We start from the raw sequence: 72,089 nt of genomic DNA, 5'->3' as shown, positions 1-72,089 counted from the left end.
GTAATTTAATTAAAGTTGTGTGAAGATCTCTATTAGGTTTGTGAGTAGCATATCAAGCATACATTTGCATGTGTCTATTTTTGTCTGGGTTGAGGAAGGTGCAACCAAAAATTGTAACTCAAAGGGGGGGAGGGGCTCAGCTCAAAAAGTTTGAAAACTGCTGGTCTAAGGAAATATTTCAGTGGAATAATTCAGTCTTCTGTTCTCTACATTTTGAATATTCTTCCTGTTTTATTCTTTAGCCCCACATCTCATATGCAAATTCACTGCTACAAACTGCATTTATTATATAAGCTGCCAATTACCAACATAATGTTGTGTGAGGGCTTTAGCAGATGAAACAAATTCTCTCTGTGTAAACAAGATTAGGACAGTGCTTGTATGTAGTGGATTGGTGGACACATATTTCAGTTTGATTAGGAAGAGAATGTCTGGAGTGCCCTTTTAGTTCAACATTAATATTCAAAAGTTTTCAACTGGCATGTAGTCCTGAGGCCTGAAAATACTGTCAACTTCCAAGAGTTTCCATAAAATTGTATTGGTTTCAGCAACCTCTGATTAAAAGCGTCACGTCCCTGCTCTCTGTTTCTTTCCTCCTCATTGGGAATTACTAAAATAGTTAATCATTTTTTTTTTCATAATCAACTTTTGTAGCCCTATTTAATTCTTGCAGCGCCAAATCTGCTGGCTGTACTCATGTGAATAGTTCCATTGGTTTCATCTAGACCAGAGGTTCTCGAGCTGGGGAGCATGGAATGTATTCTGGGGTGTGTGAAAAGCTTTAGAAAAAAAATGTACTGCACACATTTTACCTACAGCAATGAACTAGCAAAGCTGATTCCTCCAGACAGATCAGGTCCTCGATGGTGCTATGCATTTTGATAGATTTCTGTTAAGCTTGCATAGCATTACACAAAGTTGTTGCCATCTGTACATTAATCCATTTGCTACAATGCAGTGTGCACATTTACCTGTAAGCATCAACCACAATTGAGTTTTACTTTTGCTCTTCTTAGAATGGATCATTGGCTCTGTTTGAATCAATGCCTTGCTGTTTTTAATATTTAATGAGAGCTGCATGTTGATTTCTTGTATTGGTATATGCACTCATATGGCAGGAGGGGCATATAACTATTATAGACATGAAGCGGGGGTGCAATCAAATAAGTTTGAGAACCGCTGATCTAGACAATTTGTCTGAGTAGAGAGCAGAGTCAGACCCTCAGTGACACCATTGCCACTTCCATGGCAGTTGAAGTGTCATAAATTATATCACGAAGAGCCGTCAGATCTGGTCTGCATGAAATGAGCCAGCTGATACCAGTGGATCTCCCAGTAACACCAAGGTAGCTTAGTAATAAGTAATGTTTGGACAGGAAACGATTAAACTATCTTTTGTAAGAGAATGAAGTTGGTCCGAGCTCTGTAGAAGCTTTCAGAACTGACTCTGGTGGTTCACTTGAGAATACTTCCATTACTTCTGGGGGAATTCTGCACCACTGCACATGTGCAGAATTTATATCCCCTGCAGATTTCTTTGCTTCCTTGCAGAAAAATGACACTTTGATGGGGAAGCAAAGGGAAGCCCCAAGAGCAGTCATGTGACCCTTCCCAACAGTATGTATCGGGGGACCAGGGCAGCTGGCAGAGAGGCAAATCACTTCAGGGGCAGGGATCCCTGTACAGGGAGATGATCCTCCATGCATCCGGACCCCCTCATATCCAGACCCTCCTGCCGAGTCTCATCCCCCACACTCAGAACCCCCTCGATAAGCCCCACTGCCCCTGCACCTGAGCCACCCAGATGAGCCACCCACACCCGGATCTCCACCCCACTGAGCCCAACTCCCCCTGCATCTGGACCCTCCACTGAGCCCCCAAACACCAAACCCCCCTGCTGAGCTCTATCCCTGCCACACCCAGACCCCCTCATTTAAACCCAACCACTTTCATTAGACCCCCCTGCAGAGTTCCATTACTGTTGCACCCAGAACCCCATAACAAGCCCCAGTGTGTCCAGCCCTCGCCACACCCGGATCCCCCACTGAGCTGCCCCCACCCAGATTGCCCCACACAGAACCCCCTCCACCCACACCTGGACCACTCCACACACTAAGCCCCTGCACACTTGGATCCTGCCTTACTGAACCTCCTTGCCCACATCTGGTGCACCTGGCACAGCGAGGCAGGGCACAGGGGTGTTTCTGGGGCAGGACCAGTCCTTGTACTGTCTCAGGGTTGTATGCGACCCGGGGAGAGGTGTCCCAGGGGTGGGGGAGGGAGCTGCACAGTGATCTCCCACATCTGGGCAGCCAGTGGCCTGTGCTCCCCACATTTATTTCACAAAATTTGCTGAATTTTTCAGAATTTTAAAATATTGGGTGCAGAGTTTTTAAATTTTTGGCACAGAATGCCCTCAGGCATATTCTACAGAGATTTTTCAAAGCCGGGGCAGATAGCACATAGTCAACAAGCATAAGGAACTGTAAAGTACTTTGTTAATTCTCATTAGCAACTTGCTACCTGGCTGCTAATTTAATGGTTTATAGACTTTGCGATAGTGCTTAACAAAATAATATCTGAGCACCTGATACATTAACAGATATAGTCTCAACTCCCCTCTGAGGTAGGCACTAGTACCTCCATTTTACAGACAGGGAAACTAAGTCACAGAGAAATTAACTGACTTGACTGAGGTCACGCAGGAAGTCTGGGAGAAAGCTGGCATGAGAACCCTAGTCTCCTGAGTCTATAGCCACTATCTTACCCACAAGCCCGTCCCTCCTCTCTCCTTTCCCATACTGAGAAGAGACAGCCTAGACCAGTGCAACCAGGAGGTTGTCTTCGCAACTGTCAGATTTGTTATCGCTGCAACCTCCTGTGCTGGAAATACTTGCTCTTAAGCATCCCACCTGCCATGAGAAATTCCCTTGAAATCAATAAGTAATGGGAGGTATATGCTAGGTGAAGCCGACAGCATGATCAAAATTTCATTTCTATTAAGAAAAAATAATAATGTTGCCAAGTGGGTCTGCTTGTTGTAATAAGCAGTACAGTTTGTAGTAAGTGTTGTAAGGCTCAGAACTCAAGGTCGGAACCAGCTCAACATGGTCTTGTAACCGCAATCTGTGCAATGGCCTATTGAATACGCCTACTGAAGTCAATAGAAACTCTTCCTTAATTTCAACAGGAGCAGAACAGGACATGTATTAGGTCATGTTAAAGAGAGATGTATCAATGTTCTGCTGTTTACTGATATCTGAGTGAATTTTTGCTGGCTGTTCTCCCCTATGATAACAGATTTCTCTCTTAATAGACAACAAAATGCTCACTGTGGCATGACCTTCACCAAACATAAGAACATAAGAACGGTGTACTGGGTCAGACCAATGGTCCATCTAGCCCAGTATCCTGTCTACTGACAGTGGCCAATGCCAGATGCCCCAGAGGGAGTGAACCTAACAGGTAATGACCAAGTGATCTCTCTTCTGCCATCCATCCCCACCCTCTGACAAACAGAGGCTAGGGACACCATTCCTCTCCATTCTGAGAATGTACCATTTATTCCTACCCTTTGTTCCATGTCTTTTAACCAGTTCTCAATCCATGAAAGGACCTTCCCTTTTGTCCCATGACAACTTAATTTATGTAAGAGCCTTTGGTGAGGGACCTTGTCAAAGGCTTTCTGGAAATCTAAGTACACTATGTCCACTGGATCCCCCTTGTCCACATGTTTGTTGACCCTTTCAAACTCTAATAGATTAGTAAGACACGATTTCCCTTTACAGAAACCATGTTGACTTTTGCCCAACAATTTATGCTCTTCTAGGTGTCTGACAATTTTATTCTTTACGATTGTTTCAACTAATTTGCCTAGTACTGATGTTAGACTTATCGGTCTGTAATTGCTGGGATCACCTCTAGAGCCCTTTTTAAATATTGGTGTTACATTAGCTATCTTCCAGTCATTGGTGACAGAAGCCAATTTAAAGGACAGGTTACGAACCCTAGTTAATAGTTCCGCAACTTCACATTTGAGTTCTTTCAGAACTCTTGGGTGAATGCCATCTGGTCCTGGTGACTTGTTAATGTTGAGTTTATCAATTAATTCCAAAACCTCCTCTAGTGACACTTCAATGTGTGACAGTTCCTCAGATTTATCACCTACAAGAGCCGTCTCAGGTTTGGGAATCTCCCTAACATCCTCAGCTGTGACGACTGAAGCAAAGAATTCGTTTAGTTTCTCCACAATGACTTTATCGTCTTTAAGCGCTCCTTTTGTATCTCGATCATCCAAGGACCCCACTGGTTGTTTATCAGCCTTCCTGCTTCTGATGTACTTAAAAAACATTTTGTTATTACCTTTGGAGTTTTTGTCTAGCCTTTCTTCAAGCTCCTCTTCGGCTTTACTTACTACATTTTTACACTTAATTTGGCAGCGTTTGTGCTCCTTTCTATTTACCTCACTGGGATTTGACTTCCACTTTTTAAAAGATGCTTTTTTATCTCTCATTGCTTCTTTTACGTGGTTGTTAAGCCACAGTGGCTCTTTTTTATTTCTTTTACTGTGTTTCTTAATTTGGGATATACATTGAAGTTGGGCCTCTATTATGGTGTATTTAAAAAGCACCCATGCAGCTTGCAGGGATTTCACTTTAGTCACTGTACCTTTTAATTTCTGTTTAACTAACCCTCTCACTTTTGCATAGTTCCCCTTTTTTAAATTAAATGACACAGTGTGGGGCTGTTGAGATGTTTTTCCCACCACAAGGATGTTAAATATTACTATATTATGGTCACTATTTCCAAGCGATCCTGTTATCGCTACCTCTTGGACCAGCTCCTGCGCTCCACTCAGGGCTAAATAGGAAGTTGCCTCTCCCATTGTGGGTTCCCGTACCAGCTGCTCCATGAAGCAGTCATTTAAAGTATCGAGAAATTTTGTCTCTGCATTTTATCCTGAGGTAACATGTTCCCAGTCAATAAGGGGATAATTGAAATCCCCCACTATTATTGAGTTCTTAATTTTGATAGCCTCTTTAATTTCCCTTAGCATTTCATCATCACTATTACTGTCCTGGTCAGGTGGTCGATAATAGATCCCTAATGTTAGATTCTTATTAGAGCATGAAATTACTATCCATAGAGATTCTATGGAACATGTGGATTCACTTAAGGTTTTTACTAAATTTGATTCTACATTTTCTTTCACATATAGTGCCACTCCTCCCCCTGCACGACTTGTTCTGTCCTTCCGATATATTTTGCATTTATATATATTTTGAATGATTGTGTCCCATTGATTGTCCTCAGTCCACCAGATTTCTGTGATGCCTATTATATCAATATCCTCCTTTATCACAAGGCACTCTAGTTCACCCATCTTATTATTTAGACTTCTAGCATTTGTGTACAAGCACTTTAAAAACTTGTCCCTGTTTATTTGTCTGCCCTTTTCTGATGTGCCAGATTCTTTATGTGACTGTTTATCATCTGTTCTGGCCCTTACATTATCCTCTTCCATCCTCTGCTCCTGACTGTAACTCAGAGCATCTCTATCAATAGACTCTCCTCTAAGAGAAGTCTCTGTCCGATCCACATGCTCCTCTGCAGCAGTCGGCTTTCCCCCATTTCCTAGTTTAAAAACTGCTCTGCAACCTTTTTAATGTTAAGTAGCAGCGGTCTGGTTCCACTTTGGTTGAGATGGAGCCCATCTCTCCTGTATAGGCTCCCCCTATCCCAAAAGTTTCCCCAATTCCTAATGAATCTAAACCCCTCTTCTTTACACCATCGTCTCATCCACTCATTGAGACTCTGAAGCTCTGCCTACCTAGCTGGCCCTGCGTGTGGAACTGGGAGCATTTCTAAGAATGCCACCATAGAGGTCCTGGATTTCAGTCTCTTCCATAGCAGCTTAAATTTGGCCTCCAGGACGTCTCTCCTACCCTTCCCTATGTCATTGGTACCTACATGTACCACGACCGCCAGCTCCTCCCCAGCACTACACATAAGTCTATCCCGATGCCTCGCAAGATCCGCAACCTTTGCACCAGGCAGGCAAGTCACCATATGGTTCTCCTGGTCAACACAAACCCAGCCATCAAATGTGTTTTTCTAATTCCACTGAAACAAGAGTAATAATAATCTCCGTTTATGGCTTGACTGTGGTCATTTTTATCATTGTTCCTGTGTGTGCTTCTCTTAATGATCAGCATGATGCATGATGGATAAATGATGCTTAATGATAGCATGATGGAAAAAATGTAGCCAGCAAAGCAGTGCCCTTTCCCATGAGTTTCAGTGGGAATTCTGCACACAGATGCTAAAGTGTCCCCCGTTGGAATAGAGACCTGGGTCATGCTAGATTATGTGCCTAGCTTACTACCACTCTGAGGAGACCAATCCCCAAATGGTACCCTCAAGGGGTGACCTCACAACCCTGGGTTTAGCAGGCCAATTCTCAAACCACCAACCTACCCCTGCCCCACCACTGTTCTCCTAGCCTGCAGTGTAAGGAGTTGCTTATAGGCTGGAATAGAATATTAGCATTACAGAAGTCTCTACGCATGTTAACTAGTAATCTTATTACATACTCAGTGACAAACAAAATCTCATCATAACTGTTTTGTCTCACTATGTGCATTCAAAGAACCAATGAGTGCATCCTCACCTATTCCCCTAGGAGAGCCCAGTGTCCCAGGAGACAGGCAAGGGAGAAGACCAGAATAAACACTGTTCCCATGTGTGCTTAGCAGTGGGCTCACTGATGTTGCAAGGTAGAAGGCATTCTGCTTAAGAAGTCAAAATGCCTGAGCAGAATGCCTCCCAGTGCTCCTACTGGAGCAGGGCAGATCTACATTGTTCCTTACTGTGTGTTCTGCCTAAGTGAACAGGTGAACACTCAGATACATGAGTTACCATGGCACAGAATTTGTGCCCGACTACCACAGTCACTGTAGCAAGCGGTATAAGTGCTAAGTACCAATGGCAGCAAAATCCAAGTTGTGCAGCATATCTGTGAATGCAAGCAATTTCAGCTCCCTGAAATGCTATTATATACCTGAGTGACTCTTTAAGAGCAACCGAAAGCTATGCCCTGACTTTACAGGTCTGGGTAATCACAAGAGAGGCAACGCAGATTTTCCAGATCCTTTGTGATTGAAAATTGAAAGGTAGCTTGTCACTTACTTGAAGCTGCAGCACCAGCAAAAACAGAGGCAGCAGAAGCATCATTCTGACCAGGTCAAAATTAGAACAAGCTTTCTTATCATCTGAGGGTTCGGTTACCATTGGATAGTCTCCTCTGGAGGATATTCATAGCACTTCTGATTTTTCAGCTCTAGCTGTAACAACTAGAGCTGGGCAAAGTTAACAAAATGTTGACCTTTCAATGAAAGTTTAAAATGTCAATATTTAAAAATCAGAAAAAATCACTAATTTAATGAATTTTTCATTTTTTAAAATTTAGTAAGAATATGAGACTTACAAGAATTTTATAATAAAACAGAATGATTTCCTAATACGTGTAGGACATTATTCTTAACATCCAGGTATGTGCCAGAATACAAGGATGTATCTGATTGTGTGAGAAATACCAGGAATATCAAATCTTGTCTTCTGATTTAGGTCTCTTGGAAGCCCCAGGAAGGAGCAGGGTTATTGTATCTTTTCATTAGAAGGTATTTCTCCCAAATTAGATGTTTGAGTTCAATAAGTGGTAATAAAACAAAAAACACAATTTTAAAAAGCCTGAATAAAAATAAGTTCCTCAGTCAGCTAATCTATTGTCTTTTCACTAGTATCTGTGATGTCATAATCGTACTCATCTTCCAGTGGCCCATAGATTCCTGGATCATCAATGTTTATTTTCAGTAAGTCTTGAAAATAAAGACTGGAAGAAAGCTAATGTTTTGCCAGTATTTAACAAAAGTACCTGGGATGACCTGGGTGATTATAGGCATGTCAGTCTGACATCAATCCTGGCAAGATAATGGAGCTGCTGATATGGGACTCAAGTAATAAAGAATTAAAAGAGGGTAACATATTTAATGACAGTTTACATGGGTTTATGGAAAACAGATCCTGCACTAACCTGATTTTTTTTTATTAGATTACAGGGTTGGTTGATAAAGGTAAGAGTGTTGATGTAATATAGTTAGACTTCTGTAAGGCATTTGACTCGGTACTGCATGACATTACAAAATTAGAATGATATCAAGTTAATATGGCACACATTAAATGGATTAAAAGCTGGGTAACTGTTAGGTATCAAAATTGTAATTGTAAATGGGGAATCACCATTGAATGGGTGTGTTTCTAGTGGGGCCCCACAAGGAGTGGTTCTTGGCGCTCTGTTTTAAATTTATAAATTTATTAATGACCTGGAAGAAATCCACTGATAAAGTTTGCAGAGGACAGAAAAATTGGGGGAGTGGTAAATAATGAAGATGATGGGTCACTGATACAGAATGATCTTGATCTCTTGCTCAGCTGCACACAAGTAAATATGAATTTTAATCAGTGTTCCCTCTAATTTTTCCCACCCATGTGCAGCATGAATTTTGTTATGTGCACCAATATGGAGGTGATGTGGGCTGGGGAAGAGATTTGGGGTGCGAGGGGGTGAGCTCCAGTTCGGGGTGTGGGCTCTAGGGTGGGGCAGGATGAGGGGCTCAGGGCTGAGGCAGGTGGTTGGCGTGTTGGGGGGATGAGGGCTCTGGCTGGGGGTACGGGTTCTGGGGTGGGGCTGGGGATGAGGGGTTGGTGATGCAGCTGCCCCAGGGCTGCGATGGGGAGAGAGAACTCCTTCCACAACTCTCTTTCCCCACAGCAGCATCTGGGCCGAGAGGGAGCGGTGCCTCTCCCCACTGTGCAGGTCCAGGCTGGGGCTGTGTTGGGGCCATGGTAGAGGTGCCTCTCGCATGGCTGCAGCAGGTCCAGGCTAGGGCTGGGTTGGGGACGGGGGAGGGGTGCATCTGCCCCGCTGCAGCAGGTCCGGGCCAGGCTGGGTTGGGGATGAGGGAGGGGAGTGTCTCCCCCAGCTGCGGCAGGTCTGGGCCAGGCTGGGTTTGGGCCAAGGGAGGGGCATGTCTCCCTTGACTACAGCAGGTCTGTGGATGGACCAGTTGGGTTTTGGGCTGGGAGAGAGGAATTTCTCCCCACTGCAACCCTGATCACCTGTGTGGTGCTTAATAGGCTGCTGCATGGCTGCGCAGCTGTGCAGCTTAGAGGGAACTTAGATTTTAATAGAGCTAAATGTCAATGTGTACATCTAGGAAAAAAGAATGTAGGCCATACTTACACAAAGAAGACTTTACCCTGTATGCTGCAGATTTGGTGGCTGTGGTGGATAATCAGCTCAACCTGAGTTCCCCAATGTGACTCTGTGGATAAGAGGACTATTGCAATCCTTGCATTCATAAAAATGGAATTCTTGAGTAGCAGCAGTGAGGTTAGTTTACCTCTGTATTTGTCACAGGTGTGAGCACTGCTGGAACATTGTGTCCAGTTCTGGTGCCCACAATTCAAGAGGGATGTTGATAAATTGGCAAGGGTTCAGAGAAGAGCCACAAGAATGATTAAAGGATTAGAAAACATGTCTTATAGTGATAGGCTCAAGGAGCTCAATATTTAGCTTAAAAGAGAAGGTTAGGGGATGACTTGATCACAATCTATAAATACCTTCCCGAGGAATAAATATTAAAGAATGGTCTCTTCAGCCTATCAAAGAAAGTTATAACACAATCTGTTGGCTGGATGTGAAAGCTAGATCAATTCAGACTGGAAATAAGATGTACATTTTTAACAGAGAGAGTAAATTAACGACTGGAACAATGTATCAAGGGTGGTGGTGGATTCTCCATCACTGGCAAATTTTAAATCAAGACTAGATATTTTTTTCAAAAGTTATTCTCTAGAAATTATTTTGGGGAATTTCTGCGGCCTGTGTTATACAGGAGGTCAGACTAGATGATCATAGTGGTCTTTACTGGCTTTGGAAACTATGAATCTATTAATTGTCTCGGAAAATAATTAGAGGTAGACAAGACTTAAATTTCTAATGTTAAAATAAAAAGCAGACACCCCCTCCAGCAACATTTCACCCACTTTTATACATCATTAAGAATATGGAAACAAGTACAATCTCTTCTCTTTTTGAAAGTCACCTTGAAAATAATTCTGATGGAATCAAACTATTCAGTATCATGGCCAAGACTAAGACTTTTCCCACTTCAAAGTTAAGACTGCATTGGCTTTTCTGGCCATCTTAATCTGTTGCTAGCAATAAACTGTTGTACTGCTAAACATAATACCACTCAGCATTGATTATGTGCTTTCAGTAAAAGCAACAAAGAATCCTGCGGCACCTTATAGATTAACAGATGTTTTGGAGCATGAGCTTTGGCGGGTGAATACCCACTTCGTCAGATGCATGTAGTGGAAATTTCCAGGGGCAGGTATATATATGCAGGCAAGCTAGAGATAATGAGGTTAGTTCAATCAGGGAGGATGAGGCCCTGTTCTAGCAGTTGAGGTGTGAAAACTGGTTCTGTAGTTGGCAAGCCATTCACAGTCTTTGCGGTTGTACCTCAGTGCTTGGCTGTAGACAATGGATCGTGTGATGTGCCCGGGATGGAAGCTGGAGGCATGAAGGTAGGCATAGCGGTCGGTAGGTTTTCAGTAGAGGGTGGTGGTAATGTGACCATCACTTATTTGCTGATGGTGTCAAATTTGCAGATGAGCTGAAGCTCAGCAGTTTCTCTTTGAAGTCTGGTCTTGAAGTTTTTTTTGCTGCAGGATGGCCACCTTAAGGTCTGCTATAGTGTGGCCAGGGAGGTTGAAGTGTTCTCCTACAGGTTTTTGTATATTGCCGTTCCTAATATCTGATTTGTGTCCATTTATCCTTTTCCGTAGCGACTGTCCAGTTTGGCCGATGTACATAGCAGAGGGGCATTGCTGGCATATGATGGCATATATTACATTGGTGGACATGCAGGTGAATGAACCGGTGATGATATGGCTGATCTGGTTAGGTCCTGTGATGGTGTCACTGGTGTAGATATGTGGGCAGAGTTGGCATCGAGGTTTGTTGCATGGATTGGTTCCTGAGCTAGAGTTACTATGGTGCGGTGTGCAGTTACTGGTGAGAATATGTTTCAGGTTGGCAGGTTGCCTGTGGGTGAGGACTGGCCTGCCACCCAAGGCCTGTGAAAGTGTGGGATCGTTGTCCAGGATGGGTTGTAGATCCCTGATGATGCGTTGGAGGGGTTTTAGCTGGGGACTGTAGGTGATGGTCAGTGGAGTTCTGTTGGTTTCTTTCTTGGGTTTGTCTTGCAGTAGGAGGCTTCTGGGTACATGTCTGGCTCTGTTGATCTGTTTCCTTATTTCCTCGTGTGGGTATTGCAGTTTTGAGAATGCTTGGTGGAGATTTTGTAGGTGTTGGTCTCTGTCTGAGGGGTTAGAGCAGATGCGGCTGTACCTCAGTGCTTGGCTGTAGACAATGGATCGTGTGATGTGCCCGGGATGGAAGCTGGAGGCATGAAGGTAGGCATAGCGGTTGGTAGGTTTTCGGTAGAGGGTGGTGGTAATGTGAACCTCCCGTGTAGATTGGTCCAGGCTGAGGTTGATGGTGGGGTGGAAGCTGTTGAAATCATGGTGGAATTTTTCCAGAGTCTCCTTTCCATGGGTCCAGATGACGAAGATGTCATCAATGCAGCGTAGGCAGAGAAGGGGTGTGAGTCGACGAGAGCTAAGGAAGCGTTGTTCCAGGTTGGCCATAAAAATATTGGCATATTGTGGGGCCATGCGGGTGCCCATAGCGGTGCCACTGATCTGGAGATATATATTGTCATTGAATTTGAAATAGTTGTGTGTGAGGATAAAGGCACAGAGCTCAGCAGCCAGTTATGCTGTGGCATCATCAGGGATACTGTTCCTGACAGCTTGTATTCCATCTGTGTATGGGATGTTCGTGTAGAGAGCCTCTACGTCCATGGTGGCTAGGATGGTGTGCTTTTAGTAATGTTTTGTTATATAAACTGAGAAAAATCAAATAGACTCCCTCATGTTTTGCTGCCCTGTATTTAATAACTCAGCTAACTTTAAAAAAAATATATGATCAGTGTTGTATTGCTCATTTAAACAGCTAGTGCTTTGGCAAGGGAATGTGGTAAATTAGCTTCTTTATGTTATTCAGTGGCAGATCCAGGATATGATTGACTGCTGGGGTTGATCCAAGCCAGCATATCCATGGAGTGAAAATCCTTATGAACCATGAAGATGGTTTTTTCTGGAACAGAAATCTTATTCCACAGCTAATGCTGAAGTAGTTCCCTATCTCTTCTTTAATGGTGAAGTCTGGTGCCATAGGAGAAAATGAGAGCAGCTCTGCTTCTTGAAACTTTCAGATTGTACAATTCTCTCTGGACCCCAGACTCATGTCAGTGAATTGTGACATTCCCAAGTGGGTCATTAGCATCAGGGATCAAAATCAAGACATTTGGATATCAAAGCAGGAACCTCTCTTGCCTAAGCTAAAAGAGCCATCTCTTAACTCAAAGCCAGTAGCAGATTCAAAGCTCTAGCTGGTGCAGGCAATAGAAGGAAACAGAGAGCCACACAGTATGTATGGGTTACACAAGCAATGGTTGGGAAGAGAGCCTGCAATATGCCCTTGATCCAGTGTGGAAGGTGGGCTTGCACTTTGCTCTGTTGTCCCCTGAGACCAGTTGTGCAGCTTCACTCTGAGATGCCTGCCAGCAGCTGTTCCCAAGTAAAATAATCCAGGATAAAATTCAGAAGTTCAAATAAAGGAGATTTTTACTGGCAAATTTACAGAAGTGGTGAGTAAACCATGAAATAAAACAATATGCTATAGACAAATGCTGTATAACATACCACTGTGTTAGAAATTAAGATACACAGGAGGATTTAGGAGATATCTGAAAAATCCCACATGGTGGGGTAAAATCTTTTTTCCAGCCTAAGGGATCTCTCTGTTTCCCTTGAGTATGGTTTCCTGTCCCATGTTGTAGATTGGCGAATTGTCAATAGAGCTCCATTTTCCTTATTTGCAAAGAGATTGTGAAGGTGCACCATACATGCAGAACTTTCTCTCCATTCCAAGCATGGAGCATTTACAGGGTCAGGTCTATCATTGGCAGATGAGAGAAAGGACTTGTTTGTAGGACTATAAATAGGATTCTTTATGTAGGCCTCACACAGACCCTATATTCCCTTCTGGCTACTTATATCTCCCAGACTAACTGTGCTGCCTGGTTTCAGGACTCAGGCTCTCCCTAAGTCTTTGCATGAACTAAGCTATCATGGAAGAAACTATTGACCATGATACAGGACTCATAGCAAACATCTTTTTCCCTCCCACCAGACCTCCTTCAGATCTAGCAAGACACACATAAAATCACCTTCCAAAACCCATCCTCATAAGTGTATGCTCTGCTCACAGAGGAAGGGTGACTTCCCTTACTCCTCATCTAGTTTAAAAGCTTTGTGTCTAACTTTCACAGGTGCTGAATACTTGCTACTCCAATGCAAATCAATGGGCACTGTGGATGCTCAGAAATTCTAGAAATAAGGCCCTTAAATGCCAAACAATACCTTTGAGACAGAACTTTTTTTGTCAGGCATCAGACAATTCCTCTGAGATCAGCCATGAAAAATTAACAGGGATTTCTCCCTCCATCTTCCAGTAGTAAAACAGCCTTTTAAATACAAACTACACAGGTAAGAGATCTCAGGAATATTGAGGCAGGATGGGCTGGTGTGAAGGGTGCTGGCTTAGGAGTTAAGGGATCTAGTTTCTATTCCCGGATCTGTCGTTAACCTGGTGTAGGTCCTTAGGAAAGTCAAGTCGCCTCTCTGTATCGTGTTTCCTTTCCAATGCATTGTTGGTCTTCTCTATGTAGACTGTGAGACAAGGACTATCTCTCAGTGTGCGCTTGTACAGTATCTAGCACAAACCTCAAGCTGCCACATAATACAAATAATAATATTTAAAGATCATATTGGCTCACAAGTTTGGTCCAACACCAGAACCGATCCAGTAAGAGTTATCTGTCACAGCCAGTGTTGACCTTCTGTCAGACTCCTGCTGTTTAAACTCAGCAGGTGACTATAGGTTTCTGATTTCTGCTAAAATAATATCTTCCATAAATGTGTGCGATGGATCAGTTCTAAAAGTTCTTACAGTAAGGAAAAGAAAAAGAAAAAGCCCAAACTTTTTTCTTTTTAAAGGAACACATTTTACGATTTCCAATACTGTATTTAATTGGAAAATGTAGTTTAGTAGGACAAGGGGAGTTGTTAACTTTCATTTCACTTTCAGCATGACACCCCAGCATAATTCCCATTGGATGATCTATTTGCATATTTGGAGGTGAATAGCCTCCTTTGGGTTAGATTATACTTGTTCAGTTCATTTCGGGGCATTTCCCTGATGCTGATCACCATAGTATCTGAGGCCCGTAAAGTTATGTCTATACTGCAAAGAAAATCCTATGGCGCCAAGTCTCAGAGCTTTCTAGGTCAATTTACTTGGTTTCGTGGGGCTCAGGCTGCAAGGATAAAAATAGCAGTGACAATGTTCGCCCCGGGGCCGGAGCCCAGGCTCTGAAACCCAGCAAGTGTGCAGTAGGAGATGAAATCCAGCTGGGGAGACATGCCCATAGAGAAGAATGCAAGCAGGAGGCAACCAACTAAACAATTCCCATGAGACACTGCAATAATATTTCAGACTCAAAATATTTCTGGTTCAGGGCATTCCATTTTTTGACAAAAATATCAAAAAACAGACACTTTTTATGGAAAATTCTGTTTAGTCAAATACCTAGTTTTCCAGTGAAAAACAGTTTTGACGGAATTTTTTTGACCAGACCTACTTTTAAAAGCCCATTTGGGGGAAAATGGGAAGTGGACCAAATTTGAAATTTTCCATATGTGAGCTGCCGTAAACCTTGGCACTACCATAGAAAACTAGTGGGTGTCAAAATGCTACCAAATCAGAATTCTTCCTTCAAACTGGTGACATTTATATCCACTCTGAACTCTCTCTGCACAGGTATAAGGGACTATGCAAGGTGCAAGACAATGTGGGATCAGAACCTGGGTTGTTGGAAAGATTTTGTGGGGATGCAAAAAGATGAGGAATCATATGGGAGAAACTGAGATGTAAGACTGCCACGGAGGGCTAGATTCTAATCTTCATCCGCAGGAATGGCACTGAAATCCAAGGCTTTACTTTGGATTTACAGCAGTGTAAACTAAATGAGAGTCTGGCTGTCCCCTCTTGATCATGGGCTTTTTACTCAAAATCACTTTGCTTTTTATTTTTTCATCTCAAATTCCATCTATTTTTCTGATTGCGCCAATCAGATTATGTCAAGTATCAGGGGGTAGCCATGTTAAACTGTATCCACAAAAACAACAAGGAGTCTGGTGGCACCTTAAAGACTAACAGATGTATTTGGGCATAAGCAGACTCATTGTTTTAATCAGATTATGGATATTGGAGCAGATTTCGTTAGGACAGGATTCATAGCTGTGTTATAAAAACATAGTTTACACTGGTTTCTGAGTACTCATTGGCATGTATGTAAAACCTGTGTTAGGTTTCCATTCCAGAAGAATACTGCTTTACTAGCACCCTTGCTAGGATATTTGGCTGATTTCCAAATACCTCTCTGCCTGTGATACATTCTTGCTAGATGCTGCCCTTCTGACACAAAGTGGATAATAAACTTTCAAACAAAAATGAGGATTTTGCTAGAATCCACATATTTACTGAGTCAACTGCCCTTTAATATCTCCCTCCTTTCTTTTAGCATTAAATATTGACACACAGGATCCTCCGGGTAATGAGAAGTAATGTAGTGTTGAATGACCCTTTACTCCTCAAGAATGGTGATGAGGCAGTTAGGCATCTTGAGTGCCTTCAATTCCTTTTTGTTTACTGAGGTGGGAAAAGGGTGTTATTTTTCTTAGCTGAAAGAAAACATCAGCAGGCATTAGCGCACTGAACAGCTGCTTCTGTTGAAACTGAACAATTCTTGCCTGCTAGAACACTTCAGTAGGCAATTCTGAGCATTCTCTTAGCCTCCTAAGGTTTTTAATAATTTACATACAAATTAAATGTATAGTCTTTGCTTGAAGTGGTACAATAAATGATGGCTGGAAGGGCGTATCCCCCATCCTAAAGTCACATTATTATTACTCTGATATTGCCTCAGGACCAGCTGAGGTCCCTATTGTGCTGAGCATTGTACAGATAGAGGGGGGAGAAAGTCTCTTCCCTAAAGATCTCACAATCTAAATAGGCCCAGAAGTCAGAGTGATGGCTGGCAAATGTAATTAGTACATATGGTGGAAAAACAGTAGTGCCTATGATGAAAATGTAGTGCCAAATGTCAGTAGTGCCTATGATAAAAAAAATGGGTGGGGGTTTGTTTAGAGGAAATTAGCTAGATGGAAAGACGAAGGGAAGGAAATGAGGAAAGGGGCAACAGCACAGGGGAGAGGAGAGGGAAAAGGAAGGGGGGAGCATGGCGGGGTGAGACTGAGGTGAAGAGAATGTGAGGAAGAGAGTGGGTGGGGCTTGAGACAAACAGCCAATTAGCACAAGAGAGAGAGAATGTACAGAGTCAAAACTACAAAACGTAGCCTGATGACATAAGTGAAAATGGTATCCCAGACATAAACATTGCTTAATATTTAGGCTGCCACTTGCTTTCATTGGGGAAAAGGTCCTATGACTAGGTCTGTTCTCAGAGATTAGGAATATAGAAACTGTCACACTGGATCAGACTAATGTTCCACCTAGTCCAGTCTCATGTCTACACAGCACACCTTGCAGAGCTGTGGTCGCTCTCTATCGCCGGGAGAGAACTCTCCCGGTGACAAAACCAAACCACCCCAAACCGGGGGTGGTAGTGTTATCGCTGGGAGCCGCAAGCGCTATCTATACTGGTGCTTTTCAGTGCTAAAACTTTTGTTGCTCACCAGTGTGTTTGTTACACCCCCAAGCAACAAAATTTTTAGCACGGAAAGCGCCAGTGTAGACAGAGCTTTCCAACACCAGATGCTTCAGAGGAAGCTCAAGATACTCCCCTCACTCCCCATAATGGACAGGTATGGACTAATCTGCACATAGGTGAAGTTTCTTCCTAGCCTCAGTTATTAATGTAGCTTTATGCCTTGAAGCTTGACAGTTTATATCTCTTAAAAATATTTTTTACATTGTTTAAATGTAATTCCATCAAAATACCAATACCTGGTTCTTTTTGTCACTGGGGGGCATGATGAAGAGTATAGCTTTCGATGTGTGAATATTTATGATCATAATGTAAACTCCTTTGATCCCCTCCTTGCCTCCTTAACCTCAAGCCCTGCAGAGAGGGTTAAGTTTCAAACCTGAAGTTACTATAATAAGTGAAAGAGAGCCACCCAAAACAGTCTCTCTATAATATATGAGCTGTAAAATGAGAAAGATGAGTGTAATGATGTATATAAACTTCAGTGTTACAAACTGAACTTCACAGAAAGTTAGGAAGGTTAAGAATCGGACCACTGTGATGCTAGAAACCCTTCTGTTTCACAATACCTCCAGGAACAGATTCAGAGACATTGAATATGGGCTGCCTGAAGCCACTGTCCAAAATTAAAGAGATGAAAGAACATTCTGAAGGTGACCAGAGGAATGCAAAGTTAATATAAGCAGAGAGAGCTAGAAATTGGTCCTGGAGTTCCCTCCACTGGTCTCTTTATAGTGCAGTAGTGTTTCTGCAGAGGCTCTCACCCCAAAAGAATCAGAAAACATTCTGGAGACAACTCCGTAACAAGTCAGTATCCTGGAAATATCAGAATGGAAAAGGGCCATAGATAAACCACTCTTCACGGTTTCACACTGGCGCATGAACAAAGTGAAACTGTCAACCGTATCACCACTTACAATATTCATAGCAACAGATTAGTTTACATCTGAATGAAAATGGGATCTCATCCTTCAAACCTTAATCAAAACTCCCACTAGTTTTTATCTGCTTCTGCAAGTGAATGTTGGGGAAATTCTACAAAACTGAGTTGCTATCAACTTCCTGTTTTAGCTTTTGCTGCAAATGTGTGGTCAGTTCTTCTGGCTGGAAATAAGTGATCTACTGTAGATAGAAATTAATCCAATCTGGCCTCAGCTCTTCCATATCGCACCTGTCCTGCCTACTATTATCCAGTACTGCATATCTGACTCTCTCTAGCAGGCTATCCTGGATAGCCTATTGCAGAGGTTTTCAGCCTGTGCTCTGTGGACTCGTGGCCTGCAGACTATGTCTAAGATTCCCAAAGGGGTCCGCACTTCCATTCAACATTTTTTAGGGGTCTGTCAATGAAATTTTTTTTGAAAATCACTGGTGCATTGCCAGCTCAAAATGAATATGGCTGACACCTGGCCTCTTATTTTCCCTCTCAAATCTTTGCCACCACTTTTCTCCACTTCACTTTTCACTGCTATTATCCTTCCTATTGTCAATGCTCATAACCTTGAGTCAGCTTGAACGCTTTCCTTCTCCTCTTCCCACATATCCTGGCAGTCACAAAATCTTACTGCTTCGTCCTCCAAAACACAGTGACAATCTCTTTGGGGTCCTGCTTGCCAACACACTTGCCCATACCCTAGTCATACCTGGTCAGTTGATGTAACCTCCTCTTCTTTAGCCTCTCTAATTCTCACATTCCTTCCTTACAGAATATTGTTACCAAAATAACCTTCCTTGGGAGACCACACCACTTGCCTGTTCAAACCCCACCACTAACTTCTCTTTGCCCTTAAGTTTCTTGTCCTCACTTCTATGGGCCTACTAATCTCCACCTTGGCCTAGATCTCCAAACTTGTTCTTGCTATATCCTAACTTCCCAACTTGTTTGTTTCTTTTCCCCACTTCAGTTGCCAAGATCTTTTCTGTAGCGCCCCTGGTCCCAATTCCTAATGGATCAGGCCAACATCCTCACCTCATTCAATAATAAAAGGAGGGAAGTAACTTGACATGAATTTGGGAAAACACTGCAAACAGGGTTCATAAACATAAACCATGAGCAAAAGACCCATCCCCAAGTAAGTTGAGCAGTGTCCTTTTCCCCTCAGGTTCTTAAGTCCAGCAACCCAAAAGTCCCTTTAGCATGCCCGTCCCTTCTCTGCACCCCACTGTTTCTGTCCTTGGTCAGTGCAGACCCAGAGATCAAAGGTACATCTGCAGAGTTCACCTCCCAGCCTGGGTGTAGGTAAGGAGGCACTTTATTCACTGCACCTCTCCACCAGCTGCCCTGCTAGTCGCTCGCTCTGCTCACCGCCTCACCAGCCACTCCTTTGTCAGCTGAGTGTCAATCACCTTCTGCTGCCACCTGCCTCTAGCTGCTGTGACCTCTGCATATCAGTCTCTTACTGATTTTTCAGCTCTTTATAGGCTGAGCAGAAACACAGTCCCATGTCAAGTGATTTCAACTCTCAGTGATTATTCAGCTCTGGGCAGAAACACAGTCTCACCACAACTGAATTTTAGCTCTGACTGACCATTTAAAATGACAACAAAGCTTCTAATGAAGCCTATTTAGCTCTATTCTTTGAACAGGGGGGAGGAACAGGTCAAACCAGCCTGGAGACTCCTAGGGAAAGGCCACATGCCTCCTGGCAGGGACATCTGTCCCCACCCACCTTACTTTCTCAGGGCTCTGGCATTTGAGACCCTGGCTTACCAAGGTCCTTTCAACTGAAGGTGACCCCCCTCACGTGGGATAATTTAAGTACAGTCCTGCTTCCCTGTATTCCTACAATAATTACAACATTTTGGTAACAGCATTTCACTACCTCTGCATTCAGTACTTAATTGATTTGTGCTCAACACCAGACAAAATTGATTACTTTGATACTGCTCTACGTGCTGAATATCTAAGCAGAGCAGAAGCAAACTGTATTTACATAAACACACACAAAGTCTCTCCCCACCCCAGCTAGCTGTCAGGGGAGCATTCATTCAGACCCTGCTTACACATATGTAGCCATTTGTTTCCAATATCCGTACTCGCTATCTCCAGGCTTCCATAATTACCTTACTCTTGCTTTCACTATAAATAGCTCAGTGCTGTGATATTAAACAAGATGCTGATCTTGAGCTGAATCATACAAGCTGGCGTGTGCTATTCCTTTGAAAACAGCAGACTTGGTGTGTAGCCAGTGACACGGGATGGATATCACAGAGAAATGCTTCAAAGGGATTCTGGAACTGGATGCAACTATTACCTTGCAAGGCAAAGTAAAGAATGGCATTGCCCAGAGGAGAGTGCTTGAGTGGCCAACATGCTGGTAAGGTGCTGACACCCAACCAAGCACAAGCAAGATTCTCTCCTGCTGGTGGCAGGGTGAATCACAGTGCTGGGTACCCTGCAAACAATTACAGCTGGGGACAACTGAAGAAAGGAGGTGTGCTTGGCGGAAGACTGGGCGAAAGATTGACCTTAGCAAGGAAGAAGCTGTGCTGCCCCAGCAAGAGACTGAGAGGAAAGAGACATTTTAAATTATTGTATGCTCATAAAGTAGCCCCCAAAAGGAGTGCTATTAAATAACTCAAGCATTGGTCATGTACTGCGGAGTCAGCAGAGAATGGAAACTGAGGACAGGTGCTGAAGAACTACCTGAGACCAGTAGGGCATGCTGCATATCCTCAGTTGGGTTAAACACTGAAGCTATATTTTATGTGCCTAATCATAACTTTAAATTGAAATTCAATGTCTTTCTAAAATACGCGATGAAGCTCAGTTAGTAGTCATGGGTTTGCTGTAGAAATCACTGAGTGAAATAATACAGTATACGTTATGCAGGAGGTCAGACTAGGTGATTCTAATAGCCCCTTCTGGCCTTAATCTGTGAACAATGGATGCTCTTCTTATCCATATAAACATCCAATATATCTTTTTCATGACCTCAATGATACCTTGTGGCAATGAGTTCCATAGATCGGTTATGCATGGTGGTGCAAACCCTGCCCCTTGATGGATTACTCACTATTTCTATACAACTGCTATGGAGAATACTTTCCTAATGCCACAGAAAAATACTTAAGTTGCTGTTGGATAACTGATCTATAGAAAAATTCACCAAATATGTATAGAATGAGTCATCTTGTGACTATTACAGAATATGCTATATCTCTTACTTTTCTTCGAATACAACACGCAGGATATCCATTATGCACTGATCTCCTTTTTTAACAGTATTCTTCATGTTCACTTACTGTCTCTCCTTTATCCTGAGCAGTGGTGGTAAGTTTTGCTAGGACATTAGTCAGATTTCAACCAGTCATTTAGGGGTAATTAGTCTGTGGATAATTTGAAGTCTGATTAATTTTTTTGTTACCCGTGATTACAAAGAGATACTCTTAAATATTACTTTAACTCCAGGCAGTTGTCTCTCGTCGAGAAAAATTTAGGTACATGTTCTTGTAATTGAATGTAACCATTAACTCATATAATCTGGTTGACAAATGTCCCTAATGCTCCGTCTCTTCATGGTAAATGGCACCAATGAACAATGGTGAAAGTGCCCACTGCACACTGTGACAGACCTTGCCAGTTCAATTAATTATGGTTTGTTGCCTAGCTGAGTCTGTGCAACCAGCACACAGTGCCCTTTGACCTGTTAAATGTGTAATAATGGGTCAATAAGATGCACTGGCTGCTTCAATCCTTTGGATCTTGACAGAAGACACAGTCGGGCTTCTGATTTGCTTGTGGTTCAATCTGAATGGTGACCGAGTGGAAGGCGTAAGTGTCAAAGAGAACCTGAGTAACTTCTTTCAGGATCTGGTGATTGTCCACTGTGTCTTCTGTAGAACAAAAATTATCACACTGCAGAAATGTAATACTTCCAAGAAACATGAGTGACTACTGAAACTATTGGCAAACATTTGGGGTGATTTACTTCTGTTTCCAAGTTACAGTTTAATAACTATATTGCAACTATCTGTTCAGTCTTGCTCAGCAAGCTTGTACCCTATGTTGTTGTAGCTGATGAAAAATTTTCAATTTTTTTAACAATAATGTTCTACAAAAATATTGAGGGAAGTTGTTGTTGCTTTTATTTGTTTTTTAACAAAAAATAAATTTGTTTTAATAAGCACCAGATACAGACAAGCAGTTGTATCCCAGTCAGGAGAAATTGACTTTACTAGGCTTCAGATGAATTATTATTTTTCTGTTTGCAGAAATTTACTGACCTGTGACAACATGAGCAGACAGAATAACTTGATTCATTGTTAGAGACCAGAGATGAAGGTTGTGGATAGACTCCACTTTGTTGACTGCTAGAATTCTCTCTCTCACTGCATCATAATTAAATCCTTTGGGTGTTCCTGTAGAGGAGGAAATATGCCTTTTGATTAAATAAGAACTATATTCAATTAAAGGACACATGGAGAGACCCCTGAATCTTTACTGAATTAGGCTTGGGTTTTCTTATAAAAAGATGTGCCATAGAGTACAGCAATATTTTTCTGTTTACTGTGAAGTTAAATTCTGTCCCCAGTTACACAGTAATTCACTAGGGTGTAACTCAATGGAGCAATTAAATGCAAATAGATTTTAGACTTATGAAAGTCTGCTTTTATTTATGGGAGTATGCTGTTTATTAATATTCCATTAATCTGCTTTGACATCTTCAGGGGTATTTATACCTAGTATCTGAGCACCTCACAAGCACTGATGGCTTTTTATCTTGAATAACCCTATGAGGTAGGGAAATATTATCTCCATTTTACAGATAGGAAGATGCAGAACAGATTAAGTGACATGCCCAAGGTCACATAGGAAATCTGAGATTAGACTTGAACCCAAATTTCCTAAATCCCACTCAAGTACCCTCTTCACTAGACCACTCTTCTTGTCTAATAGGAAGGTCAAAACTTGCCTTTGGGTCAGAGTGCAGGAGTGAGGACAATTCTATTGGAATTAGATATGGGTCTGAGCCTCCGAGTCCAAACCAGAATCCAAACTTCCCCAGAGCCAAGTCTTTGTGGTTCCAGTGCTCTGAATTAGGGTTTATATGATTCTCCGCTTGATGCTCTATCTCTGTTGTGTCTAACTGCTCTGTAAGTTGCAAAGAATTAATTTAGGTACTATGTCATAAGACTATGTCAGACCAATGGTTCATATAGCCCAGTATCCTGTTGCCTGACAGTGGCCAATGCCAGGTGCTTCAGAGGGAATGAACAGATCATCTCAACATTGAGTGATCCATCCCTTGTCCTCCAGTCCTTACTTCTGGCAGTCATAGGCTTAGGGACATCCAGAACATGGGGTTTGTCTCTGACTATCTTGGCTAATAGCCATTGATGGACTTTATCAAACTGAATTTACCTAATTGTTTTTGGAACCCAGTTATACTTTGGGCTTCATAACATCCTCCAGCAATGAGTTCCACAGGTTGATTGTATGTTGTATGAACAAATACTTCCTTATATTTGTTTTAAACCTGCTGTCTATTAATTTCATTGAGTGGTCCCTGGTTCTTATGTTATGTGAAGGGTAAATAACACTTTCTATTCACTTTCTCCACACCATTCATGATTTTATAGACCTCTATCATATTCCCCCTCCCCTTCGTTGCTTCTTTTATAAATGGAACAGTCACAATCTTTTAAATCTCTCTTCATATGGAAGCTGCTCCATCCCCCTAATAATTTTTGTTGCCCTTCTATTATCCTTTCCAATTCTAATTTATCTTTTTTGAGCTGGAGTGACCAGAACTACATGCAGTATTCAAGGTGTGGGTGTACCATGGATTTATAGAGTGGCATTATGATATTTTCAGTTTTATTATCTATCCCTTTACTAATGGTTCCTAATATTGCTAAAACTGTCTCTGCACATTGAACAGATGTTTTCAGAGAACTATCCATGATGACTCCAAGACCCTTTTTGAGTGGTAACAGCTAATTTAGAACTGTTGTATTAATTTAGATGGAATATATGAGCTCCAGGTGTTAGCATAAGGCAGTCACTGTCCAACATTAAACAGAGTTAAACAAAGTCTGGGGCTTGGTTTACTGAGACCTCTGCCTGCTTAGCACCATGGCAAACACACCATTAAAAATCCATTTTATTAAAAATACAGAAAAGAAGAAAAAAGAGTTAATATTTTACATTTCAGATGCTTTAAATAAGACTTTCGTTTTAAGAACTTCTCTTGTTCTCTTTCCCTTTAGCTGAAGAAAGTTTTCAAAAAGAAAAACTGCTGTTGTTTGACAGTCGCTTGGATGGTATCAAAGACAGTAATAACTGTCCTTTTTGGGAAAAGAGAAAAAGTTAGTTGAGATGGGCTGGAGATGTCACTGCTGCTGTTTCTTGTTAAAATCAAGTCCTAGAAGGAAAAGCCACCTTGTTTGACAGTCTTTTAGATCAGCGGTTCTCAAACTTTAGCAACCCGAGGACCTCATGCCCCCATCCCTTCACCCAAGGCCCCACCCCGAGCCCACCTCTTCCCACCCCTGCCCATCTTCTTCCCCACCTCCTTCCACCCCCTTCCCCAAGCATGCCCTGTCCCCACTCCTCCCCTTGTCTCCCAGCTCCTCCTGCATGCCGGGGAACAGCTATTCTGCAGTGTGCAAGAGGCACTGGGGGTGTGGGGGGGGGAGGAATTGATCAGTGGGGCCTGTGGATCTCTGAATACCCTCATGAACCCCCAGGGGTCTGCAGACCCCAGTTTGAGAAATGCTGTGTTAGGTGGTATCAAAGATGGTAAAAACTGTCATCTCAGGTGGTGTTTGGGATTCAGCTGGAGCCAGTAGGGGTAGCAATGTCATCTGTCTCCATTTCATTCTGGTCAGGACACCTCACTGGATGAAGGCCCAGTATCCCAGGAAACAGTGATGGTGGTAGCCATGATGGTGAAGCTCACTCCAGTAGTTATCTGTTCTTTCGAGTGTTTGATTTTTGATGTTGTTCTTTTCAATTTTCCACACAGAAATCCCTTTCTTATAAGGGCTCAAAAAGGGAGTGATAGGTGGACTAGCCCATTTGCTCATTATTTTGTCCACCAATTAGGCCTAAGATCTGATATACCAAATTTTGGCTTATTAACTTCCAGTTCCACCTCTCTTGTTTTTAACAAGCATAATTTCAACACAGTCCTTGAATCCTAACAACCTGGTCTTTCCCCCCATCAACATTTGTTATTATAGTTTATTTTAATACTTTGGAACATTTACATACTTTTTACAGTTGAGCTCACAATTCAGGCAAATTTGTAGACTCCATTATCAGAAAACAATCCATCATCTTGTATGTAAAGTTGAGATAATTTTTCCGATGTGCATTACTTTGCACTTAACACTGAATTTCATCTGTTATTTTATTGCCCAGTCACCCCGTGAGATCCTTTTGTAACTCTTCACTATTGGATTTGGACTTAACTCTCTTGAGTAATTTTTTTACTGCTTTCCATTGAGAAAACTGACAATTTATTCCTACTCCGTTTCCTATCTTTTGAACAGTTACTGGTCCATGACAGGACCTTCCCTCTTTCCCCAGGGCTGCCTGCTTTGCTTAAGAGCCTTTGGTGTCAAAGGCTTTCTGAAAGTCCAAGTACACTATATCAATTATACCACCCTTGTCCACATGCTTGTTGACACCCTCAAAGAATTCCCTTTATAAAAGCCATGTCATCATGTATAATAATGATATGGTCAATTCAACTCAGTTGTGCCTTTCTTACAATAGCTCTGATGCCAGTTATTTGTGCTTACACAAGGACCTCAGTGTCTTGTGTTTTGTTCTGTCAGTTTATCACAAGAATACTATGCTGTAGGGAGCACAGACTCAGCACAGTATGGTGCTGAGAGGAAGGGTCTTCATGAGAACTAATCACAAACTCTCTGAAGGAATTGTTTCCTGTGGGGAGAATGCAGGTTCATTGGAATAGTAACATTTCACAGAAACTGTTCAATTTCAATGAAGGTCCAGTGGAATGCAGGCAGTGATCTGATGAAACCCTATCTGCCAGATGGTCAACCCAGTTCCTCAGCAGCCTACCAGGCAGGCTGATGGGGAGCCAAGAACCCAGAAGCCCTGGGAACACCAGCTCAGGTGACAATCCTGGAGCTTCCAGGCTCCTGGCTCCCCTTCAGCCCACCAGGCTGAGCAGACCCAAAGGAACTATTATGCTCTGGGGTTCACCTAACAGAGTCAAAAAGTAACTCAGAACAGTATGCAGTATTGTCAGTCCAAATGGTCTGGGGAAAAAGCAGTCCATTGGCTGGCACATATGTATTGCATTGATCAGGATGTGAGTAAGAACAATGGGCCAAATTTATTCCCAATGGAACCCACTGACTTGAGTGGAATTAACCTCCAAAGGATTTAGCCCAAAGTTCTTAGCTGAAATACATGAGATGGAATGGGTTAAACAGAGGTTAAAACTTGCCTAATGTCACATTACTGAGAGCGCAGCAGATCCAGAAATTAAACCCAAAGTTCTAACTCCCAGGCCTTTGTGATAACCAACAGACCAGGCATCCTCCACTTTCATTACCTAATGTAAGAGAGATGACCTGCCAGGTACAGTATTCTGGCTAGACACATATGACACTTTAGGAACCTAAATCCCCAAATCTGGCCCCACTCAGTTGCTGCTGAACCCTATAGGCACCTAAACTCAGTTGGCACCTACGTTTTTGCAGTATCATTTCCTTAGGTGCCTATGTTTCTGCCTGTGTGCATGTGCACTGCAGCCTCACTCTAGGTGTTTAGACGTCTAAGCCTTAGAGTATTGCAGGAACCAGAGAAAGATAAATGTTGCTCTACCTAACTCACCTGTGGGGACCAATCTGGTATGTGTGTTCAGAGCTGGCCTGCCATATCATGCCTTTCTAAGTGAGCTCACACAAAATGGAGGAGGAGCTCCCCTTTCATAACATAACCTTTAGTACAGTGGTTGGGGTACTCACTCGGGATGTGGGAGACCCTTTGCCTGAGAGGGAGATGGAATTTGAACAGGGCTTTGCCATCTCTCAGGTGAGTGCACTAATTGCTAGGCTGTGGGATATTCTGGTGTGGGCCTCCCTCACCCACTCCTGTAGAAGCTGTTCCACTGTGGGTTGATAATTTTAAAAAGCCATTGGGACAGGGGGAACTGAATAATGGGTCTCCCATGCAGGGCTAGCTCCAGTGTTTTTGGTGCCCCAAGCAGTGGGGGAAAAAAAAAGCGATCGGCAGCACTTCAGTGGCAGTTCTACCACTGCCACTTCATTCTTCAGCGGCAGGTCCTTCCCTCTGAGAGGGACTGAGGGACCCACCGCTGAATTGCCGCCAAAGAGCTGGATGTGCTGCCCCTTTCCGTTGGCCACCCCAAGCACCTGCTTGCTGCACTGATGCCTGGAGCCGGCCCTGCTCCTGTGCAAATGTCCTAAGCACCAGGCTACAGAGTCAGTGTCTTGTACACTCTCTCTGTTGATTCTTTCATTATTTATTCACCTTAACCCCTGGGCTAACAGGTGTGAGGGAGGTCCTTTTCTTTCGCAAAAAATGGCATGGGTGCCTAACCCCAAGAGAAGGTTTGCAGCTAAGTATCCCAGAGGGAGGCACCTTCCTCCAGCCTGGATTTAGGCACCAAATTCACTGAGAGAGTGGGGATTAAGACATACCCTTGCTTTGGCATCTCCCATTGGCTAGTTTAGGCAGGGAGCTACCTAGCATGGTGGCTTCTGTGAATTCCATTCTTAGACACCTATCTCCTTCCATTCATTACATAGGGAACCTAGACACTGAACTCAGGCTTTGTGAAACCCACTGATTTTCTAGAAGCCTAAAATTTAGGCTTTGCAATTGCCATGCCTACATTTTTGTGACTCTCACTCTAAATGTCTACCCCATGACAGGTGAACACAGAGGCAACCTCTGGGAAAGCTTTATAGTATGACTATATTGATAAATTTCTTTACTGAAACAAAAACGAAGAGACAATAAAGACATATGAAGCCATAAGGTACGCAGCGAGTCAAGTTGGTTAAAGCATAGCAATCCAAAAATCTACATCACAACAGTTCCTCATTCCTTTAAGGCCTATGTCTTTTGTAGTTGACGCAATAGCTGCGTCATATCGCTTAACCCCAAGAAAGCAAAAACTTGTATCTGTGACTGCTACTCTGACTTTCAGCCTTGGCAAATCAAACATCAGGCCCACAGCTGACACATCTAGGCAGTCTCACTACCTTAATGAAAAGGTGCTTAGAACTGTCCATTTTACTTTGAACTCTAACCTGACTTTGAAAGCTGCCTGGGTTTGCTCTTTCGGATTAATGTAGCCAAAACCTTAGCAGTGTTTTATACCTTTGCCGCTTGATAAAATGTCAAACCTGCAGCACAATTTTTATGATTTATTTGTGGCACAAGCTTGGTTGTGCTCATGAGTCATAATGGAAATACACAATGCACAAAACAAAGAATTCACAAATGCCATGGGGTTATGGGAGGCAATGGCATGCATGTGAAAAACAGAGAGAGTTGTAGAAATTCATCATGGTTTCACTAACAAAACAGCAACACATAGATTCTTGAAGAAGATTCAATGGAAAATTGGAATATACATAACTCTGTCATTATATCATCTCAAATAGTTCTAATTAGAATTATGATTAGCATATGCTTAGAATTATGAAAATACTGAAAATGACATCAGTGCACTGCTATGTTTGGACAAGCTACTGTTTGCTATTTAGCTTGCTGTGGGTATTATGCTGTGTGTTAATAAGAGGCAAGGTCCAGCTGTGATGGTATGCTTTAAGGAGGCAGAGTGCAAGGGATTTTGTATCTCAAAAGGACTAGAAGCATGCTAGAGGGGTTATGCAAGATCAGAAAGTGTTAAAACATTTCTACGTTTCTGACTGCAGCTGTTGATGGTAGCCCACATCTGATTATATATGTTACCCTAAGAGAATTAGACTAGCATCAATGTAGTCTAGTCCTGAAAGATAGGGGCCAAATTATGTTCTCCAATATTTTCACATAACTCCCACTGCAGAATTGTATGTAAATATTGGAGAAATTGAAATTGGAGAGGGTCACATGAAGAGCAGAATTTGGCAAATTATTTTCTAGGTATTTTCACAGACATGCTTTTTCCTTTGCTGTAGTATAATATACCATCTAGTATCCATCTGAAGTGCTCTAAGAGTTTATTTTAAAATACTTTGGGTTCAATTCAGATTTTCAATTTCAACAATTAACATTTTTGAGATTTCTACATAATGCACATGTAGAAAGAACGTATCTTCCATGAAGAGTGGTGAAGATTTTTTTAACTAATAAATGCCGAAAGTTAGTCTCCTAAATGTGTATTTAGGCACCTGGCTGAAATTAATAGGAGACATTCTCTGTCCAACACTTCTGAAGATCAGGGGAGGTATTTAGGGGACTAAATATGGATTTAAGACTCTAACTTGAGGCAACCATTTTTAACCCCCTGGCCAGTGTTGGTAAGTATTCTATAGAGAGACAGAGAGAACAGAATAATATTGATTCCAGAAATAACTAATGTACATACAGAAGTTCTTACCTTCCATCAAAACAAGCAAAATGTCCCTTAAAATGGTGACGGTTGTTGCCAGCACAAAGATAGAGAACACAAATGTGCAGACTGGGTCAGCTATTTTGTATTCTGGCTAAAAAAAACAAAAAGCACATCACTTGATTAAATTAATCACTTTCAGTTTCTGGCTGACATTTTTAACAAGTTAATCAAAAACCAATATAATCCATTTATCTAACACAGTAACCATTGCTGATATTCTCGACCAGTACAGTCCCAGTACAGCTGGGTTAACAGACAATTTTCTGATTGCATTATTCTTTAAGACCTCAAGCCACTAACGATAAAGGAGAAAAAGACACATAACAATAGATTCCTTCTGGCTTAAACCCCAAGAAAAAAATTGTTGTGCTCTCAACAGCCATTTTATTTACAGAAATGAACATAACTGTCCTTGACTAAATTACAATATATATCATTAAGACAGAGAAAATATGTACATAGCATCTAATGACGGTGTTATGAAAATAACTGCATCATTAATTGCTATGAAGGTGAGTAAACCCAGTAAAACTGACCTTAAAGAATATTATTAGTGCACTAATTAGCACACTAATGCTCTGAAATAGATCTCCAATGGCATGTACAAAAGCTGCCCTCACACTGGCATTGGCCAAAGCTGGCTTCTGTTGAAGAGCTGATATATGTTCACTGGCTTGTGCTCTGTGACTATGTCCTGCTCCAGTCTGGTGCAGAGTCAGACTTAATCTGAAAGAGATACAATGCTGCAAATATCAGCGAGACCATCCTGTCTAAGAGAACAACAAACACTTCAGTATCACACTCCTTAATGCAAAAGATAAGCAATAGCACGTGTATGTGTAAATATATGTAGATATTGTCCACTCCAGGAAATCTCAAAATGATTAAGTATTTTATATACAAAAAAGACAACTTACATGACATTGGCTATCACTGCACAACCAGAAGTAATGAGCATCACTGTAGCTTCAATCTCATAATTTGGTTGCAGCAGTCTCATGGTCGCCAAATATGTCAACACGCCAGTCACCACCCAAATGATTAGCATCGACATCAAAGCACCCAGAATTTCTAGGGGTTAAAACAATTGAATTTTAAGGGCATTTTAAATAAAATGCAAGGAATTGGCTAATAGATTAGCACTAACACTTTCCCCATTAGAAAGCAGTTCTTATGTGTTTGCATATCCTAATATTCAAATCATGTTGGGATCAAATAAATCTGGTTTCCCCAGGGTTGATGCTTGTTGCAGACTTACGGGCATGGTTTGGGAATGATGGATTCATATATGTTCCCATAGGCTTGCAGAGTGTCTGGGATTTGTGCCCAATTGCCCCAGAAAACACCATGTGAAACTGAAATGCACTGTAGAATTGAAGCCTCAAGATGTCTGCAGATATCCAAATGGAGTACACAATTGCACAAACCTTTAGTAGACTGTACATGAATGCAAGTCCTGTTTCCGTACAATGGTGAGTGCCCATGTAGGGGCAGGGCGAGGCAGTGGGGAAGGAAAGGGATGGGATAGTGCAGAAGGAAGAGATGGGGATGACTGTGAGTGCCAGCTCCTTACTTGTGGGCATCCATGCCAGAGGTGTCCAGAGAAATGGGGGGGGGGGCATGTGTCCCACTACTAGCTACACTACGTGTCGCCTTTGGGGAGGATAAGCATGCTCCAGGCTGCAGCGTGCCTGGAACTGCCTGCAGCTGACAGCTCCTGCCTGCCTGTTCATTGGCTTGTGCTCTGTGACTATGTCCAGACCCCTGCTGGCCATGTCCAGACCTTGAGCTCTCAGTCAAAACAGGAGGCTGCCCTTGTAAGGCCCATCTCTGGGGGGAGAACTGGAGTGGGGTGGAAATTTGTCCTGTGGGTGGCTTCCCAGCTATGGTTCCCCATGGCTCAATTGTTGGGATCACCCCTACCCCTGACTGTCCGGGAGCACGTGTCGATGGACATGTGCCTGACTGGGCAGCTACAGCAGGCAGGTTGGTGTATATATTGCATGGATGCAGCCTACATAACACATAGATAGCTGCATACGCAGCCCACAATGGTAAATAGGTTGAGAACCACTGGTCTAATAACTTTGGCTGTAACATTCTCCAGTACTATATTCTTTTCTTCTTTGAGGTTCCATGACTTGCTGTTTTCCAGTTTCTGATGTATCCTGGGAGCTTTGAGAACATTAATAGATTAGCTTCACAAACCCGCAGACCTGTGCATGCTATGACGAATTACCTTTTCTATTTCACATGGTCATATGACAGTACATTTGGTACCTGCTCTGTGCCATCCAAAAGTTAACCTTTTAGTGGAAGGTTTAGATGATAGCCAAAGTGAGCAAAGGCTAATTAGGAAACTTGTCAAGTCAACCAAGATGTGTGCTGCATCAGTTATCACAGCAAGACTTCCTGAAATTTGTCCACCTGTGTAAAACAAATACATGCATATAATAGGACGTGTATCCAAGATCTTATTTGTTATAATAAAACTAAGGAAAACTTCATTTACAATGATAATGTATGGCATAACTTTAAACTTTTTACAGACTAGAAGAAGTTTTTATCCCATTCATGCATTCAACTATTCCTAATCCTGAAAAAAGTTGCATCTTAGTTTTACTAAAGCATACAGTGGCTGATAAATCTTCAACATGTTGTAACTCATTTGAAATGTGGTTTAATTGCTACTTTAAAGTGGGAGAACAATTGCAGTCTCAAACATCCTGAATTACAATCCGATTATGCCCCTAATATCTCCTCACAAATCACTGACATTTTTGTCAACACAATATGGCCCTGATCAAACTTAGCAACACTCATGACACAAAAATGGGTGAAGATGGCTTTGTTTGTTTCCTGACCCCAGGATGAGTGGTTCTCTGGCATAATGTAGAGCAAGGGTGGGCAAACACATCTGGGTGGGGAAATTGTATGCAGCACCAAGAACCTGGGCTGGGGCAGGGGGTTGGGGTGCGGGAGGGAATGCAGGGTGTGGGAGGGGGTATGGTGTGCAGGAAGACACTCAGAGCAAGGGGTTGGGGTGGAGGAGGGTGCGGGGTGCAGTAGGGAGATCAGGGCAAGGGGTTGAGATGCAGGAGGGGGTGCAGAGTGCAGTGGGGGATCAGGGCAGGGGTGCAGGGAGGGGTGCAGAGTGTTTGGGGGGCTCAGGGCAGGGGGTTGGGGGCTTAGGAAAGAGGGTTGGGGTATAGCAGGGGGTTGTGGGCTCAGGGCAGGGGGTTGGGGTGCAGGAAGGGTGCGGGGTACAGCAGGGGGCTCAGAAGAGGGAGTTTGGGGGCAGGGTGCAGAAGAGGTTCGGGGTGTGGGCTCTGGCCTGGTGCCACTTACCTGGAGCGGCTCTGGGGGGGCAGCGGCGCGCAGTGAGGCTGAGGCAGGCTCCTTGCCTGTCCTGGCCCCGCGCCACTCCTGGAAGCGGCCAGCACCATGTCCCTGCAGCCCCTGGGAGATGGGGGGCAGAGGGCTCCACGCACTGCCCTTGCCTGTAGGTACCTCCCCTGAAGCTCCCATTGGCCGTGGTTCCCCATTCCTGGGTGGCAATCCCGCAGGCCAGATCCAAAACCCTGATAGGCTGTAGTTTGCCCACCCTTGATTTAGAGCAACCTAAACAGTCCCGCTATTGGGGGTAACTTTCCTGGCTAATGCACTATCCCAGTGAAGTGGGCTAGAGAAAGGATCTGAGTCCTCACTCCCACTTCCTTTATCAGAGGAAGCTCCCCTTCCACTCTCCTGTGTGGCAGAGTCCTCGTAACCCCAACAAGACTGAACCCAGGATTCCTAGGGGGCTCGACCCCCAACCTTGTTGTGGTCACTTAGGGTAGGGGCTAGGATGACCCTACTCCAGGGCGCTCTCTCTGCCCTGATGCTTCCCTGACCCACTAATTATTAAATACAGTTCAAAGCAAATACAATTTATTAAGCAGCAATCAATTAAAAGAAATAAGGAAAAAATGAGAAAGGTTAAAGGAAAACACATCAGCCCGTTTTGTGGCACAGAGGCACCACAACCAGAATCTCTGGAATGTCAGAGAAGTTCAGTCTGTTCCTCACAAGTCCCAGGCCTCCTTCTCAGGCCCTGGCTGTGCTGCAGGATGCTGCAGGTCGGACACTTGCTCTGGCGGCTCAAGGCTCTAGGTGGCAGGACCCTTCTTTCCAGTGTCGTCTCTGCCCCGTTGGAGTTACAATATCCCTCCAAGTCTGGCCTGCAGGGCCCCTTTGCTGGGGGTGTCTCCCTGTGCTGGGCCTGCTGCCTAGGGTCCCCCTCGCTCTCCCAACTGCTCACTGCACTCGGCTCCGGGACTGCTCCAGCCCCAGCTCCACACTGCCTCAGCACAGCTGCTGCTCCTGCTCTGCCTTCAGCTTCCTGGGCTGCTTCTCTGGCCCCTCTGACTCTGATTGCTACAGGTCTGCTCCCAGGACAGGTCTGCTCTGTGGGCTGCTTCTGTGACTCTGCTCCCAGCCTGACCTGCTTCCTGGCTGCTTTTCTGCCCCTCTGGCTGGCACGGCTCTGCTCCCCAGCTCAGCTTGGGCCCCTGCTTTCTCCTTAGCTCGGCCCCATTCTGTCTGACCCAGGTAATTCTAGCTCGGGACCCCCCTGCCCTCCTGATTCCCTGATTATCCTGCCCACCCTGCCAATCAGGCTGACCTGGAGCATTGGCCTCTCCCCATTTCCCCTGGGGATTGTCAGTCTCAAGTCCTGATTTCCCATTGACCCTTCCCCTTTCTTTTGGTACTGGGAGCTAGCCAACAAAAACAAGAGTCCCCTTACATAAAGGCAGTGAACAACAGTAAATGGGATTTAAGGAATAATCCAACAGAAAGACAGTATGTTTGGTGCCCTATTTATGTGATATACAGTATAGTATTTTGGGTAGGGGAAGGGAGCGTTACATTTGCCATATTAAACCCATCATTTTTTATATATAGGACATGCTTTAAGCTAGTCACACTATAGACTATAGGCTGATCTAAATTATGCCAGAGATACTAAAGGTTGCTCTAAATTACACCAGCAGCCAATGGTCACATGGGGCAAATATGGCAACCAGGGATCACAGAGAAGGAACCATTATGTCAGCTCTGAAACTGATGTCTATGTAGCATAGAGCTGTGTGTGGCATAAAACACACAGTAGGGTGGCCATAGTGCTGCTAAGACTCAGGGCCTATTACTTTAGTCCCATCACACTTTTTTTTTACCCTGTCTGAATCAACTGATTTATTCAGCCACGACCGACTCATCTATTGATCTTAACCACACCCTGATATGAATACCAGTAAAAAGTCTGGAAAACATTACAAAAAGCAACATACCATTTTCAGACCTTATGAGGAAATCTGACCCCTAAGTATATCTCCTGATTGTCTGTGGTTCTCTTAACACCCACAAGGTGGCAGATACCGGTTCAAATTCCTCTCCACATGGTAGGTGAATCTTGTTGATCTGTATGCATGGCCAGATTTTCAAGTGCTATATAGCTCAACAACATAGTTACTGTTCAGAAAATAGCTTGCTCCACAGGTGGTGGTAAGCTTAAGTCTTTGTTGCCCTGCAGGTGTGGCTAGGTTAAACTGATACAAAGTGATATGTTTCATCTGGCAAACAGTGTTTTCTCCAACAAGATCCTTCCCAAATAATTATACTGTAAGTTACACATATAGGACACAGAACATTCTTCTGTTCCTTATAAGTGTCATTTACTGCTGCCTATGGGTTACTTCCCAAAATGGAGCAGCAGGGTTTCATTGCAGTGAAATGAAAGAACACAACAGAACAGAGATTATCCAAAATGTGAGGAGGCTCTGCAGGACAGCTGGTCAGCAAATGGATTTTTCCATCTGGCAAAAAGCGCCAAAAAAGAGGGGTTTTTTTTTTGAAGAAACAAAATCATCCTGAATAGGAACAAGAAGCCAGAATCTGAAGTTTGCCACAAAACAAAATCCCACAAGAAACAAAACAAAAAAAAGCCACATTCATTTCAGTCAATCAAAATATTTTGATTTGATAAAACCAGAATGAAATATTTGAATCTATTTATTTTTACATAAAGCAAATTTCAAAATGAAACTTTTCCATGCCGAGATGTTTCAACATTTTCAAAATGTTTTTCCATTTTTTCCCCATAACAATATTTTGTCAAATGGATATTATTGCATAAAAAATGAGGTGTAATCTAAACAGCATTTTTTGACCAAAAACTGTTATGATGAAAATTTTTTATCAGTTTTACTCTGCATGAACACACCAACTTTTCAGTTGTGATACATCACCTAAAGCTGCACTTTAGATATTTTCTAGGCAGACATCTATTTAACACAGTAACATGCAACATGTTGCAATCATAAGAAGCTGGAATATGAGATGTTTTTCTCTTAACTTGGCATACAGACCACAAAATGCTGCAACATCCTTTTACATTTTGGATACTTTACTTCCATTCTGTTGTGTTTTTTTTTCATACAGAATTACAAGACCCCCCACTCTGCTCAGCTTGAAATTCTGAAAGATGATGCCAAAAACTATCAGACATATTGCCCAAGTTGATGCATGCCAAGAGGTGTCTCTTTGAAATCTCCTTGTGCTGGTCCCAGCAATGTGGGCATGGCTTCCCTTTTAATTACATGATATAGTTAGGCTTCTATCTACCTCAAGGTGCCAAAATGGAACTGAAATCTTTCAGGGATTGTCCCAAATCCACATTTTGTCATTAACTGCAAATATCCCCATTTGAGCACTCTTACCTTCATAGATTCTAAGTTCAGAAGGGACAATTTGATCATCCATGCTGAGCTCCCATATAGCACAGGTAACTGAACTTCCCCCAAATATTTCATAGAACATAACTTTTAGAAAAACATCCAATCTTGATTTTAAAATTGTCAGTGATGGAGAATCCATCATGACCCTTGGAAAATTGTTCCGATGGTTAATTACTATCATTCTTAAAAATGTATGCTTTATTTCCATTTTAAATGTGCTTAGCTACAACTTCCAGCCATTGGATTGTGTTAATACCTTTCTCTGCTAGATTGAAGAACCCATTTAAAATATATGTTCTACATTGTGATGGGGTAAACCTGCCTTGCACTGGACAAGTTAACCCCATATTGTGGGCTAAGGAAGCCACACCCTGTCACCACTGCTGGGCATGCTCCAGCTGAAGCCTCAGTATAAAAAGGAGCAGCCCAGCTCAGTTGGGGCTGATCACTAAGGGGAAAGGACACGCATTGCAGACTCGTTCTCAGGAGCTGGTGGAGCTCCAAACCATGGAGGCCAGGTGCACTGAGACTCAGGCAGATACCTGGCTGCCCATGGAAGACAAAGAGTGGATGGAGTCATCAGGAGCTTCACCAGCTGATGACCCCAGAAGACTGGTGGATAACTGCACAGGAAACAGGGTAGGAAGTTGCCCAGGGGAATTAGCCTTTTTCCGGTTGTAGAACTGGGGCAAAGTCAGCATGTTTTGGATGGATCCCCGCTGACCTAGTGGTGAATACAGTCAGTTCTTACAGGCCCTCCTCCTACCCTGGCTGCAGCCCACTCCCCACTGGCCACTAGGTCTTACAGCCCTTCATAGGAGGGCTGCCATATTGACTCCAGCCACTGAGCTGTGCAGCTTTGCAAAGGAGGGCCACCATATTGACTCTGGCTACTGAGCCATGCAGTCCTTCATAGAAGGGCCATCTTATTGACTCTAGACATTAGGCATACTGCCCAGAGGCTAAGGGCAGTTTCTTGGACTCAGACTTGGGGCTGTAACATCCCTTCCCCTCCCCCTGCCTCGTGACACCCATTTCTTATAGACTGCTTATAAACTGCAATCAAGTCTCCCCTTAACCATGTCTTTGTTAGATTCAAGGGACTCAATCTGTTTAGCTTATCACTATAATTCATGTTTTCTAATCCTTTAATCAGTTTTTTGGCTCTTCTCTGAACTCTCTCCAATTGATCAACACCCTTCTTGAATTGTGGGCACCAGAACTGGACACAGTATTTTTGCAGTGGTCACTTCAGTGCCAAATGCAGAGGTAAAATAACCTCTCTAGTACTACTCAAGATTCTCCTGTTTATGCATCCCAGGATCACATTAGCTCTTTTGGTGAAAGCATCACATTGGGAGTGCCTGTTCAGCTGATTGTCCACTATGATCCCCAAATCTTTTTCAGAGCCACGGCTTCCCAAAATAGACAACCCTCCCCAGTTCCAGTTTCTCTGCCCCCTCCCCTGCAGAACCCAGCCAGACGGCCAAATGCCCATACCCCTCAGCCCAGATACCCACACCCTCTACCTCCCAGAGCCAGCTGCAAGGTGTGACCCCCAGCCCAGACACTCACTTGCACCCTCTACCTGCCCAGTGCCCATGGATCCAGAGGGAGAAACAGCCTGATGCCAGGTCTTGGGCTTATGTGGAGTTTCCTGCACACCACCTCCTTCCTTCAGGGCATGCTGGGAACTGCAGCTGCTGCAAACCCTCCAGCTCCTCCTCCCGCTCCACTGGCAGTGTCTTCTATTTTCGAGCTGGATTCTGCTGGGTCCAGCAGCCTCTAGTGGCGGCCAGCAGCTTTGCAGCCCATTACTGTGGGGGAAAAGAAAATTCTGCACAGAACATTAATTTCTGTGCAAACTCTGCATTGTGCAGTGGTGCAGAATTCCCCCAGCAGTAATCTTCATTTTAGCTGCTTATCTCAGCTTTGCCTACAGGAGTATTTTGCCCTTTAAGAGGGGATAGGAGGATAAAATGTTCTTTACTTTCAAGAGTAAGGCTTGTATTATAGCTATAAAGTTTATTTCTTTGTAGCAATATTCCCAACAAATGGCTTTGTGACTGATTATTACTCACAGTGGTTGTTTATTGCTTTGTATACTATAAAGCAATAGAAATTATCAGTCACTCAATGGTCAATCATCTAGCACATGCTGTCTAGCCTAATGATTAAAAAAAATATATGGTTCATAATTGCAATAATCCCCATAGACTGCTGTCTGTAACTGCAGTTAATAACTGGTTTGTCAGAGTTTAATGGTCTGAAACAAAATGGTTTTCAAGCCTGTTACTTAGCTGTCTGCAAAAATCTGAATGATTCATTAAGCAAAAAGAAACATTTTGTTAACATATCATCTGTCCTTCCAATTATCCTCTAGCAACGCTGTATTCACCAAATTGAAGCCTGCTGATTACATAGCTTTGTTAATAAAGCATTACTTCTGTCACTGGAAATTACTGTATGGAGATAAATAGCATGCACCAAATTTCACCCAGTGAAATTCACCTGACCCACAAGCAATTTATGCAGGGAAAGTATGTGTGTGGGGAGATGATGAAGAAGTTGGGGAGAAAAATTCTCCCTCTAATGGACAACAAAGGTAGAAGACAGCAGTGCAGTCTCTCAGTGACCACAGCTCCAGCCAGTAGTGTAGTCAGAGGTAAACAGAGTTACAAACTTCTCACTTGGGGAATATGGAGTGCGGTTTAGGTTAGTTTACATACTTTTTTTTAACCACTAAACCATTGGCTTCAGCCTATAGGCAAGAGGGTTGGAGAAGCAGACAAGCCCTGTACTTGCATGGGGTTTAAGGGGTACGAGGTCTACATAAGCATGGATCCCATAGTCCTTCCCTGGCTGTCCTCTACAATACTATGTGGAACTGGTGTGGAAAAATCCCTTTCAGGTGCCCAGGTTTCCCTCCATGCTGCCTCATGCTACCACAAGACAAGGCTGATGTGGCATGTATGGCGTTGTTCTGACCTCACACACTACATATTTCATGCACAACACCACATCTCCAAAATCTCTTACTGATATAGAAGAAGCTTTCCCAGGATTTAGAAAAAATATTTGTATCCAGTGCTGTGAGGTACATATATATGGTATGGAGAAAGATATGGGATTTGTTTTACAGGGGAAAATTCAAAGCAGCATCATAAAACTATTTAAGGGCTGGAAGGATAGATTTCTGAGGAAAGATTTAAGGAAATAAATATATATAACTTCGCTAAACAAACAGCTAAATAGAAGGAGGTGAAGGAGGGATGAAAACATAACTGCCCACAAGTATCAGTGAAGTATAAATATCAATGAGGGAGAGGCATTGTTCAGAGTGATTCCAGGGGCTACAAGTGCTATGGGAAAGAGCAAAAGAAAAGTTAGACTGACTATCAGGAGACAGATCCTAGGAACAAGGCCTCCTAGACTGTGGAATAATTTATTGCCAGCTGGATCCATTTTAGTACTGGTTGGAACATTTTCTACAAAATGAAACTTTGCCAAAAAATGCCATCTCATCAAAACTGAAATGTTGGATGGAGAGATACCAGTTTAGACAATGTTTTCACTGAAGAGGGAGAGAAATCAACTCTCCCACTCTATAGCCTGGTGGTTAAAAAAATAATAATAATAGTAATTGGAGATATACCAATCTCCTAGAACTGGAAGGGATCTTCAAAGGTCATTGAGTCCATCCCCCTACCTTCATTAGCAGGACCAATTTTTGCCCCAGATCCCTAAGCAGCCCCCTCAAGAATTGAATTCATAACCCTAGGTTTAGCAAGCTAATGCTCAAACCACTGAGCTATCCCTCCCCCTAGTGGGCTGCTGGGAGGTGAGAAACCCAGGTTCAACTCTCTGCTTTGCCTAATTTGGAGTAATCTGGGTCTCCCACATGCCAGGCCTGTGCTCTAGCAACTAGGCAACATGCATGCCCCTTCCCAAATTGAACAGCTTAGGTTTTGATCTGCATATGGCCATTTCAACCTAACTCCATTTTCATGAAAACTTTAAAATGGGTTTGTTTTATTTCCAAGGCAGAACAAAAACAACATTTAAAAACCTTCAAAAGTTGCCACAAAATGGAATTGTTGTCCTCCGGCCACCTCCAATCTGCTCCAATGATTGCTTTTTGCCTACAGGGCTGTACCACGTCCCAGTTTGGGGTTTTCACCATTTGAACTTGTGTATGGCCACGAGGTTAAGGGGCCATTACAGTTGGTGAAGCAGCAATGGGAGGGGTTTATGCCTTCTCCAGGAACTAACATTCTGGACTTTGTAAACAACCTACAAAACACCTTCTGAAACTCTTTAGCCCTTGTTAAAGAAAACCTAAACAATGCTCAGGAAGAGCAAAAGGCCTGGTATGACAAACATGCCAGAAAGCATTCCTTCAAAGTAGGGGACCAGGTCATGGTCTTGAAGGCGCTCCAGGCCCATAAGATGGAAGCGTTGTGGGATAGGCCATTTACGGTCCAGGAGTGCCTGGGAGCTGTTAACTATCTCATAGCATTCCCCACCTCAAACAAAAAGCACTCCAATTCTTCAAAGACAAACCAACAGTCAAATATGAAGCTTTTAAATCCACCCTGATGTAACTCCATTGACTTCAGTGGAAAGACACAGATGATGAACATGACCCTGGAATTTACTCAAAAGGCTTTAAGACTGTTATATTACACTCATTTTATATCAGATCCTACTGATGGGTGACCCTCAAATGTTAGCAGACCTGCCAGGCTTGGATAAACCTATCAAATCTCTGAATCGTATCCAAAGTTGATAAAGTCTGGAAATAGAAAAGGAGGCTGTCTTATAAGAATTCCAGTGCTTCCTGATTTGAACCAGCCTTAAACTGTCAGACCAGTCTATTACATGGATTATTCCCTCCATTTGGGATCCAGCCTTAATCCTTAAATGACAGTCCCATGAAAGTTTTAAGAAATTCACTAAAAAAGTTAACAGATTTTTTTTTAATTGGAAAAGATTGGGATTAGTTATTTTATCCCAGCTGGTTCGCCCCTCTATAATGAAGATCACAATAGGTGCAGAGAGAGTGACAGCAAAAGGATTCAATCATCACTGACCTTGAGAACAATATGAAATTTCCTTGATGGCAAAACACAGTTGTACTCACCTATAATTTCAGCAATCATGAAGATGAGACAAATTATTGATGCTGCATAGAGCTTCCGCTTGGCTTGACATTGTTCTAATTTTCTGCTCTCATAGGCTGTTGAGTGGCTATGGCAGTGGTAAAGTGGATTATCTTCAGCATCCTCTGATTCCTCCTGGCATTCTTCTTTGTTTAAATAATTCTGCTGCAGTCCCATCCTAGGAGATTGAAAGAACCAGAAGATTTCAAAGCTATTTCTATTCAGGGTACACTCCTGCAATCCCACACCTCTGTGCCTAATCACTGAAGTCAAAAGCCCCATTGAACCTCAGTTGGACTACTCACATGAGAGGTTTATGCACATGAGTAACGGGTATGCAGGGTGAGGTTCGAAGAAATCGTGGATCTTCAGTTTGTTCTGCATGGGATTTCCATTTTTATGCCCTGCTTCAGTGCTCTTTTCATTACACACCTAAGTTAGTCATGCACAGTGCAGCCTTCATAAGATGTGCACATTATGAGCTGAGCAAAAACAAAACAAAAAGCTCCATGCAAATGTACAGCATGACTTGCAGAAAGTCAGAACTCTGGCAAATCCAAATAAAATTTAATGGAACATTCTCAACAAGGGCTAGATCCATAGAAAAGTTCAATGTTCTACTCCTAGCAATTTTGATAGGACTATTAGTTTAAAAGGGGCCACAATTCCCTTTTTATAATTGAAAAACTTCACTTATCCCATTCTCTTCATACTCAAAAATAGCTGAATTGTTTCTCAACCCTTCCATGTGTGCACACCCAAAAAAAATCCAGCTTCAGGCAGAGACTAAGCATAGAAAATGCCAGCCCAAAAGATGAAAAAGGGTGAGTCACTATAAGCAGGGGATGCATGGTAGCCTGGTCCCCATCTATGCTACTTAAGTGGCATAAAAGGAGCAAACATTCAGCAGAACTTGCTGCTAGAGAATCCCCCCAACATAAAGCAGCTTCCTAGTAAATTTAGAGCTGCCAGAACACCTCAGTCCTGTCCCCTCTCAAAGCCTCCAACATAGGGGATACCAGGGGATGAAAGGAAAGGGGTATGGTTAGGATTCACTGAACTGCAGCTGTCCTCAGCTGCTGAATGGCCCCTGTGGCCCTTGTGCCAAGCATATTCTAGAGCAGTCCTGAGACTGCTCTAATTTATGGTAGGGGCCAGGTGGCTCCAAGATGGTTTTGTAAGTGCCTTTGTTCTCTACTCCTTTATTCCTGCACAGAGCAAAGCTTGGATGGAATAGACACTGGCCCAAGGGGGTTAGAATAGAATCCACTATGTAACTTCAACTCAGTATTTATTGCTGCAGCAGCTGCTTCTGGTATAATAAATCCAACAATAAAACTCCCCTGCCATATTTCCTGAATTGCTATTGTAGGAGTGCGGTATGATAATCAACTATTTCTTCCCAATGCTACATATATAAAGTTTATAAAATCATATGCTCTACCCATCTTCAGTCTATGAATGTTGATGTGCCACATTACTGTCTTGGAATGTAATGTAATGGAAGTCTTGAAATGTAATGAACTGCCCTATTGTTTTGAGTCTGAAATTAGCTCAGAGATGTGATGCAGACCTGGGTTTAATGGCACTCTGGTAATAACAGATTGTTTTCACATTCCCTGCACTGAAGGATTTGTCGCTGGGATTAATATGTGTCTTGTAGATTGAGTTAAAGGGCCCCTAACTTCAGGAGGTACATAGATCTTACTGACTTTATACAGCTTTTCCTGTGCTGTTTGTGAAACAGTAAACCTGCTGTTCAGGACAAAAACCTTGAAACTAATTGTGCTCATCACATGGATTATTTGATCAAATAACTTTTCCAGTAATAAGTGATCAAGGCAGAGGGACAGATTCTTTGCCCGGGTTCTTCCCCCTTTGTGTTGGTTGAGTGGTGCAGGGGGGCTGGAAACTGGCCATACCTACCCAAGAGAGAACTTCTTAGTGGGAGGAAATCAGTTGGTGGAACCTATGCTCCCTGCCTGCCTGCCTAGCATAGGGGGCAGGTCAGGATGTGAAGTGAAACGAGAAGGCGGAGCATAATACAGCACAGCTCTTTCAATTCACAGCTGGCATCTGGTCCCCTAGGGAACAAACTAGCTGTAAGATAGAGCAACCTGGGGGCCGCAGTAACTTCCGTCAGGGCTGGGATACTTTGAAAGCTAAGGAGCTGTAACACTGACAACTTCCCCCTCCCCTGCCTTCACCAAGTGGATTTCGGCAAAGGAGAGACTCTGGTGTAGAGTATCTATCAGCCCATTTATCAGGAAAGTGACAGGAATTTTCCTTGCTCTCTAAGTCCAGTAATTATCAGCATGGGTTTGATTTTCTAAATATTCTATGCTCCCCAAAGTCAATTTTTTTTCCCTAGCAGGGCTTTCTGAGGTGAGCACATACCAGGTCCATGAGTCTCTTTGCTTGCCTAGCCTAGACAACCTAGTCCCTGTACATGTTTCCACAGAGATTATTTGGCAGAGTAAATGGTCAGATTTATTGCCCACTGAGTGGAGATGCTTTTTCCTTGTTTTCTTCTCCTCTTCTCTATTTTCCCAGAACAGCAAAATAAATTGTGGGTGAGCCATCTGGGAACAGGACTCACATATGGTGATGTGTTGCCCTGCCAGCCAGCACCCTGAGGGCCAGCCCTCTATAAGAATCTGCCATTATTTTGTGTTTATATTCATCTGCTTTCTCATGTTCAACTGTGTCACTCGAAACACAGTGTTGGGCTGATGAATTAGACCCAGAAGGTACCACAAATCGATTCATTCCAGATGGTTGAGTTAAACAGTTTACTCACTTTCCCCTTGAGCTCACAGCATGCAAGTTTCTCTCTCTCTGGAGTTAAATCCCAGCACTCTTCTGTATTTTGTGTGGGGAAAAAAATTAATTTTCTCTTAACCTGATTTTCATTGGCCGGCACTGAAAGTTAAAAATATCTTGAGGACTTGAGTCGCAATTTGCTTGGGAGTCTGCTAGAATGGAGGTGCCAAAATTACTTCTGCACATTTCTCAGTTACCAAACCCTTCTTATGCTGTCAGGAACTGGGTCACTTTTTGTGCTTTTTTTTTTCTTCTCTGAAATCTTCAAAGCACCTTACAAAACATCAGCGAACACAACCTCAGACAATTACTATGAGGTTGGTAAGCACTGTGGTGTAGACCTCATTGAACAGATTGGTAAACTGAGAGTAAAGCCAAACATTGTCACATTTATGTGTCTTAAATTAGACCCCTAAATTAATGGCCTGGTTTTGAGAGGCACTGAGCATCCACCACTCCCACTGATGTCAGACAGAGTAAAAGAGAACATAATCTGGCCAAATGTATTAGGAAGACCCCTGCAAACTGCAGCGAGTAACAGATAGCAGCTCCCCGCTAATTAAAATAATCTAACAGACAAATTTTTAGAAGCAGAGAACAAGAGCTAACAGTGCACAGACCAGTGTAGGCAAACCATAAATCTCCCATATGTGCTAGAGTGAGACACAACCTTCGAGCGTTAGCTCCCTGCACTGACACATTGCAAACAGAGTCCTAAATTAAAACAATCTTTTCTTCCATTTCAAATTCTTTTTTCTTTGTAGGAAAGGCAATAAGGGTACATGTCATGGAGGGACACCTACTGAGTCACATAAGGAAAGAGTGAATAAGAATACATTAATACATACTGCAGATCCACTGCAAATCATTAACAGGTGTGATTACAGCTTCCTTGTCTTTGTTTTCAAGTGATGTGTGCAGTGACTTGCTTTACAAGCTGACAGGTACAGCTGCCTTCCTCACAGAGCTGTATTAGAACTCCAGTGAGGGGAATGAAACCAGAACCAGCAAACTTCCCAGAGAAGGAACACCTCCGCCACAACGGAAAATCACGCTTTATCTGTGTCTGAAATAATAATGAAACTATCTTTAGAAATAACACATCAAAACTATATTCATCTCCTTTATGTAGGTACCATGCTGATCTTAACTGATGTCATCCTAAACTTGGAAGGTTTTAAAGAGATGAGGTGGGTGAGGTAACTTCTTGTCTCTATAATATCCTGGGCCCAACACGGCTATGACTACACTGCACAGAACCTTGGATGTTTTAAAGTCATTTGGGGTCATATTTTCAGCCTGCCTATCCACAGGTCTCTTCTTGCTTCCTCAATGGTGTAGGTGCAAAACAAAGCAGGTAAATATTTGCAAGCTAGATATAAACCAGCTGGCTAACATCTGTACTAGACATCTAATTGACAGTCATTATGCCTGCAATTATTTTGTTTAGTTAGGTTTTGTGGGCTGGCCACATATGAAACTTAACTTCTCAGCTCATAAAATCCACCTAGTCATGGACCAGGATCCTATTGTGCTAGGCACTGTACAAAGACAGAACAAAAAGACTATTCCTGCCCCCCCACAAGCTTACAATCTAAGTGTAAACCAAGAGACAACAGTTGGATACAGACAGATGAACTTGTGTTCGCCCTTTCGGGTTGCTGTAGCTGCCTGTTGTCTCTTGTTGTGTAAAGCTGCTTGTTGTCTCTTGGATAGTAAATTCTTTGGAACAGAGGCTGTCTTTTCATTGAATATCTGCACGGTGCCTATGCACAATGGGGCCACGATCCCTAATTGGGGCCTCTAGGTGGTATCACAATACAAATAATAAGAATAATTAATGATAATAAATTAACTGCCAAGATTATAATCATATACTTTACACCCACTAATAAAAAGATAAAGTCCTCAAACTTTCCCCTCCCCAAAGCCAAGGAAAAGAGAGAGGCTCTGCAGTACTCCCTGATATCTATTTTGGCCCAAAGAGGGAATGAGTTTGATGTTTAAGGGCTCCTGTAGTAGATGCACAATCACCAACAGTGCTGCCTACTGGTTAGGCAGGGTCTTTGGCAGGGTGTCTCCCTATTGAAAAGCATGGCCTGGTCCTTCGCTGCCTCCATCCCAAAGGTTTCCAGTTCTCCCCTTTAGTGCAGAGATTTTACTGGGGGCTGAGCCCTCGAACTGTCAAGACCTTTTCCAGCTGGACTTCCACCTTGGTGAACACTCTAGGTGTCATAACGTCCTCTCAGAGTGGATAAGGGAACCCTGGCCCACTCTCTTCACCAGGCTCCAGTCCAAGGCCCAGTGGTGGGACGCAACCGATACGTTGTGGTGATGAGACTAGCCCACTTCCTACCACAGCTCCCTTCAGCTTCCCAGAGTAAATCACTCCAATCCAGTTTCTGACTTGCATACTAAGTCACCTGCTTTTCCTTTGTGGGTTTGCGTCGGTGTTGTCAGGACTCAGGCAATGAGCTTTGGGGCAGAACCTCTGCTCCTTTCCTCTGCCCCCTTCTGAACCGCTCTGCTCCCATTTCTAAAGCCCTGCCTCCAGCTGGTGCAGGCTTTGCAGATGTGGCTGGGCTGCCTGGGACTAGAACTGTTCTGTAACCCCTTGCTCTCCAGTGTGGGGTTTGTATATCCCATCACAGCCTCTCACAGAGAGTGCCCTACTGGCAGTCCTCTTCTTTTAAATGAGGAGACTTGCTAGGATTGCAGCTGCTGCAGACACAGAATCACCTTCTTGGAGAGGAAGTCTGTAGGCATAAAAGGGGAAGTCACATTTTGAACATCTCTCTCTTGATCTGTGTGGGTCTTATTGTAAAGTGTCAGGTACTACAGATACTAAGCACGACCTAGATAAAGGGTTTGTTGCAAGGAAAGTGGAAGTGTGGCCAGCTCTCGTCATTTTACCAAGCATCTCATGATATTTTAGTGTTTTTCTTAAAGCCCCAGCTCCTGGAGTCAGGGGATTACATGAGAATCACAGCTTCTATGTAACAAAAAGACATTTCTAGTCCTCACGGTTAGAAAAGAAAGCTTGAAGATGTGCAGCCTTAAGGCTTCAAAACCAAGGGACAAATCTATAGGAACCCAACATTCATTACTTTTGAAATTCCAGGCATCTTGGGGCCTGACATGATTTTTGCACGATTGGGGTTGGCATGCTGGTGCTGTCTTCATGGTCAGCCAAACCCCATCCGCAAACTTGGGTGCTCACTAGAGATGCTCTTTTTTAGAAGTTGGATACAGTAGTTTTGGAAGTCTCAGGGATAATTCTGAGAGGTAATTTAACATTAAATTAACCCACCAAATGAGTGCTAAAGCATGGTCGATGACCCCATTCCCTCCTTTTCCCGCCCCCCATATCAGAACAGCTGCATGGGGTGGTGATGCCTGTGATGCCAGAAGACAGGGGAATTCCTGCCCCCTTACACATAGAAGGGTCAGAAATGGGATACTAGAGAAGCAAGCTGGGAGCAAGATCAGAGAACTGGCAATCAAATACATCCACTGGACACAAGACCCGCTTAAAAGGTGTGCAGAGGCTGTGGCCACTGATCAGCAGAAAGGTCTGGCACAAATCACTCGTTTGAAAAGAAACCCTTGATTCCATGAGAGCTTTCATTGAGCTTCGCTTCTGCAGCAGAAAGTTAGGATAGGAGGAACTAAACATCACCCACATCTTTGTTAGGTAAAATGAGTCCATGTGTAAAAGAGTCATCTTCTCAGAGTCCTTAGGCCAGACCTTTGCACAGCGGTGTGAGTAGGGTGGGCAGGAATCAGTTTCAAGGCTGAGACCTTGTCTATATATGGCGTTATTCAGAAATAGCTATAGCATTTTAAATTCACACTCCATATTAATCCGAAACAACTTTCAAGTGTCAAGAAGCCTTAAGCTTTCTTCTCAGATCACCTGCTTTTAGGGTTGTCCCTCTTGTCACTGCTTCTTGTATCCCCTGCCTCCGAGAGCCATTTAAACCCTTTTATATTCCTTGGGTTGGCATTGATAGGATTCAGTTGTCCTGACAGCAAGATGGGCTAGTAAAAGCAACTCTGCAGCTCTATGCAAAGTTCTAGCACCTGATATCAGGGCAACTCAGCAGAAGAATTCTGCATTTCCACAGAGGATCTTAAAACTTACCTTCCATCATACACATTGTGTATTAGTTTACCCCTTAGGGGTGGATTTGCTCATGCAACTCTAAATTTCAGATTTTCTCAGGGCAACCAAAACTTACTTTAACGTTGTCTCTTTATTTACTGTTCTTTGTATTTTAACAATAGTAAGAAACTAGACTGATGAAGCCCTGAATTAAACTGCTAGGATGCTATCGAAATCCCATTGTAATCAATGGGATTTTGCACAGTGCAATAACTCTAATAAGCATATAAAATACATAACAGGAAACACATTCATCAGTGCTGGATTGGGTCAACAAGTCATTGATATAACGAGAGCGTAACTGTTCTACTCCTGCACAAATGACAGTATTACCAAGTAGGATATCAAATTGTTCAACTTGCATTGAGCTGATATCCGTATGTGACTCATGTGGCCAAGATTTTCATGTGACTAGCAACTGTGAGTGCTCAACTTGAGATACTTTAAAGGAACCTGATTTTCAGAGGGTGAATGCTGAGCACTTTGTGAAAAACAGTTCCCTTTAAAGTGTCTCAAGTTGAGCAAACAAAACTGAAGGCACCTGGAATGACTAGTGTCTGTTGAAAACCTGGGCCTATAGCAGCAGTTCTCAACCTGAGGCCCGTGGGCTACATCTGGCCCAATTAGCACACAGCTGTGGCCCAGCTATGTGCTAAAAGCCGCTGGGCCGCATGGCGGGGGCCAGGTTCCTTGATGCCTGGCCCCACGTAGTGAGGATCTGGGGTTCGGTCTGCCAACCAGTCCCGCAGGGTTGGGGTCCAGGCTGCCGCCCAGCTGCCCTGCCACACAGCCTCACACGGCAGGGTCCAGGGTCAGGACACCCATCCAGCCCCACTCAGTGGGGTCTAGGGTCCCTGCCACTCAGTGGGGTCTAGGGTCCCTGATGCCCAGCCCCCCAACCAGGGTTCTGTTCCTGGCCCCACTCTCTGGAAGGGTCTCTAGGAGGGAGGCATAGGGACCTGTGGGAAGAGTTTGGGGGACATGCTGTGGTTCTCAACCTGCGGTCCAGGTAATACATTTTGGGCCGCAAATGTGGCCCCCAATGATAAATAGGTTGAGAGCCACTGGCCTATAGCAATATGATCGCTCCAAAACTCTGTGGAGAGAGAGTTCAGGTAGCCAGACTTCCTAAAACAAGTATGATGACCAGGATTTTGTCATCAGAATAATATAACAATAATGGCACTGGGGAGAGATTGCTTAGTGGCTTTTGCATGAGCCTGCTAATCCTAGAGTTGTGAGTTCAAACCTTGAGGGTGGCATTTAGGGATCTGGGGCAAAAACCTTTCAGGGACACTACTTGGTCCTGCTGTAACAGCAGGGGACTGGACTCAATGACTTTTCAAAGTCCCTTCCACTTCTATGAGTTAGGTATATCTCTATATTTCAAAAAAAAAGGGCTTACTAAAAAAATAAGTGTTGTAAAGAGGTAGCTAATTTCTCTGTAAAATAAATGCTTTTGAAAGCAATACAGCTGGATTGTTTCTGCTAAACATACACACAAAGAATTGAAAAATACAGTAATTTATCCCCAGGACTAAACTGATTACTACTACTCCTCAGTTTATTACACCTAGAAACTGTGCACACAGCCAGTCTATGCAAATATATGCTCATAATATTGTTACTCCAGCCTCCCTACACCTACATTTGTTTCTTTACTCTACCCATTGTATGTTGTCAGAGATCCCAATAATAGACAGAGCTCAGTGTAGGCAGCCCCCTGTGCCTCTGCTGAGCCCCACTGATTTCAGTACTTTGCAGGATTGGGGTCAAGGATTATGAACTCTTCAGGGTATGGATTTTCCCCCCACTATAATAACTAGTTTACATATAGAGCTATTCAGCAGTTGATCTCAAAGGAGATTGGCATCATTATCCCCATTTTATATGCAAGGAAACTGAGGCACAGAGCAATGAAGGGATTTGTCCAAGGTCACCCAGCAAGTTAGTGACAAAGCTAGGAATAGAACCCAAATCTTCTGAGTCACAGCACACTGCTATATCCAGTAGGCTACACTGCCTTTCATAGCCAATGTGGGAGTTATTGTGGATAGTTCTCTGAATACATCTGCTCAATGTACAGCAGCAGTTAAAAAAGCTAAAATAATGTTAGGAACCTTTAGGAAAGTGATAGATACTAAGACAGAAAATATCATAATGCCACTGTATAAATCCATTGGTATGCCCACACCTTGAATACTGTGTGCAGTTCTAGTTGCCCCATCACAAAAAAAATATCATAATTGAAAAAGGTACCTAAAATAATAACGAAGATTATTAGGGGCATTGAACAGCTTCCATACGAGGAGAGATTAGAAAGACTGAGACTGTTCATCTTAGAAAAGAGGTGACTAAGAGGAGATATGATAGCAGTCTATCAAATCATGAAGAGTGTGGCAAAAGTGCATAGGGAAGTGTTATTTAGCCCTTCACATCACACAAGAGCTAGGGGTCACCCAACAAAATTAATAGGCAGCAGGTTTAAAACAAATATAAGGAAGTACTTCACACAATTCACAGTCAACCTGTGGAACTCGTTGCCATATGATGTTGTGAAGGCCAAAGGTATAACTGGGTTCAAAAAAGAATTAGATAAATTCAGGGAGAATAGGTCCATCAATGGCTATTAGCCAAGGTAGTCAGGGATACCCATCCTTTGGGTATCTCTAAACCTCCAACTGCCAGAAGCTGGGACTAGATGACATGGGATGGATCACTCAAAATTGCTGTGTTCTGTTCAGTCCCTCTGAAGCATCTGGTACTGGCTACCCTCAGAGTAAGGATACTGGGCAAGATGGACTGTTGGTCTGACTCAGTGTGGCCATTCTTATGGGTTGATACAGTGTCTAGCACAATGGGGTCCCAAGATGGTGGAAGTTTCTAGTTACTACTGTAATATAAGTAACAAGCACTTGTCCATGAAGAATTTTACAGGTTAAAAAACAAGAGGCGCAGCACAGAACTTGCAGCCCAGGGAGGGGAGGGGCTAAAATTGCTTTAAACCAGCTCTATGTTGTCCTAATCCTGGGCTGCTCTGCATAATTTAAACAGCCCTGTGGACCTACGTCAATCTCCCTAGACAACATGCTTTAACCCCACCCTCAAAATGCCCCATCCATCCCCCAGCCCTTTCCTGGCACACCCCCTAACACCAGGGCTTGTGAGGGGGTGATCAGAAGGCAGCCTTATGGCTGTCTTCAGCAGTTCCTTTGCCAGAAAAATATTCCCACAATCAGATCCAGGGCTTTTAGAGCCCCAATGCGAAGCAACCAGAGGGAGGGCGAAGATCTCCCCCAAGCTGTTTTATCTGAATTGTAAACCACCACTGAGATTCCTTGGTAACAGATAATGAGTCACATAACATATGGGGAGTGGGATTTTATTGCTAATGTATATGTTCTTTTGGACAGCGACATTTATATTTATGCAGACATGTAAATAATATTAAAGCAATAATCAAATATTTAAAGCACTAAGATACTGTGGTGATGGGCACAGTGGAAAAACACAGAGCTAGATTTTCATTAGAGTGGACAGGTTCTGCCAAGTTTCTGCCTCACATATTTTAAGAGAGCCAAGCAACAAATAACCTGAAAAGCAGTGAGATAATGAAAATGTCAAGAGGTGCTAACTGTAGCAGTGCTGCTATTTTATTTAAAATATTTGCTGCTCCTAAACATAAGGAAGAATGAAAATATGTTTCAGAATAAAGGTATTTCCTAGCAGACATCTGTACTCATTTTCTGAAAATTCCAAACAAAAAAAATCACCATTTAATTCACACAATTAAATACATTTATGAATAAATATTCTTAAATTCTCAAATAATTTATAGCCCAGTCCTTCATTCCCTGCCCATCAGAGCTTTGGGAGGGCAGAGAATACAGGATATGGTCCTAAATCCATTTACAAGGATTACCAAGTAAAGGCTTGCTCACATAAACCCTTACTCCCATGAGTAATCCTCAATCACATGAGTACATGCATTGACTTCAAGTCCAGTTGGCTAGTCATGTGAGTAAAGTTTTGCAGGTCAAGCCCTTAATGCCATCACATTTCTTTAACACCTAATAGGCATTTAGACATTCAGGCATGAAGGAGCCTGGACTCAAACACAATGTCAATAGCACTATTACAATTCAGTCTAAAAGCACATTATAATCAGTGGGATTTTGCATGCCACCACAAATCTACTAAGCATATAAAATACATTGTAGGAGACATTGGCTTCAACAGTAGATTGGGTCAATCCATCACAGATGCAGATGCATTAGACTAATTTCTAATATTTTAAACCAACATTTAATAAGAAAGTTTGGAAGGGGGAAAACCCTCCACCAACCCCAAACAATACCATAGTGCAATGTGCATCCCTGTATAGAGTCCGAGACTCAGAGAAGTGAGTGCTTCAAATTCAGTAGTAATGTCTGCAGATTAACTGGCTCATTGTACCTTCAAGGGCAAAGCAATATAAAGTGAAATAGACACAGACAGCTGCATTACCTGTCTAGAGCTAAAGAGTACTTCTTGGTGCCTCTGTCCGCCACAAGACTAGTTCTTTCAAGACCTTTTGTAGTGGCCATGATGAAAACTTTTTTCTTCAAATGCTCCTTCCCTTTTTGGAAGCGGGCAGGGGTAAAAATGCTCTCACAACGAAGGAGAAATCTCCGCCAAAGGTTGAAAAACAACACGTTAGAATAATCTTGTCAATAAATCCACTACAAAGGGAGCTGCTCTCTTACGGCTAGTAGCGTCACCAATTCACCCAACAGTGACTTGCTCGGTTTCTGATATTGGAGGTTTTGTGGCACTTTTTCCCCCCTGATGTTATGATGCAATCCTTGTTGCACACATGATGAGAAGCCTACCACTTTGCCCTAGATTGCTGACTCAGCCTGGAGCACGCAAACACACACACGCTCAGAAGAAAAGTGATTAAAACAGCCTGATTTGCCTGCAACAGTCAAACCACTGTTTCCCACCTTGCCTGCTCAGCCTGGAAAGAAAAAAAACAACATGCTTTTGCTCAGGTTGGCGTAAACCTCCTTAATCTAAGTGATTGCTGTAAAGATTCCTTTCTCCCTTACTTCTCCCCAACTGGAATTTTACTACAAATGTTTAGAAAAAAATCGGGGACAAGAAAAACTATTCATGATTGCAGTTAACAACCTGAAGCAGGTTACTGAGTTCTATATGTGAACAGTACACAGCTGCATTCTCTTTTCCCTTAGGATTTATGATTTCTATTTCAGTAGTGCCAACAGGCCTCAGCCAGGGACCGGGGGACCCTTTTACTAGACACTGTACACATAAGGTATCTAAAAGACATTTACCCCTAAAACATTGCCTCTTTTCTTGGCTACTTCCACAGCTATAATGCAGCTATCAATGCACTATTTAGGTATCATCAAGAGTCAGCATATCCGGTCACAGAAGATTTTCCTTTAAAAATAGGCAAGATTTTTATAATTTAGATAGATAGATAGATAGATAGATAGATAGATCCCACAGCCTGTCACAAGACAAACTCAGCAATAATAAATCCCCCATTCTGTGTCTGCCAAACAGTGCCTGGAGCAGGAGAAAAGGTTCTGGAAAGCGATAAACCTTTAAGGAGGTTGTCATAAACAGATAGTTAAGGGTTAATGCCTCTTCTATCTGTAAAGGGTTAAGAAATTCAGTTAACCTGGCTGACACCTGACCAGAGGACCAATAGGGGGACAAGATACTTTCAAATCTTGGTGGAGGGAAGTCTTTTGTTTGTGCTCTTTGTGTTGTTGTTGTTCGCTCTTGGGACTAAGAGGGACCAGACGTCCATCCAGGCTCTCCAAATCTTTCTGAATCAGTCTCTCATGTTTCAAACTTGTAAGTAATTAGCCAGGCAAGGCATATTAGTCTTATTTTTGTTTCCTCAACTTGTAAATATTTCTTTTTGCTGGAAGGATTTTACCTCTGTTTGCTATAACTTTGAACCTAAGGCTGAGGGGGGCCCTCTGGTCTATAGGAATCTAATTACCTTGTAAAGCATTTTCCATCCTGATTTTACAAAGATAATTTTTACCTTTTCTTTCTTTAATTAAAAGCTTTCTTTTTAAGAACCTGATTGATTTTTCCTTGTTTTAAGATCCAAGGGGATTGGATCTGGACTCACCAGGGATTGGTGGGGGAAAGGAGAGGGGATGGTTAAATTCTCCTTCTTTTAAGATCCAAGGGGATTGGATCTGGACTCACCAGGGATTGGTGGGGGGAAAGGAGAGGGGATAGTTAATTTCTCCTTGTTTTAAGATCCAAGGGGTTTGGATCTGTGTTCACCAGTGAATTGGTGAAGTCCCTCAAGGCAACCCGGGGTGGGGGGAGTTTTGGGGGAAACAGAGAGTGCCCCAGACAGTTCTGGGCAGTGGCAGGGTTACCAAATCTAAGCTAGTAATTAAGCTTAGAAGTGTCCATGCAGGTCCCCACATCTGTACCCTAAATTTCAGAGTGGGGAAAGAAACCTTAACAGAGGTATTTTTTCCCATTCCATTAGCATCATTCCTGTCTAGTGACAGGAGACAAATATCATCATTATTTATTATTTGCATAACCGTAGCTCCTAGGAGACTTAAATCAAGGACAGGACCCCCTTGTGCGAGATGTTGTACAATCACAAAACAAAAGGACAGTCCCTGCCCCAAAGAACTGAGAGTTCAAAGTATTTCAGCTTCACTCTCACTCTCCCATCATTTATCGCTGTTAACAAATGTGTTTTTCCCCTCAGTACAATTAAATGGGTGGAGACACCACGATAATAAATATTAAATTGCTCAAAAAAGTACATGAAGGATGCAAAGTGAAGCACTCAGAGGCGAGAAAGGGGCAACCTTCACTCTGCCTCTCATGCATATGTATTACGACCCACTCTTTATTTATAAAATCTCTGGTTATTATCCCCACAGGATTGGTACATTATACAGCATGCAGGCTGCTGATCTGAAGGGGGATCACCTATATCCTCCACCTAAAAGTGATACCTAGGACCTTACCAAATTCCTGGTCCATTTTGGTCAATTTCACGGTCATAGAATTTTAAAAAATCATAAATGGCATGATTTCAGCTATTAAAATCTGAAATTTCATGGTGTTGTAATTGTTGGGGTCCTGACTCAAAAGTGAGTTGGGGAGGGTCGCAAAGGTTATTGTAGAGGGGGTTGCAGTACTGCTACTCTTACTTCTGCGCTGCTGCTGGCAGTGGCACTGCCTTGGGAGCTGGACATCTGGAGAGTGGTGGTTGCTGGCCAGAACCCCAGCTTTGAAGGCAGAGCTGCCGCCTGCAGCAGCGCAGAAGTAAAGATGGCATGGTATGGTATTACCACCCTTACTTCTGTGCTGTTGCCTGCAGAGCTGGGCCTTCAGTCAGCAGCTGCCGCTCTCCAACCACTCAGCTCTGAAAGCAGTGCAAAAATAAGAGTGGCAATACTGCAGCCCCTTTAAAATAACCTTGCGACCCCCCTGCAACTCCCTTTTGCATCAGAACCCCCAATTTGAGAAATTCTGGTCTCCCCCATGAAAACTGTATAGTGTAGGGTAAAAGCACACAAAAGACCATATTTCACGGTGAGAGACCAGATTTCATGGTCCGTGGTGCATTTTTCATGACTGTGAATTTGGTACGGCCCTAGTGATACCCACAGGTCAGGGCTGATGCGCATTGGTGGGGGAGAGTGGGAAAGTTTGCACCACTGTTCTGCAGAGAAAGGAAGAAACTTTGCCTCTGGGGTTAGCAGTCTACATTTTTACCCATGCACTCAAATCCCATACAACCTCTAGAGAGATAAAACGAGCGCCTGCCAGATGATCTCTTTCAGATAAAGAGCAGCACAACTCATCATTTCCAGCCTAACTGCCATGCCTCACACTGGGATTTCCCCCAGAACCCAGCACACGCTCTGTGGGATGCTGGTGTCGTGCATGCTGTACAAGCCTTAATTGATTTTTACAGAGCTAGAGATCCACTAATTACCTACAAACATATTGTTATGTCAGCTGTCCCAGTGTTTTCCCCAATAAATAAGGCAGCACTTGAGCCTGAGAACAAGGAGATCTGGTTAATAATGACTTGGCCATGTTTCTTTACACCTGCTGGCAAATAGAGTGAGTAAATGAATATTGCCTGTAACTTTTGTTTCCATCATTTTGCAAAGGGGGTCTCAGGCCTCAGATGGATGCTAGGAAAACAGCCATAGATTATTCACTTTATTTAATCTAGACCTTTGTTTTACGTCGACTGTTGTCTGTGCTGATGGCCATACCTCTTAGGAAGTGGGTTGAGAAGCATGTTATAAAGAAATCTTTTCAGATTTTTTCCACAAAGGCAGGAGTGTTCCTCTTTACACAGAATCCAAAGCTCATCAAGACACAGACACCAGCTGCCTGTGGAAATTCTGCTTCAGAGAAATTATTCAGACCATCTCAATAAATTCATCTCCCTCTTTCAGTAATAATGCATTTTGTTTTTCTGAGTCTATATTAAAAGTGTCTCAAATCCAATCATAGCAATTCTAATGACCCAAGTCAAGGACATTTCTCCAAATTTGCATCCAACAGAGAGAAGTGAGACATCACACTGGCTTTTGCAAATGAAAGTCCCTTATCATTATTATCATCCAGAATCTCAGGCAGTAAAAGATGCGTATTCTTGATCCCATTTCAACTCCAATCAAGCATGCTTTAAAATACAAAACTTTCATCCTGTCATGATGGGGGGAGATACTGACAGCTTAAATGTACAGTGCGAAATTCAGTGCATCTGTTAATAGAAAATGCCAGGAAAGTCAACCAATTTTACTCAATGTGAGACATCTTACAGCAAGTTTTTCTTTTCCATTCTGTGTCAGCAATTCATGTGGCTCTCTTCAGGATTGCCTTTAATGTGGTGATCTAGGCATTTTCCAGCTTGATTACTGTGATCCTCTTCAGCTACTGTACGTATGAAACTACCTGTTAACCTATCTGGAGCTCTAGTGATTTCAGCTGTCTCTTCAAGTAGCTGTCATTATAGGACTGGGGTCTTAGACAGGATAAATCAATAGAAATAGGGGTGACGTTTTTGTGTGGCATTGCAATACAGGGGCCCAAACTATGAGACTATCATAGAGAATGTCTCCATCCTGATTTAGTGCCAATTTAAAAATCATTAACAGGATGCTAATGTTTAATATTTTAAAGTACTGAATTTTTAAACATTAACATTTGTCTTCTGATTTTTTTTTGTAATCAGTGCTCAGAGGATGAAAACTTTTGACAGACTCTTCCACTGAGTTCCCACACTGCCAGGGCCACCAATGACCCCTCACTTCCACAAAGGCGACTGCCGTCAGCAGCAAGCTATGAAGTACCTATTTTAATTAAAACAAGAGATCAGCTTGAATTGCAAAGTTGGGACACATATCGGAACCTCACCAATGCCATGGCTGGATTTCAGGTTCTACAGGTTAGTTATAGCGAGCGGCACTCTTTAACCTTTCAGATTGTGGACTGAGAACATGCCATTCTTCTTTGCAACCACAATCTGGCATCAGGATGGTATGTTACCAAAACAAACTATGGCCACATATAGATATCATGGTAGTCAGTGACCTGACACCTTAAGCAGCAAGAGCACATGCTCCTAAAGAAGCAACTTTGCTGGCACTTTGTAAGTAGCAGGCTCTTATGCCTGATGGGGCCAGTGAAAATATGGAGATACAATCCCTTACACAGATGCTGGAGACTTGCATTTGGGAGTGACCTCAGACACCTGCTTCCAGCACTAGTGGACATCAGCTGGGTTGTTCAGGATGGCTGAAGGGAAGTAGTTTAGCATATTGAGCTGGACAATCAGAGCTAGGCATCCAGGGTCTCAACACCCACTATTGCAGCCAGATTTTCCAGAGATCAGCTTCCATTTATGCACCTAAATAAACACCAGATTTTCAGAAGTGCTTAACACCCAGCTGTTCTCACTGTGATGCTGACACCCAGATTAGCTTCAATGTGCTCAGCTGTTTTGACAATCTGGCCAGTTCTTTTAGTGCCTACATGGAAGCTGTGCAGTTTTCACAGATCGTAGAATATTAGGGTTGGAAGGGACCTCAAGAGATCATCTAATCCAACCCTCTGCTCAAAGCAGGACCAATCCCCAAATCCCTAAATGGCCCCCTCAAGGATTGAACTCACAACTCTAGGTTTAGCAGGCCAATTTGAAGATCTAGTCAGTACGCAGGGTTGTCGTCACCCCAGTCATGTATTCTAGACTGTTGGCTAGAAGAAAGAGACAGAGGTGTCGCTGAAAAGTGAATGATAATGGTTCTTTCAAATGCTATTGCCATAGCATGTGTCAGCATTTCTTATTAAAATATTTTTTTTCTAAACACCTCATCAGTCAGTTTCTCTCTCTCCCTCGCTCTCTTTCCCTCTCCCTCCTTCATTTTGCATTGTGATTGCAATGGGGTTTTTTGTTATTTTTGTTTTTATTGTGTGTGGAGCTGATTGGGGAATTAAGCCTGTAATTGCATTGCTAACAAGTATTTCTTAGATACATTTATTTTTCCTTGGGGAAAGGGACTGCTAGGAAAAGAATATACATGTTTTGGCAGCAAAAGAGATAATTATGACATTTGGTAAATAAGTTATTACCTGGATTTTGTTTTAATTGTTTTCTTCTTCTAATAAAATACGGAAACCTTATTGCATTATTTCTTTTATTATCACTTGCAGAATACATTTTGTTCTCATGCTACTTAAATTTGTAAGTATGTTTGGCTAGTGAAGATATATTTTACCCTAGATATTGAGAGCCAGTTTGTTAAAGACACAGGGAGCTGTGCATTATTTCTCACTGGTGCAAAACTAATTGGCTTTTCCCAGCCATTGCACAAACATTTATTTTCCATTTTATCATCCTTACAGTTGCAATTTGAATTAGGAAAGGACACGGCAACCTAGTGAAAGCCTGTACTTTAAGGCTTCTCAGCAACCAGGGTTCCTCAAGCCGGTCAGGCTGCTGTTGATGTTTAAACTGTGTCCATTTCACACTGTTCATTTTCCAAAGCATGTTTCATTCACATTAAACTTCTTGTAAACTTTCCTTTTCAGTAACACCTAATGCCTATGGCCCAAGATTGCTCTCGGTTAAAACCAGTGTAAGTTGAGGAGTATCTCCACTGAAATCAATGACATTTGCTATAGCATAACAGAGCAGAATTCAGCTCCTAATGCATATACTTGAATGGCCCAAGATCCACTGGGAAAGTTAGAGCCAGATTATGACTGGCTGGGAATCAATACTAAAGGAGCCAGCCTAAGTTGCCTTGGGGCTCAGAGAGACTACTCCACACTAGCTTTAGGCACTGGTGGTTCCACCCTCCTCAGGGTGGCTACTTTCGCTTGCCTCTTCCACTAATGATTTTACCAGCAAATGCTATAAAATTCCAACAAAACAGCTGCAATATAAAGTGAGTGAGGAGTGGTCCCATAGCAATAGCAGCATAGGTTTACACAACGAAAGACTATAATGCATTGCATATGTACAAGGGGGCAGAGTCATGCCTAAAGAGGCAACTTTAACCTTGGCCTTTTCTGATTTTTGAGTGCTTCACTTTCCAAAATTAACATGCTTTTACCAGTTTTTTAAAATGGAATTTCTTAGGTTTTTCAAAAAGGAAACATAATAGACAAAATAAATTTCATTCTGTCGAACTATGTGCTAGACAGCACTAGAATGCTCTGCCCCACATGAAATGTACGTACTGGTCCTGATCCAGTGCTCAATGACCTCCACGTGTCCCAGATTGACTCCGATGAGCTTTGGCTCAGGCTGTCATAGAGACAGAGCCTTGCTTCACTGAGTGGACACTTGGTGCATTGAATGAGACAGGCGCCCTCTCAATATATTCCTGTAAAGATCGCCTGTGCATGTCTTCACATATGCACTTCAGTAATCTTTTCTTCCTAGTTATGTTCTGGCCCTCCCCTGACAGCAGGCAGAATAAGACTATGATGTCATTCTCATCCGTGTTATGGGAAGACAAGCTACAGCAGATGGGAGTGTTGGATTGTGCCCTGAATATGGCCAGGTTTTCTGATGATCCTCTTGATCTTGGGGGAGATCCTTAGCCATAGGCCAGCAGCCAAACAGGCTGGGTTTCCAGTTTACTAGTCTCACCTATTATCTGGGAATGTCATTACCTCTGAAAGATCATCACTTCATTGGGGAGTCTTGCTAGCAGTGGGAGAGCTGGTCTCAGGCAAGGTGGAGAGCACTGAAAAGTAAGAACAGAATTTTAAACTTGCTCCAAGATTCAATAGATAACCGTGCAATCATGGCAGAACTGAAATAATGTGCTTGTTCTGTACCAGTTGGAATTTTGATGACTATGGATTCATGCCCAGGTGTAGTGTGTTTTAATAATCAAAGCTTGGAAGTCATGGATACAGTATTGCCAACCCCAATAATCAATCGATAATCATGAGATTTGTTTAAAATCAGGAAGTTTTATAAAATACATTTTTGGGTTTTTTAAATTTGTTTTCTGGTTTCTAAACCTTTCACAGAATGCTCAGGTCACATTCACAAGCTTTTCTCTGCAACCACGAGGACTAGAAATGTAGAGGAGTGTTTAAAGGTTCTTACATGTTTAGATGTCTTCAGGAGCTGGGGCTTTATGAAAACCAACAAATATCATAGAATTGGCAACACATGAATGCATTGATGTAGCTAGGTCTGCATTCCATAGGATGGGATGCAATCTCCTAGCCAGACCCAGGAACAATGGTGAATTTTGCTGCTGCTATTGGGTGTCTAGCATCAAGGAGCAGTCCAGCAGGACACCTCCATGATATGTTACACACTACAAGCAATAGTCCTAGATCACCCTGAATTTCCTGCTGCTGGTGTGGCTGATTCTGGAGGCCCATGGTAGATAGTGAGATTCATTGGTACCCTGCCAGCATGAAAGAAATGGTGCATTGTAAGCTGGAGCTATCAGGTTGTGACCATAGTTAATGAATTCTAGTTTGGAGAAGCCACCACACACACACACAATACAAGTTCTAATTTTAATGGCATTTTCCACATGCATATAAGTCATAGCTGCCTACCATATGCCTGTTTCCTGCCGCACCCTTTACATTGTGCATATACAGCATCTGGAAATTAAATGAAGAGTTAAATAATGGGTCTCTCATGGCTGGGGCATAGTGAAAATCATACAGTGATTTCTTATAACTTTTTAATACAATAAAGTTAAAAGAGATTGAATTCTGGTCTTACGATATGATCTTTTCAGCTTGGTCCCAAGTCAGCAACAAACAATTCATAATTCTTTATTGTAGCATTATCATGATGACTGTAATCAAGTCCCTTGGCTACCTGATGATATCATGGAAAGCATGAAATTGGTAAATACTGATATTTTTCTATTTAATATGACATTTGAAGAGTCTATTAAAAGCCTGTTGATATATTTGGCACCAGCTTTCTGTTTTCAATGTATTAAGGTTCTGGAGTTACCGTTATAGCATTATCATTTGAGCTGATATAGTAAAATAAGAGTTAGTGTCTCTGTAGCAAGGGTGTGTGGCCTCCCTCTGATATTGAGAGGGAGGAACCACCACCCACCCCTTGGTGGGTGAAACCAGGAAGGCCAGACCTGCCACACGAGAAGCAGAGGGGTGGGACAGGATGTACAAAAGGCAGGCCCTGCAGCTTAGTTGGGCTGGAGCTGCCAAGGGAGACAGATGTCCCCACCTGCTGCTGGAATGGGAACCCAAACCGAACCTCTGCTGCACCGAGGACTCACCAGACCTATGAGAGCTGCCAGACACCCCAGACACTGAAGAGCTGCTGGGACTATCACTGGTGGTGTACCCCAAGGAGATGTACCCCAGGATCCAGGTACACCATGAGGGGAAGAGGAAGTAGCCCAGGGACAACTGATTCTAGTCCAGCTGCATTGCTGCCTGAATCCAGGTCATCATGTTGCGGCTGGATTTCCCGCTGACCCAGTGCTGGAACCCTCTGCCCTCATCAGGGCCCTGGACCTTACCCTCTGCTGCCAACCCCACCCCTAAGGTGGCAGCCTCCCCACTGTTGCCTGATTTTATGGGAGAATAATAATATTGTTTATGTAATATGGGTTATAAGATCACCAATTAATCTGATCAAAAGAATTTGCAGAGACCCTTGAGATATATGACAAGGAAACGCACCATGAGAAGAAAAGGCAGCTCTAAGTCTTTTATTGAGATAAATAGAATAGTAATGGAGTAGTAATCAAATAATCAACCAATTACAAAAGCAATGATATTGTTCTAGCAGTACATGCGGTATTATATGCTATAAAAGATTCTCGATTAATATATTTGCACCCTTCCTTGATAAGAGACAAAGGACTAGCCTTGCCTCTGTCATGTCAAGTGAGTTCTTCAAGTCCTGAGTGAGAGGCAAAGAACTTAGAAGGAAGTTGGAGCTATAAGCTGTAGAAAGACCTTCTTCCATGTCCAAACTTAACTTCCTCACTCACAAAATGTTAGGGTGCACTTTATAGATTGTCATGCTCATGCATCTTCATGACATATTCATAACTATTAGAAACCATCAGCTCATCCTCACCTCTGTTATTTCTGTCCTAACTGGTTATTTCCATGTTCTTTGTGGTGTACCAGTTAAGTCTGAAAAAGGCCATGAACTTGGGTGGTCTTACCTACCAACTTGCTTTAACCTGCCCACTTATCTATGTGGAAGGTCACAAACAAATATACTGTATGCAAGCAACCAAGCAACCAAACTCTATAGGCTACACCACATAAGGCCAAGAGGCCTGTGCTGGTCTACAGTCTGCCAGAGCTAGTACATTAGACTCTTTACGGCTCGGCCCTGCTTGAGGGCCAGAGCCCCCTAGACTGTTTGGCACTCCACCCTACCTGAGAGCCTGGGCCCCTAGACTCATTACTGTTCTGCTCTGCCTGAGGGCCAGAGCCCCCTAGACTGTTTGGTGTCCTGCACTGCCTGAGGGCTTGGCTCCTAGACTATTTACTGCTCTGCTCTGCTTGAGGGCCGGAGCCCTAGACAGTCTGGGGGTTTACCCTGCCTGAGGGCTTGAGCCTAAGAGCCTGATTACTGCCCAGCCCAGCTCAGAGGGCCTGGATGCCAGTAACAGCTAATTTCCCCCTTTTCAGATTGTCTTTCTAGGAACGGGACAGCAAGGAGGCATGGCCTCCATCTGAGATTGACAGGGAAGGATGGCCACACACTCCTACAGTCTCCATGATAAAAATAACTCCCCATCACATCCAGGAGTTTCCAAACCTAGATTTAAAAAAAGTCATTGCAGGCTGACATTGGGCAAGGAGGTCTCAGGGTAGCAACACGTGTTATTTACAATAGTCAGATGCACCCTGCAGCCCAGAGCCTGTGCACCACATAAATCCACTTAAACACTAGAAGTAGGGCTTTAAATGCTGCATGGCCCTTAGGCTGGCCTTCCACCTAGGGAGGAATGCTACCCAGTTGAAGTAGGTGCCAAAGTACAGATTTAAGTGCCTAGCTGGTGAAAAACTTTGGAAATTCCCTCTACCAATTAACCCTCAGCTCCTCTCACAGGCTAAAGACAGTTGCAGGTAGGGTCCCACGGGACTACTTTTCCTCAGGGAGCCATATTCGGATTGGTATAAGGGAAGGCATGCAGGAAGTAGCCATCAGCTTTTTTCTTCACATCTGTGTATGAAAATATGGGAGAATTTTCAGAATGCCTCCATCCAGTTGCTTTCTGAAACCCTACCCTTTGTGCATTTCAGGTGGGAGGTGCATTCCATATATGCCATCACAGCCTTCCCAATCCCCTTTGTGGGGTTTTCCTGCAGAGGGATTTATTTGATGCCAAAGGACATTCTTGTAAAAGGTCAAAAGATTCCAATTATTTTTCATGGGAAATTAAAAATAATTAATCATGTCCTTAATTCTTTTTTTAATTTGTTGACATTCATGAAACCCAAACCCAGGAATTGTTTTTTGGTTTTCCCAAAAAGCTTTCATCTTCCAGTGTTGGTCAAGAAAATGGAAAATTATAACTAAAATGAAAATTTTATGTGAAAAGTTTTGTTGTGGTCAAGAAGATATTTTTCATCGGAAAAACAATGTTTTGATGAAAAAATTGCACTCTGCTCTGATTACATCATCCATCAATGAACTGTAATCACCTCTGGTGTGGCAGCTTTTGAACAGTCATGGAAACATTTAGTTTAAGATGGGGACTTAAGCAGTATCAAACTCAGACAGTAGTAATTTTTGGAAAGCAAAATATTCTTACGTCAAATGCGATAGATCATGACAGTGCTTTTAACTTTCACTTTGAATGTCCTAGTCTGCATTGTTCTGTGTCACAAAGAATTTATCTTTATTTTTTGTTGTAATAATGTCAGTATGGCTAAGCAGTGCAACATTTCATCCTGTGACATTGCAAATAATAATGGTTCAAGCCTGCTATATCAAAGGGCAGCATGTAGTGCATTCAAAGGCTAAATCCGCAATTGGAATAGTTGTTGTCCTTTAATATGGCAGTTATATAAGGAACAGCTATAAAATATCGATTTTCCTAACTCCAAATTTGCAGTAGTTTTATGTTGTTATAGACTTTTAAGTGCTGTGAGAGATAATTTATATGATCTATATGTTACAGTTAGAAAATTCAGTGATAAAAATGAACTATTGATTTCAGGAGATTCTAATTTAGGTTAGCTCATTTAAAAGCGTAATGAACTAAAACACTCTGCAGAGCTGATATTTTGAATGACTTATCAGGGGGTTTAAAAAAACAAAAAAAACCCAGCACCTTTGCCAGCAATAGCTAACTGCAGTAGTAGCTGAAATCCCATACTTTTGCTGGGCAGGGCTATCACAAATAATTCAGGCAGGTACTTAACAACTATTTTTATTTGTTATTTGTATTATGGTAGCACCCAGAGATACCAGATAGGATTGGACCCCATTGCAGTGTTCCTAACACAGGCACATAATAGAAGAGAGTCTGAAGAGCTCAGAATTGAATTGTAATGGTAGCTTTGCACGATCATAGTTTGGAATGTTGCATCAAAGATGCACAGTAAAGTTAGAAGACAGAACATTTTTTCTGTCAGTAGCATGCAGTGACAGACATTTACAGACTGAAGGACCCCAAATCTTCCTACTGGTACAAGATGTTTGTATATAGCTGTGATTAACTAAGCATGAAGGAATAAATCCTGTCCCATTTAGCCCTCAGTGCGCAAGTATAGCACAAAAGATAACAGAACCAGCGGAGTTCTGCTGTGCACAAGTGGAGGCTGGAATCTGAGGGGGAACCAGAGAAGGACCATGCAACCTCATAGTATCATGGAGCTTTGTTCTGTAGGACTGTATTTGCACCAGAAGAACAGGGGTTTTGTGAGGGGAAGAGAGGAGAGGAAGTGGTGTGGTCAGTGGATCTGTGACTTCACAGATCCAACCAACTAAATCCTTCTATGCAGATGGCAGCCTACTGCAGCCCTAAGGTTTAGAGCAGTTCCACTGATACTTTGCAGCCTGGCATGGTGAATTTCCTCCTCCCCAACTGCCATGGTCCATCCTTTCTCAAAACCCAGGGATAAGGGAGAGAAGCTGGGTAGTTTCTAAGGGGACAGGAGTCAGCTGGGGGAGGGAGTTTCTTTGCCACTAGAGAAGCCAGAGGGGAGTCAGAAAGGAGGTAGGCAGACAAACACAAGCAGAGGGATCTAGAGTTCAAGCATACCCAGAGAGTATCCACTCCAGCCTAGGTAACTATATCGGCCAATAGAGGAGAGGAGCCACCACTCCATGCAGCATGTGAAATGGCCTATGGCAGTACTGTAGGGTTGCCAACCCTTCAGGATTGTCCTGGAGTCCCCAGGAATTAAAGATTAATCTTTAATTAAAGATTATGTCATGTGTTGAAACCTCTAGGAACATGTCCAACCAAAACTGGCAACCATCCAATAGTGTCAGTGCTACAGTCATTTAATCAAAGACACTGTTCCTAAAGTGTCATTTTTGGGTGGTAAATACTTTGGAATTAATAGGTTGAAATTACACTGTTCATATGAAAATAGATTTTAGAACCTTACAATGACCATAAAATTAATTGCATTCTTATACAGCACTCTGCATTCCTATATCTTAAAGCACTTCACCAAAGAAGGTCAGTATCTTTACCTCTGTCCTGCAGAAGGAGAAGCAGAGATGTGAAGTCCTTTCCCCACGGTCACACAGCAGGCCTGTGGCAGAGCCAGGAATAGAATGGAGTTCTTCTGCACCCCAGTCCATTGTATTACCCATCAGATCATTCCTTCCTTCTTTTCCCTCTGGAGAATCCAGTTAAAGGATTGCAGAATTCAGGGGACCTGGATGGCTCAGAATATGCAGAATGAGATACAGAGTTGTAAGTTAAGGCATATTTTAGGTCATTTAGACATCTCAATACGTGACTGTACACACAGATCAGGTACAGAAACCTTTAAAGATCTAAATTATGTCCACAAATAACTGTGAATGCAAAACTGCAAGTGGAAAAAGGGGAGCCTAGTTAAGAGCAGGCTGAAAATGTTGTACCAGTATAACTAGTCTTGTTAAGGGTGTGATTTTTTTTTTAACCTAAAATAGTTACACTTTACAACCTGTAGTGAGGCTGCAGCTATGCCAGGATAAAGGTGCCTTATACTAGTATAGCTTATTCCCCTTGTATAATAAATCAGAGCCAAGACTTTCCCAAGTCATTACTGGGGCCTAACCTGAGACAACTTATAGGGGCCTGATTTGACCAGGTCCTTTTACAGTGACTCAGAAGTTGGGCGCCCAAAATCACTCATCGCTTCTGAAAATCTTGGCGCAATGTATTTATAACCGTCATAAAAATCGTTAGGGGGCTTATTCCTTCACCCTCTCACTTCCCTGGTCCTTCCCACATGAACAGAGAGAAACAATACTTGAAGTCCAAAGGCACAAACAATGTGATGTTTATTGGGGTGAACTTCCAGCAAGCATGATTCCAGTTTCCTTTCTCAGTGTCCCCCTTCCCAGCTCTGACACCACAGAGCCTTGTCTGTGTCCCTGTTTCTGTTCCCATCCCCTGTTCCCATTTTCCCCTTTAGCAAAACATGATCCCAATTCCCCCATCCCCAGTCCCTGTTCCCATTTCCCCCCGCACTTCCTGATTGACTGCAGACTATATAGTAAAACTTGAATTCTGCTTAGCTATACCTTAACCAATCATTTTACTGAAATTTAACTAACCAATCCTAACATACTGTAACATGGTTATTTAACCAATTATACCCCACCACCGTAATTGGTTTACACCCAACAAAATTAATTATACAGCAGACAGAAACAATCACAGAACCAGATAGAGACCATGCAAATAAACATACAAAACAATACAGAAGTGAGGATTTCACAACTACATGTATACAGAGATAAGGGTTTTCCAGCTGTGTCTATTGATAAGTGAGTTCTTGCCAGACAGGATGTTATCAAACTAAGTTTCCTTTTACATCTTCTAGGCTCTTCCCTTTCTCTTGAGGTGATAGGAATATCAGGACAGGATTGTATTCCTAATAGCCCAATATCACCTTATTTCAATGTGACTAGTTTGGAATGTGAGGATGTGACCATACACTTCCCAGCTTATGGCTGCGTTTGCTGGTTAGCCGAAGAACCAGACCTCAGACTGTCACAGTAAGAGAAGGCCATTGCACAGACAGTGATTTTGATTCTTTTGTTTATACCTTTATAACTAGCTAAGTGATAAGAATACACCTAAATTCTTAAAGTATAGGCCTTTGCAGACAGGCCTGAATATCTGTATCCTAATAAAAATGCAGTTTTGTTTAGTACTAAGTAAACAACGAAAACCTTTGTAGAGCTTACTGCAATACAGACATGCCTGCTTTGCGAACAGGGGCTGCTAACAGGGAGCTTCGCAAGGGAGTTCTCCAGGTGAAGGAGGAGCAAATACAGCATCTGTGTTGTAAGTGACTGTCTGTAGTGTATGTTTGTTTGTGTTTGGGGGTTACTTGCCGTGTGCTGAGCTTGTGTTTGTCAGTCTGTTTGGTTGGTTGGTTGAAGGACTGTGTGCTGTGGCTGTCAATTGAAGGCTGTGAGCTTCAATGAAGGTTTGAAAGCTAGAAGCCTCTGGTAATTGGCTGAGCCTTAATCAGTGGGCGGGACATTCACTCAGGCCAGGGCTTTATAAAGCCACGCACAAGCGACCAGGGAGCTTTGCGAACAGGGGCTGCTGACAGGGAGTTTCGCAAGGGAGTTTGTAGGGGAGTGGGAAGGGTGCGAGGGTCCCTTGTCGGTTCTATCTGTGCCCTGTCAGTCCCCTTAAAACCTATAAACAAAACTACATTCAAAACCCCTTTCTTTAAACCATCTATACATTAACTAGGAGACAATGCAGGCAGAAGCCCAGCAGCAGAGTGGGGGCTATCCAGTTTATTGCACTGAGTGTAGCATGTATGATTACCTGCCCTGTGGGCGCATTTCATATGTGTGCAGTCGGTGCAAGGAGCTCCTGGCCCTCAGAGACCACGTACAGACTTTGGAGGCCAGGGTGGAGGAACTGGAGGAGCTAAGGGAGGCAGAGAGGTATGTTGATGAGGCTTTCCAGGACACTGTAGAATTGTCCCACCTCCAGTCAGACAGTCCCTGCGCTGTTGAGGAGGAAGAAAGGCCCAGGGAAGCAGAGCAGTCAATGGGAGCAGAGGGAAACCTTCCCATAGTTGGTACCCTCCTTCCAGATGGTGCTGGGGTTGCCTCTCACACCAAAGTTACCTCTCCGGGGGAGGGAACTCCAGTTGCTAGGAAAAGGCTGGTGTTAGTAATGGGAGATTCGATCATTAGAAACGTAGATAGCTGGATTTGTGATGACCGGGAGAACCGTATGGTGACTTGCCTGCCTGGTGCGAAGGTTGCAGATCTCTCGAGGCATCTAGACAGACTTATGTGTAGTGCTGGAGAGGAGCCAGTGGTCGTGGTACATGTAGGTACCAATGACATAGGGAAGGGTAGAAGAGATGTCCTGGAAGCCAAATTTAGGCTGCTAGGGAAGAGACTGAAATCCAGGACCTTGATGGTGGCATTCTCAGAAATGAGAATGTTCCACGCACAGAGCCAGGTAGGCAGGCAGAGCTTCAGAGTCTCAATGCGTGGATGAGACGATGGTGTAGAGAGGAAGGGTTTATGTTCATTAGGAACTGGGGAAACTTTTGGGATGGGGGCAGCCTATACAGGAGAGATGGGCTCCACCTAAACCAAAGTGGAACCAGACTGCTGTCAATAAACATTAAAAAGGTTGTAGAGCAGTTTTTAAACTAGGACATGGGGGAAAGCTGGCTGCTGCAGAGGAGCACGTGGATCAGACAGAGACCTCTCTTAGAGGAGAGTCTATTGATAGAGATGCTCTGAGTTACAGTCAGGAGCAGAGGATGGAAGAGGATAATGTAGGGGCCAGAACAGATGATAAACAGTCACATAAAGAATCTAGCACATCAGAAAAGGGCAGACAAATAAACAGGGACAAGTTTTTAAAGTGCTTGTACACAAATGCTAGAAGTCTAAATAATAGGATGGGTGAACTAGAGTGCCTTGTGATAAAGGAGCATATTGATATAATAGGCATCACAGAAACCTGGTTTACTGAGAGCAATCAAGGGGACACAATCATTCTGGGGTACAAAATACATCGGAAGGACAGAACAGGTCATGCAGAGGGAGGAGTGGCACTATATGTGAAAGAAAATGTAGATTCAAATGAAGTAAAAATCGTAAGTGAATCCACATGTTCCGTAGAATCTCTATGGATAGAAATGTCATGCTCTAATAAAAATATAACATTAGGGATCTATTATCGACCACCTGACCAGGACAGTAATAGTGATGATGAAATGCTCAGGGAAATTAAAGAGGCTATCAAAATTAAGAATTCTATAATAGTGGGGGATTTCAATTATCCCCATATTGACTGGGAACATTTCACTTCAGGACAAAATGCAGAGATAAAATTTCTCGATACTTTAAATGACTGCTTCATGGAGCAGCTGGTACGGGAAACCACAAGGGGAGAGGCAACTCTAGATTTAATCCTGAGTGGAGCGCAGGAGCTGGTCCAAGAGGTAACTATAGCAGGACCGCTTGCAAATAGTGACCATAATATAATAACATTTAACATCACTGTGGTGGGAAAAACATCTCAACAGCCCAACACTGTGGCATTTAATTTCAAAAGGGGGAACTATACAAAAATGAGGGGGTTAGTTAAACAAAAGTTAAAAGGTACAGTGACTAAAGTGAAATCCCTGCAAGCTGCATGGGCGCTTTTTAAAGACACCATAATAGAGGCCCAACTTCAATGTATACCCCAAATTAAGAAACACAGTAAAAGAACTAAAAAAGAGCCACCATGGCTTAACAACCACGTAAAAGAAGCAATGAGAGATAAAAAGACTTCCTTTAAAAAGTGGAAGTCAAATCCTAGTGAGGCAAATAGAAAGGAGCATAAACACTGCCAAATTAAGTGCAAGAGTATAATAAGAAAAGCCAAAAAGGAGTTTGAAGAAAGGCTAGCCAAAAACTCCAAAGGTAATAATAAAATGTTTTTCAAGTACATCGGAAGCAACAAGCCTGCTAAACAACCAGTGGGGCCCCTTGACGATTGAAATACAGAAGGAGCGCTTAAAGATGATAAAGTCATTGCGGAGAAACTAAATGGATTCTTTGCTTCAGTCTTCATGGCTGGCTTTTGTAGGTGAAAAATCTGAGGAACTGTCACAGATTGAAGTGTCGCTAGAGGAGGTTTTGGAATTAATTGATAAACTCAACATTAACAAGTCACCGAGACCAGATGTCATTCACCCAAGAGTTCTGAAAGAACTCAAATGTAAAGTTGCAGAACTATTAACTAAGGTTTGTAACCTGTCCTTTAAATCGGCTTCAGTACCCAATGACTGGAAGATAGCTAATGTAACACCAATATTTAAAAAGGGCTCTAGAGGTGATCCCAGCAATTACAGACCGGTAAGTCTAACATCAGTACCGGGCAAAGTAGTCGAAATAATAGTTAAGAATAAAATTGTCAGACACCTAGAAGAGCATAAATTGTTGGGCAAAAGTCAACATGGTTTCTGTAAAGGGAAATCGTGTCTTCCTAATCTATTAGAGTTGAAAGGGCAACAAACATGTGGACAAGGGGGATCCAGTGGACATAGTGTACTTAGATTTCCAGAAAGCCTTTGACAAGGTCCCTCACCAAAAGCTTTTACGTAAACTAAGCTGTCATGGGATAAAAGAGAAGGTCCTTTCATGGATTGAGAACTGGTTAAAAGACAGGGAACAAAGGGTAGGAATTAGTGGTAAATTCTCAGAATGGAGAGGGGTAACTAGTGGTGTTTCCCAAGGGTCAGTCCTAGGACCAATCCTATTCAATTTATTCATAAATGATCTGGAGAAAGGGATAAACAGTGAGGTGGCAAAGTTTGCA

General features: G+C 42.9%; 1 protein-coding gene across 1 annotated transcript; it reads right to left on the bottom strand.

The window, feature by feature from the left end:
* Window positions 1-21,735: 21,735 nt before the first annotated feature.
* On the bottom strand, window positions 21,736-53,129 carry SLC30A8 (solute carrier family 30 member 8). The gene is made up of 8 exons (XM_030549608.1): window positions 53,050-53,129; window positions 41,537-41,733; window positions 31,898-32,044; window positions 30,535-30,688; window positions 30,154-30,343; window positions 29,603-29,708; window positions 22,272-22,406; window positions 21,736-21,881 (listed from the first exon to the last, which is right to left on the bottom strand). Exons 1-8 carry the CDS (start codon window positions 53,127-53,129, stop codon window positions 21,736-21,738), a joined length of 1,155 nt encoding a protein of 384 aa, XP_030405468.1.
* Between the last annotated feature and the right edge of the window lie 18,960 nt (window positions 53,130-72,089).

The sequence above is a fragment of the Gopherus evgoodei genome, chromosome 2 (assembly GCF_007399415.2).
Source record: "Gopherus evgoodei ecotype Sinaloan lineage chromosome 2, rGopEvg1_v1.p, whole genome shotgun sequence".
Classification (NCBI taxonomy): domain Eukaryota; kingdom Metazoa; phylum Chordata; order Testudines; family Testudinidae; genus Gopherus; species Gopherus evgoodei.
The sequence above is the reverse complement of the archived record's forward strand: the minus strand, read 5'-3'. Positions and strand labels throughout refer to the sequence as shown.

What these genes read in the sequence shown, in the direction of transcription:
- SLC30A8 (XM_030549608.1), bottom strand. Translation starts at nt 53,129, where the DNA reads ATGGCCACTACAAAAGGTCTTGAAAGAACTAGTCTTGTGGCGGACAGA. An exon ending in CATGATTGCTGAAATTATAG is followed by an intron (nt 32,045 to 41,536) that starts GTGAGTACAACT and finishes TGTTTTACACAG; the next exon opens with GTGGACAAATTTCAGGAAGT. An exon ending in TTTGCTTGTTTTGATGGAAG is followed by an intron (nt 22,407 to 29,602) that starts GTAAGAACTTCT and finishes CCTCCTCTACAG; the next exon opens with GAACACCCAAAGGATTTAAT.